Genomic DNA, 71601 nt, shown 5'->3' on the forward strand with positions numbered 1-71601 from the left:
ATCTATGGAGTAAAATACTGTGGTCGATAGTGTCAAAGGCTGCACTGAGGTCTAACAGGACCAGAATAGAAAGTAGTCCCTTTTCTGAGGCCAATGACAAGTCATTAGAGACTCTAACTAGTGCAGTTTCCGTGCTGTGGTGGGGTCTAAACCCCGACTGAAAGTGGCTGTTGTCCTGTAGGTGGCAGTAAAGCTGCTTAACTACAACTCTTTCTAGGATTTTAGAAATAAAGGGGAGGTTTGATATCGGTCTATAGTTGGCCAAGTTGCTAGGATCTAAACTGGGCTTTTTCAGAAGAGGTTTAACAACTGCATATTTAAAAGATTGTGGCACGTAACCCGTTTCCAGAGAGGCATTTATTATCGTTAATATGGAATCATTAATTAGGGGAAAAGTTTCTTTAAAAAGTCTAGTGGGAATTGGGTCTAACAGACACGTTGAGGATTTGGAGGACGTAATAATTGATGTTATTTCCGCTTGATCCACAGCAGTGAAGCAGTCTAATGTTACAGAGGTTTCTGTGGATGCCTCCATTTCTACCGCTTCAGCCTGTTCTGGGCTGATAGTAGGAATAACTTGATTTAACTTATGTCTAATATTTGAGATTTTACTATCCAAAAATGTAAGAAAATCATCAGAGCTGAGAGAAACAGGAACATGTGGTTCTACTGAGCTCTGACTGCGAGTTAATTTAACTATAGTGCTAAAAAGAAATCTTGGATTGTTTCCATTCTCTGATATTAAGGTTGAATAGTACTGGCTTCTAGCTCTACGCAGAGCTTTTTTATAATTTAATAGGCTATGTTTCCAGATATCCAGAGACTGCTCTGAACCGGAGCGTCGCCATTCTCTTTCCAACTTACGGATTTCTTGTTTAAGAGAACATGTTTCTGCGATAAACCAAGGTGCTACTCGGTTTTGTCTGACAAACTTAGGTTTCAGGGGGGCAACAACATGGACTGTACTTCTGAGGGCTTGTAAGGCATCATTAACAAAGTGGTCATTTATACTAGGACTGATCCTATGGGAGCTGGTCTCAGAGTATTTTGTCAGTGTTACTAAGTACTGGCTGAACTGTGAAGCTCTATCGATCATCACAGACATGAATGGACTAAAAGAGGAAGCATTTAACGCTGAAAATTACCTGGTTTTTTTTGTCTTTGCAGGTCTAGGACTTCCTGAACTTGTACCTGTGCGGCTTGTAGCTCACGTTTGAACACAGAATGACGGTGAAGTTCTGCTGGTCTCTTTATGCCAAATGCTTCACCACATTAACCTCCTCAACCTTTTTTACGCCCATTTTCCTCTTCGTGGGGTTAAATGTTTTGTATTTTATGACAATATTGCTGTTAATGTTATTTGTGATTAATGGCAGTTTGACTGTTTGAGCCCCTCTGGCGGACTGGGTGGGTCGGCCGTGAAGCACAGTCCTCTGGGACAGTAAAGCTTGACAATGAGAAAGGCGCCTTTTACAGGTTAGTGTGCAGACGGCCAACGCCTCCCCGGCGTGAGGGTGGGGCTTAGACACAGACGAGCAGACGTACCTCAAAGTCTTTTATTCAAACTTTAGATCGTCTTTCATATTCGATCCACAAACTCTTATTTAATGTAAATAAACCAAACCAAGTGACTCAGGAGCCACTTTTAGCGGAGCTGCAGGCCGCGGTGGCGTCCACAGAACGCAGGGCCGCGGGGTCTTCACTCCTGGCAGAAGGGCCTCCTCTGCCGTAGGGGGTCTTCTTGAGCAGCCTGAACCTCAGCAGGACCACACGCCCACAGGACTGGCTCACACGTACAATAAATTATCAATAAATAGAGCGCAATGCCCGCAGTGCAGGATGAAGAGCACCTCCTCCTCATCAGTCCCACAGTCAGTAACAGGAAACCAGTCCAGCTGCAGGGATTCTGGTTCCGTAAGTCCAGATCAGAGTCCACCTCGGACTCACAGAGACGGGGTGGGCAGTGAGCTGTGCTCCTCTTCATCCTCCTCCTCATCACCTCGCTGCATCCATGGGTGAGACAGCATCTCCTCCAGGGAGGGGCGCTCCTCCGGCTGGTAGGACAGACACCAGCGGACCAGAGCCCGGCAATCTGCGGAGAAACCAGAAGCAGGCGGGTGAGGGGCGGGGCATGCTTACATTCCAGCCAATGAGGTTTCAGGGGGGCGGGCTCCAGCTCACCCTTCGAGACCCTCCTGGTAAAGATGGGCGTGGCCTTAACGATCTCATGGTCCTGCTCAAACGGGATGTCACCACAGACCATGTCAAAGAGCAGGACGCCAAGAGACCAGACAGTGAGGGGGACGGCCTCGTAGGACCGGGACTCGATCCACTCAGGGGGGCTGTAGACCCGCGTGCCTGGGGGGAGGAGGAGGAGCGATGAGCTACATTCTGACACGCTGTGTCAGATTCTCTGTGGTTCATCTCAAACCTTGATTGCGCACCTTCAAACTCGCAGTACGGCGTCTCTTTGAGCAGCGCGCCCGACCCAAAGTCCACGATCTTGACCTCCAGCGTCCTCGTGTCGACCACAATGTTCTCATCTTTGATGTCTCGGTGCACCACCGCATGTGCGTGCGTGAACTGCAGCGCCTCCACAATCCGCCGCAGGAACCTGTGTTGGGCGGAGCCAGCAGTGAGCGTTAGCACGGTCAACCAGCAAGAACGCTATGGCGGGTGGAGTTTGGCGGAGAGGGGCATCACCTGCGGGCCAGGTGCTCGGGCAGCGCTCCTCGCTCTGTGATGAAGTCAAACAGATCCTGGCACTGCGGCGGTCGCTCCATCACCAGCATGAAGCCCCGCCCCTCCACCTCAAACCAGTCCAGCATGCGCACGATGCCGCTGTGACCTTCACCGTCTGACAGCCGCTGCAGCAGAGCGATCTCCATGGGAACGGAGCGGAATTCCCCTGGCTGAGGAAGAGCAGGAGCTGACTTAGTAACCTCGTGGTTCCCCAGGTGATGCACGCTGTACAGGTGTGTGTGTGTGGGGGGGGAGCTGGAGGAAGTTCTGGTGGGGATTTGTCTCTCGGGGGGAAACCCATGAACTCAGCAGTGACGTCACTAGTTTCCCCTGAACCCAAAAGGGGAACCCCACCCTCTGATGCACTTTACACAAGTGTCAGCAGAGGGCGCCACTCCTCTGATGCTTCCTCTTAGCGCCCCCCATCAGACCGAACCGAACGAGGTTCTGTCAGGTCAGAACTCACCAGTCTGGCCCACTGCTGGACTCTGTCGATGGGGATCTGCTTGATGGCCACCTGGAAAACAAAGACAGTCAGTCTGCAGGTGAGACGATGCGCGGGGTTTCCAGCGCACAGATGAAGGGGCGCCGCCTCACCTGCAGTCCATCTGACACCCTGTGGCCGGAAAACACGGAACCGAACCCGCCGCTGCCGAGCAGAGCGCCGCAGCGGTACTGACTGAGGAAGGGCTCCTTTCCTGGGGGGCAGAGAGCAAAGGGGCGGGTCTTTCTCAGCGACACAAAACTTTAGGTAAAAAAAGAGGAAGATCCATCCAAACAACAAAACAACAACATGCCGCCAAACGTTTTCTCCCGTTGACGGGAGGGGGGCGTGAGGGGCTGTCAGACTGCCGCCCCCTCCCCGTCTGGACCACATCTTCATCGTTCTTACCGTTCTTCCCTCTGGCCTCTTCTTCTTCTGGACGGAACGTCTTGGTTCTTTTGTCCAGCATCTTCATGGAGTTCCCGGTCAGTTCCGGCGGAGAACATCCATGATCCTGTGCGTCAAACTAGTATATGATTCTCTGCAGCGGAACGTTCACCGTTAACTCCGGTGCGGTTCCAGGACTCCTTCCGGGTTTCCGTAGTTCTGTCCGCCCGTCTGAAGGGAAATATTTGGCTGAACCTGTTAAAAGCTGAGCTCCGGTCACGATAGTCCGCACGCTGGTCGCTGTTTTCCGCCGTCTGTCTCTGCAGTTTGTTTCTTTCTAAATACTCTCAAACGTGACCACGCCCACTCATGCTTCCTTGTCCAATCAGCAGGGAGACTGCTGCTCAATGTTTTGAACGGCTCGACCAATCAGATCCAAGATGAGCTTCATGAATATTCAAATACTGCTAGAGAAATTCGTGGAATCGACTGTGCGGGCGGGGCGGGGCGGGGGGGCTTGTGTTGACGGGAAACAGGGAGCCGCTTTCCGCTCAAACGAGCGGCGGGCATCTGTCACTTCCGCCGCATGCAAGTGAGGCGTTCAGAGCAACAGAGGCGCGTGAAACCCAAACGCGCGCGTGCTCTCATCTTCTCCATTCAGTTTCTGACGGATTTTCTTCTCCAAATGCTCAACAGCGAATAAAAGAAGTTTCTTGTAGTTTATTAAATCTTAATTTAGAATATTTTCCCCTCATTTGAAATGTTTTTATGTGTTTTGTCGGGACTTTAACGCCCCATCATGGCTGGTGTGTCTGGTTGGATCTGCAGACATTAACCCTAAGAACCCTACCACCTGCATCCACGGTGCTTTCCCGTAGGAATGTCTTATAAACTCCCACTTTGACAAAGAAACGTGTTGATGTAGCCTTTCAGAGGGAATTCCTGTACCCACATTGTGTAATTCCCCCACCCTCAGATCCTGTTTGCAGCCGGGGGCTGTCCTCCACATTTAGCACTGAAGGAACATTTCAGGTGTAAGATTGTAAAAACAACGTAAAAGACCCACTCCAATAAAAACGGTGTTTCTAACATGTTCATGTACCATTTCTCACAATAGAGAGAATAAAGAAAATTAAGATTAAAACTGCATTTCTGAGAATCTCTTTATTCGTTATCAATCAGGAGGGTAGGGTATTTGATTTGAAGATCGTATTCGTAACGTAGAAAATACTCTGGGCGGGTCAAAGTCTCCCTGCTCCGCTCTCTTCCGATGTATCCACCTGCAGACAAATGGATCATCAAGGGCTTTGTTTTCCTGGTCTGAGCTGGAATCTGGATCTGGACAGATACCATATTGCTGCACCTCTAGCGTTAGGCTGGGGAGTGTGAGGGGCTGTAAGCCAGCAGGAGAATGTGTAAACAGAGATCTCTTGGAAGCCAGGGGGTATTCCAAAAAGCAGGTTATGCTAGCTCCCATGGTAAGTTTGAGGCTAAGGAAGTTGATAACCTCAGCTTTCGGTTCCAGAAATGGAGGTATGTATCAGGGGATGTCAAGTTGCCATAGCAACTCATGCTCTGACCATAACCTGGTCTGGAGCAGGTTTAGTTGAAGGTTAGTTTGTTTTCAGAGAGGTGAAGCAGCATGGCGTGTCCATTTGAAGATGATTTAGTGGATGAAGAAGCTCAGATAATACTTTTTCCACCATGAGAGGGTGATAAGACCACGTATGGATGTTGGAAAGAGAAACTTTTTTACTCTGATCTAACTTAATTATTTGCTTCAGTTAAGATAAATCATTGATTTTTTTGTTTAGTCAGTTTAGAAATAACACGTACTTATCAGACATTTATTTTACTTTCATTCAAATTAATTCAATTAAGTAGGTGTAACTTTGGTGCTGCTGTTAGATCGGCACCGCAAGGGATTGTGGGATACCATTCCCTTTGCCTGTCTGGACGGATTTTGGTTTAAGTGTGGGTTTTTGACCAAATGCGTTTAGTTGTTTAGCTGTTTTACCGTGTTTTGCCGCGTTATTTTGTCCTACTTTGCTTAACTCTCTGCACCATGAGTGAGAGTGAAGGAGAGGATGAACCTGACTGAGAGGGAGAAAGCACCCCTACTTGCATTGAATGTAGTGTCAATGTTGGAAAAGTCCTAAATAACTATAAGCACTACACGCATGTCATTTTTTATTGTTTTTTTATCCATTATAAAAAATGAGCATATCTGCCGGCTCAAACTTAGACATATGAGAGTTGGAAAAAATATTAATTGGAGTAATATGACATTTAGTTAAATAAATATGTAAATTTTAGTTGTATAAACAATTATTGAGTTTTATAGACGTAAGAAATTAGGTTGAATAAATTTAACTCAATCACTTGTTACCAATAGAAGTAATTCATTTAAGGTGGCAAAATTGGACAAAGGTTTTATATATATATTCATATATATATATATATGCGTCACAAGGAAAATGGAAATAAGATCAGAAACTTGTGCGTTTACTTTGTCCGTTCTTTTTCTCCAAGCAGAAACTCTTTCCTTTGATGTTGCAGCCGTCTCACTGAAGTATAGCGCTCTCTTTTTTCCTCCACGCGTTTCCATGGTGACTCCAGAAATCAGGGATCCATTGAGAATGTCTTTATGTACTTGCTGTGCACGTGCATTAACCCAGGGTTACCAAGTCCAGCGTAATTACGCCAACTCATATCCGGTCTTCTGGAACCGACATACCCAGAGTAAGCAAGTTCAGGCGGATTTCAGCCAGAGTTCAGGATTAAAGTCAGGCTAGTTTAAACATGCTTCCTGGAATACCCCCCTGGGGGGGAAAGGGGGCGGACTTGCTCTGTGCCAACGATCCCACCCACAATTCAGACATGAATTTCTGATGCACCCCTGCTGCTCTGCAGAAACTATGTCCTAGAAAACAACACCAAGTTTTTTAGAATTTTGTCAAAAACTGCATAATGATATTAAAAAGACCGCTGGGAACACTTTGAAAATAGATCCAAATATAAGGGTCTTCAAACAAAAACAAAAAATTTTTGGTTGGAAAAAGTGTGAGATGAATTTAAAACCAGCAGTTCAGATTTTTTGGGAAAAATCTAAACAGACATAATCTGTGGAGAAGAAATTTTAGTTCCAGAGCCCCCGGCCCCCACACATCTGAGCTCTTCCTTCATGTCTGCAAAACTGGCTTTAAGCTTCGAGTTCAGGAAAAAACACTGAATGATGAAACTTTCAAAAGAAGTGAAAAAAAAAAAAAACAGACCTGAAGGAAACTGAACGACAACAATATTCAGACAGATTTTCAGAAACATTTTCCTCCGTTTATTCCAAGAAAAAAGTTTTTCATCCCAAACGAGAAAATAAAATAAACAAACTTATATTATTAATAATAACAACAATGATCGATCAGTAAGAGGATAAGTATGACAATTCTCTATTTTCTTTCCTTTTTTTGTTGCTTTTCTCTATGATGATATTGGCTGTGGTCAAACATGCAGCTAAATAAGTCTGATGGTGGGGGGGCACAGGTGTGAGGCTGAAGGCTTCTCATTGGTCACCCACAGTGGTCATCAGTGGAGATGGCTGGCTAAAGCTAAAGCTCAGCTTCTCACAGAGGAGCGCTCAAACATCAAGGCCTTCAGGCTCGGATCTGACTAGCATTCTTCATTGAATCTAATGGCTTTGTTAGCCACAGAGCTAACAGTCTGATTGTGTTAATAAAAGCAGTAAAATTCAAACTGCTGGAAGCTGCCGATAAAGCTTAAATAATAATCAGCTGATCCCAGATCAGCTTTAAGACCAAATATGTGTCTGGAAGAGGAAGATGCTGATATTCAAAGAAAACGATGCTGCTTTATTTTTTTGAGTTCCATCCGAGATGCGAGGAGAAGTGATGCTGAGGTGGGGAGATGGGCGTGCTGCTTTGTACGAGGGTGTTTGCATGTATCAGCTGCTGTCCGGTGACGGCTCCCTGTCTCGGTGCATGGCTGTGGCGCTCTGGTGTTTCATGCTGTCCAGGTACTCCTGTTGGGACACGGCCAGCACCGATGCCAGGATCTCGTCGTCCTCCCAGTCTGTGAGACCTGAAACGCACACAGACCCGTCAAAGCTCCGCCATGTGATAGAATACACAAGTTAGCAAAAACCTTCCTTAAAGTCAGCTAGCGGGTCAATAGGAGTTCTGTTAGGCACTTCGTTCACAGATATGAAATCAACCAGGAAATACCAGATATTGCAGTACTTCAGCTGACCCTACAGACTCCCGACAGCGTGAACCTCATTTGTTCTTGAGTTTTAAAGAACGACTGTAAAGAAAACGTCCACACCGAGAGCCTCTTTGTCCTAACAGAACCCCAGGAGGTTCTGGGTTGGGTGAAATGTTGGCTGAGCACTGAAAGGTGACTGATGTTTGATGGCATCTCCTTAGTGTAACCAAGCACATGTCCCCTCTCTTGACTCCCAGAGGATGTTTTCAGACTGCAACACACTTCAGTCACCTGGTGGACGGCATGCCTCCCTGTGCCGTCTGTTCAATACCCGCATGGTGGCTCACATTGGCTCAGCATGGGACTGCAGACTGCTGCCTCTGACTCAAAACAGGAAAAGTGCTGTGCTGTTTCTGGGTCAAGGATGAGACAACACTTCACTGGAAGCCTATTCTAGTCACTCTAGTTCTTCCTTTCTCAATTGCAGTTTATTTTCTTGCTTGAACCTTTTTGTTTTGTGAGGGGAGGTCCCATCTGGCCCGGTCTGACCTGCTCGGCATCTGCATGAGTGGTTAAACCAGCGTCGTCCTGCTTTTACAGCCCACCTCTTCCCTGGAATCTTGTTTTTGTTTGAGCTTACAGGCTTCATTGCTGCGTCACGTTGCTTTTTGTCAAGCCACCTTTAGTTCCCATAAAGCTCTTCTTAAAACTTGAGCAGACTGTTAGGAATGTCTCTGATGCAGTTCTTCCTTTTTTGCTGTGGTAGATGATAAACTTTTTGTTTGTGTCTCAGATTCAAAGATGGTGCAAGAACAACGTGTCAATCAGAAAAAGCTTTTTGCTGCTCTTCATCTGAGAGAAACATTAAGACCCCCTCCGAAGAAAATGGTGTTTTTCATTCAGAAGCAGATGAAACATCTGCTTGTAGCAGTGACATAGAAGTTAGACAGAGAAGAAATTATAATAAACTCCTGCTGCTCTGCAGAAACTATGTCCAGGAAAATGACACAGGTTTTTGATCATTTTGCCTAAAACTGCATAATTATAATTAAAAGACTTTGAAAATAGCTAAACAGATGAAAAAATGTTGTTGAAAAAGCTTGTAGCAGGGACATAGAAGTTACAATGGGCGGAGTCAAAGTCTCCCCGCTCTGCTCTGTTCTGGTCCTCCAGGGGAAGGGGGCAGGCTTGCTCCATGCCAACGGCCCCGCCCTCAACTCAGAGGTGAATTTCTATTGAACTTCTGGTGCTCTGAGAAACCATGTCCTAGAAACCAACACAGGTGTCCATTATCGGACGACGTGTAAGCCTGGCTTCTGTGCCGTCCGTTAACGTCTGATAATGGACACCTGCAAGGCCATTACCCAGCTTATACCATGGTCACTCGTGAAAGAAACAAAAAAATTCACTTTTTAGTACTTTATTCTTGTTATTTCTTCGGCTTAAATTGCTTATTCACTAAAAATTGGACTGTTTGTTACGTGATGCGGCATGTCGTCATGGTAATGGCTGAGCCGGTATACATGCTGATGGTCACGATGGTTGAATAAAGCATCAGTTCAGAGAGAGAGTTCTCCTCTAACCACTTGTTTTTGTCCAGATGATGAAGCTAAAGGTTGTTTTAAAGGAGCCAGCGCAGTGATACAGAACATTTAAGTTATGTGAACGGAACTACTTTTTTAGGTGTGCATCATCACTGTGGATTATCACTTTTTAATCGAGGATTCACCTGGACCACGATATTAATAATTAAAAGACCACAGGGAATGATTTTACAATAGATCCAAATATGAATACCACTTTAAGGTATAAAGTGGAGGAAGGGGATCTGAAAAATCCATCTTTCATGAAGCCTAAAGCTGTCCTTAGGCTGCTGACTTTCTCGGTTCTTTTCGTTTGAGAATACCTGACCGCTGTCAGGATGTTTGTGAAACATCTGCCCTCCATAGTGTAAATGCTGTAGAGGGGCATGAACACAGACTGAATGACAAGAACAGAGTTGCTGAAGGAGCCCGAGGTGAGCTGTGAGGCCAGCCTCAGTCAGTCCGACGCACCACCGCGACCCTCCAAACTACCCTCCTTCATTTTGTTTCTGTGTGTGGCAGACTGACCCGAGCCCACCACAACTGGACTGGACTTCAACAGCTGTCAGCACAGACAGGAAGTGGAAAAAACAAACTTGTGATGGAGACCTGAGCTGGAGTGTGTCAGTGAAAAGGATCTTTGTTGGTGCTGCAGCCAACAGTGAAGCTGATAAACCCAAACAGATCAGCTCTGAGGAGTCAGAGGGCTGTTAGCCTCTGCTCTACACTTGCACACAAACTCAGAGAACTGTGGGTAAACCTGAAACCAAGAGTGTATTTTCACAGAATGCAAACCTCAAATAACCTCTTTCACAGACACACTTCTGCTTCCTGTTGACTCAGACTGAAGTTTGACTGTAAACAACAGAAAGCAGCGAGGAGTTGCACAACAGCTGCAGAGTGTGTGTTTGTGAGGAGCAGGTGTGTCCTCACACCTAGTTGTGAAGCAGGGGTATTAAGGACGGAGCAGAGGGCAGATTGAGGTTCAGACTCGACCTTTTCCTTTGGGGCTCCATCATGCAGGTTCCCACTGAGAATCAGGTGTTTCTGTGTGTGTGTGTGTGTGTGTGTGCATGCATTTGTGTGCTTGCTGGTGTGGGACATACCAAACGCTGTGGGTGACATCTCCTGCATGATGGCTCTATATTCCAAGTGATGACGACTTTGATTACTGGGACCTACACACAAGAACACAAACACTGTTAGGAAACACACACACACACACACACATACAGTCAGGGCCCAACATGAACACTCGCCGGTCGACAATTGCATAGCTCGTTTCTGCTTGGTGAGTGGAGTTTAGAGGGCTAAATGTTTACACCAGTCCTGTTTATTAGCCCTAATTTCTTTAATGTCGGGCTGTACGATATGAGAAAAACCTGCAACGTGCGATATTAATGATCAATTTTGCAATGACGATTTAACTTGAGATACATGACCAAATAGCAGAACAACAAAAAAATCATTTCCATTTCACTGCAACAGTTTAATTTAAATAAGAGTCAACATAACTTTAACTAGACGGAGCTGCATTTCCAGAAGAAAATGCAGGGTTGATGCTATTCTGCTGAATGAAAATGAACTTAAAGGGTAATAATTGGTAAAATAAATAAAGAAGTGATCACAGTTGACCATAAATAGAGTGAAAACAGCACAATAACAACAAGATATTTTTGTGAAAAATGCCAGAGCGGGTATCAAACCAGCGAGCTTCTGCAGCACAGAAAGAAGCAAAGGTTTTCAAGGATTCCCCGTGTATTTCAATGGAGGCAAAGATCCAGGAAAACCTGGAAAATCTTGAAAAGTTCAAGGATTTGAAGAACCAGAAGTCAGAGCTGCTTTATAGCATTCAACTAATTATACTCCAAATGAACCTCGTCTACATAGGAGGCGAACATCTAACATAAAAGGCTCCATCCAATTGGTCAAATGCATAAAGGGATTAATTTGATTCATTAAATACTTTAAGGTGCCATAAGATTGTTTTAGCACATTTATGGGAAACCATTTATTGCAATTTTCACCAACTTTTGTGATATGCATATTACACAGCTTGATATCGCAAAAACGATACATTTGCGGTTCATTGTGCGGGCCTACTTTAATGCTTCTCCTCTGCCGCCCGTACAAAAGCGCACACAACACATCACCTCTGTTAATTATTGTTTATGTGGTGTTTAGATCAGGCGGAAGTTTTAACAGGATCCAGCCAGCCTTTAAATAGAAAGGGTAATGTGAAGTGGAGGATAAAGCAGCTGGACCTAAAGGGCTAAGCAGAGAAAAGTGTTGATTTGGAGATAATATTGACACTCACTACACCATGACTCTGTGCTTTGCTAATGAACTGTTCTGTGTCTCGCCCATTTGCTAAAGTCTCTGACCTTCTTTTGCACCATGGAAGTGTTAAATAATGGGCAATATTTTCTCAGACCAGATGTTAAGGCGTGGCGGATTGAAAGGACCATCATGAAAACTGTTAATTTTCTGCATATAATAGACATGGATACACCATAAAGACAACTTTATTAGCAGCGTTTTTGTACAATAGAGCCTCCCCTCATGAAAGGGCTGTGACAGACTGTCCAAACATAACTTTTGATTTTTTAAGTGCTTCAATTCAGTGTGTGTGAATAATGAATATGAAACCTTTGGAGTCTGGAGAATTTACCAGGTAAATCTGGTCAATCTCTCTCTCTTTGTCCTCTTATGTTTTCAGATCAGGATTATAGATAAACGCAGAGAGTTTGGTTTTTCACTTGGAGTCAGAATTAGAAAGGGCTGAGTGGTCCCTCCCCCCTGGCGTTCCAAACAGGAAGTACCTGCTGGCTCCAAGAAGCCAAAATCCTACAGACTCGTATAGAGCCATAAACAGCTGCTCATTCTGTTGGTCAAAATCACCATTCTGGATCTGATACCTTTTTAGCATTTTTTTTGACAATCCTCCATTTATTTTAACTTTTTTTTTCTGTAGTCAAAGTTATTCCTGTTATAAACTGACCAATCAAATGCCTCAATAAAAGTAGGTGGAGCCTGCTGGCTCTAACATTTGACAAATTTTGTGTAGCCCGCTTTCAAGTGGTAGGGGTGTGGACTTCCAACAAGCTCACTCCTGATTGGAGTGAGTGGTTGTCAAAGCAATGCTGACTCGGACTGAACTCGGAGCGATCGCTGCTTACTGATGTCATCTGGCTCCAATGTGGTGGCCTTCGTATCATCATAACTGATGACTGAATTGACTTTGAGTGGGTGGAGCTTGAAGTAAACCATTTTGTGTTGGTGACGTCACACTGGTGCGGTTCAGGTCTCATTTACAGTCGGTGGGCAGTAGTCTAGAAAAACTGTTTTTGTTTTCTCAGCACATTTCTAACTGTATAGTTAAGTGTGCATTTCATCTATAGATTCCTGCCACTGGAAGAAGTCCCGCGCCCCCACAGAGGGTGAGAAGAGGATTTTCTTTTTTTTAATGTGCATTTATATGTGAAAAACAAGGACAGGTGGTTCTGGGAGATCCTGTGTGCGCCTTACCTGGGGCGCAGGGCGAAGGGGGCTTGCTGAGGATAAGAGCAGCTCCAGTGGGGGAGGGGGGCTTGTTGTTGGCTGACGTGGCAGATGTGAGGTCAGAGTGGGAGGGGTCAGAGTCGTGTTGCCGTGGCGACCGGGCGCTCCAATCATCCAGCCCGCTGGAAGCCGCTGCCGTGGCTGAACTGCAGGTGGCGCTGGCCTTACGGGGCTGAAACGGAGAAGAGATTTGACCCGCGTCCGCTGTGAGTGGGTGTTCAGAATCTGCCTGGACATTTGGTCACTGTGAAGTCAGATCTAACCAACAAACAAGAGCAAAGATCAAACAGAACCTCACTTGGTTCTGACACATTCGTTTGCTGCTGGTGCTGACGTTGGTTTCATAAAAACTGTCACTTGTGTTTTAGTCCACAGTGAGCCAGATAAACTCATTGCTGGTCTTCAGGAACCAGGATCTTATCAGACTTTGGTTGAGGTCCAATCACTGACTATACAGAAGATGAGCGAGAGCACAACACAAACGACAAATGCCAACAGTCAGGCACCAAATTTAGGCTCTCCGCTGAAGCTGGGGGGGTCCTGAACCTCACAGTGCTGTCAGGGAGGTGTGGTCCTGCCACTGTACCTGTCTGGCCTGCTTCTGCTGGTCCTGCAGCCACTGCAGGTATGACTCCCTGGCCACCTGCTCCTCGATGGCTTCGTTGGTCGCCTCCCAGTCGGTTGCCCTCTTCTTGTCCTCCAACATCTGCTGCTCGATCCACGACTCCTCAGACGTCTTGATGGCCGACTTCATCAGGGACTGGTCTGCATACTGGGAGGGAGAGGTCAGGAAACACAGGAGGTAATGAGAGTGGCTCAAGCTTTGTTCACACGAATGTGAAGCAGCTGATGCAGATGGCTGTGTTGAGCGCTTAGACATGACAATGTTTAGGCTGGTGGAGCTGGTGAAAAGGAGATGGGTGCTGGTACCCCCGGCTTGAAGGCGGGCAGCCCCAGTCCGACCCCGATGGTTGCCTTGTTGGGGTTCACCACGGAGTTGTAGTGGATGTTACGGTGGTAGCTGACTCTGATTGGCTCGTCGTTGTTTTGATGGATGCCGTGGAACGTGTTGATTGGCTCTGATGGAAGAAGAGGACAGCCGTGAGGCCGACGGCTGAAGGCTGGTTTCAGGCGGACAGCACCACTTACCTGTGCTGTACTGGTACACCTCCACTGGTCTGTTGTACATCTCGGCCATGGCCTGCATTTCAATGTGATTGCCGTGGCAGTTGTTTTTCCTCTTCCTGTTGATGTATGTGGTGAAGTCTTCTGTCACGTAGTTAGAGAAGTAGTCGGCATTCTTCATCTGAAAGCCAGAGACTCTTCATTAACTGTGAACTAGCAGAAAAACATTTGAGATGACCAATGTTTCCACTCACCAGATAGTCCATGCAGTGTTTGCGCACCACCTCATGCATGTCCTGATCTCCGTACACCTGATCAGCTGAGACACAGAGAGGGTTTGGGTTAGAGCAGAGGTGTCTCACTCCAGGCCTCAAGGGCCGACCTCCTGCTGGTTTTCCAGAAATCCTGCCTTCTCTGCTGGATCCCTGGATCAGGTGTCTTTAGCCAAAAACTAGCTTCCATGGCAGGCCCGAGGCCTGGATTCTGACAACCCTGGATTAGAGGATCTGTCCTTTAGAGCAGTGGTCTCCAACCACCGGGCTGTGGACAGGTACTGGTCTGTTGATCAATTGGCACCCAGCGCAGAAGAATTAATTAATAATGCCTGGTTCTTTTTTTTTCTTTTAAGTTTCGACAATCTTTTATTTCAAAAATCTTTAATTTTGAAAAATATCCAGATTCTGGGCGGAGGCCCCGGGGAAGGCCCAGGACACGCTGGAAAGACTACTGGGAATGTCTGGGGGACCCCCAGCTCCTCTGGGGAGATGGAAGTCTGGACATCTTTTTTGCCCCCGCAGCTGCCCCCGCAACCCGCTCCCGAATGAATGGAAGGAGACGGATGGATGGATGGACGGACGGATGGATGGACGGACGGACGGACGATAGGATGTATGGACGGATGTATGGATGCACGGATGGATGGACGGAAGGATGGATGGAACGACGGAAAGACGGACGTTACTAGAGATTGATGTTCCACTGCTGTTATCTGTTGTTATTATTATTATTAAAAGATTTATTTTTTTGTGATGATCAGACGTTTTTTTTTTCTTTTTAAAATCGGACCAAAATTAAACATACCCGGCAGCCCCCACCCCGTTCCGCCGGGCTGCGGTAAAATCCCCAGGGGTTGACCGGTCCGCACCCACATAAAGGTTGGGGAACACTGCTTTAGAGAACACCCAGGGCTAAACTCCAACGGTTTAAACCAAGTCAACCATCTGCAAATGTTGCCCTGCATCTTTGACCAGTCACCTAAACCTTTTGGAAAAAGTTTTTCAATCTCCTCCACCGCCCACAATGCACCCAACTCATGTATGCAATGCAGAGACAGAAGACCAGATTACTGCAGAGAGCACAAAAGTCTCTGGGAATCAGGACAAAGTGACAGCTAACACCTCAACAAGTCAGAGTCATGGTTGGGGGCTTTTCTGGCAGAAATAAACGCTGAATTAGGGGTGTGACAATAACTGCATCTACGCACGTTTTTTTTTAAAGTTCTGTATATGGTGCATGATTGGAACTATAATAAACAGATTAAACACATTCATCTTTTCTAAAAATTTATTTTTTCTGCTAGTCCTGTGTTCATACTTCAAGGTGAGTGTGCGACACGGCCGGAGGATTTTGTGTGTGTGTGTGTGTGTGTGTGGGGGGGGGGGGGTCGCAAGAGTGGGGGGGGGGGGGGTGTCGCAAGAGTTCAGGCACAGCGACTCTTTTATCACAGCGGTGATCAAAAATCCCACACCGTCACAGCTCTACTCCAGAGCAGTTTAGTAAAAAATCTGTCAGTGTTATTCTAACGGAAACCTTTTATTACTGTTCTTCTTCACTCTGTAACACCAAACATGAACGCGCACCGTTAAGGCCTGTACACACCGGGACGAATTTCGCGCGCGATTTTCGCCGACGTTTAACGCCGACGTTTAACGCCTCGTGACTAAACAAAGGGCACCAATGAGAGAGTGTGCACACCGACGCGAAAAAACGCCACGCGTCAAAGCGTCAAAAAAAACCAAACGCCTCGGGTTCGTTTTTTTTTTTTGACGCGTCGCGTCGAAATCTATTCGACCAATGAGAACGGCGCTTTTGCACACGTGTCTGGAGCCTCTGAAGTTACAGTAAAACACAACTTGGGGGCGCTCAAACACAAAACTGCCTTACTGAGCACACATACCAGCGAAGAAGATAGACACCGAGTTGCATCTACACTGCCGCAAAGAAATAATGACGGACATTCTAAAATATCCCCGAACCAAACACCAGTTGGAACAACTGGTGCTTGAAATATTCATGTTTTCTTTGTATGATTCTGACAAGCGCATAAATACTTGCTCTCTTCTTCTGAGTGAAAAGCGACTTTAACAAGCGTAAAGTTGCGCAGCGCCACCTGGTGTACAGAAGTATTTCTGTTTTACATTAAGCGTCATCTAATGTCAGGAAATGAAATTGCATGTTCACTCGGCTCATCGTCAGCGAAAATCGCCTGGGTGTGAACACAAAAAACGTGGCCAATAACGCTGGCGAATAACGCCTGGCAAATATTTGTCCTGTTGTGTGCGGGCCTTTAGATTTCCATGAATATCACTACATGTTTCGTTTGGGAACTATTTTGTGCAGTGCAACGTTACGTGTGTATAAACAAAGGTGGAGCCTCCTGCCCCGCGTTCTTCATGGGTGTCAGGCTTCATGGCTACCAGAAAGGTGACATAGTGTCTGCAGTCTGTTTATTACTGGGCAATATAGAATATTCTGAGAAAATGTCTGTACCAGAGAGCACAGGTGAAGCCTCACATGCAGCTGGAGAGCGGTCCACTGCGGAAGAATCAACACGGACCCCAACACACGAGTGTGCTCCTTCCTCCCACACACCCAGCGCGCTGACATACAGACACACACACACAATCATTCTACAACACTTGTGTAGTTAGTTCATTAGTTAGATAGGTAGTAGTTAGTTGTTATTTGTTAATAAAGAATACTGCGTTGTAATTGTATTCATTTGTGACGCAGCCGCCGGGGGATTTTGTGTTTGGCAGGGGGGGAGGACAACGGCAGAAAATGTTCGCTGGTGGTTCTGAGGTCCAGTTTGTTAACTGCTATAAGGACCCCTGATCTGGACATACCGGACACTGTCTGGATCCACTGTAACCTTCTCTCTGTAACCACTCCACGTTTTGGTATCTGTTTCCCAAAACCCTCCTGGCACAAGTGTAGACCACTTGCTCTTTCAAGCATTTGAAATGTTTACACTTTTTGTACGTCACATACAAACTGAAATGGTGATTATTGCATGTGTGCTGTGTCTGGAACCTATGCTTTAAATGAAAGAACCTGAAGGTCTGAAAACTAAAGAGCAGCAGGAAAACTCCTGGATGTGGATTTCTGTAACTGCATTTATTCATTTTATTATTTAGAAATATCTTCATTTTGAATTCAGACGTTTTTCTGAACTCCATTTGAAACGTATAACATCCTCAGACGATGAAAGTCACACAATCATTTAAATGTCAAGGGGTCACATCTGGGAAGCTGAGTCCCTTTTTTCTGTCAGCGCCACAACTGCCCTTTAAATAGGCAGCTATAGGTCAACACAACAAATGTACACACACACGTCCATGATCGCATGCAAACACACACCACATAGTGCACGAACAGACAGACATGCCAACACACAACACACATGCACGCAAACATACAAAAAGGCAAACACACACATGCACGCTCACACACGCACAAACAGTGACACATACACACACACTGGTGTTATGTAAATGAGCTTCACTTTGGGTCAATTTCTCGTTTGTCACATGATCTGTCACCGCAGAAATTCTCAGAACCCTGACGGGTTCCTTTTTCTCACCAACAGTTACTTCGAGTTTGATTGAAACCGCTAACACACACACACACACACACACACACACACACTAGCTCACTCATAACAAAACTAACACAGCTTCAGAAGCAGAAGATGTGAGAGCGAAACTCTCGGCGGGATCGTCCCCACAAAGCCTCAGAGACTCTGGGCCCTATAAGGACCTGATCTACTTCTAGAGTCAAGGTCTCGCTTTCTGCAGCTTTTGCTGCAGCTGAGTCAGAGGATCATCAAAACCCAGTTGTGTTTCACACATCATCTTCAACTCAGTGCCCTGAAGAGCTGCAGTGGTCCAAACAGACCTTCACGCTCTGCAGTCAGGAGCAAGTATGAAGCTAACGGTGCTCTTGTTCCAACACCCGCTTTGTCAAAAACATTTTCAAGCCTGTTCCATAAACAAGTGTCATTCACGTTACTAGCAATCCAAGTTTTCCCAGCAAGCTTGTTAAGACCTGAGTCTTAGCCTGGTCTTCAGACCTTTCTCCATCCTTCATCAGTTTTTCAGTTTCACCTCAGTCCTCTGTCTGAGATGTTCACCAAAACTGCACACATGGTGGATATGGACGGGGGAAACTCAGCGCAAAGTCTTCCTGATTTTTCTCTGTTTCCTTTTTTCTGTACTTCCTTACATGGCTCCAAACTAACGTCTGTTTACAGGCTCTACAGACTCCCTTTCGGAATATTTCTAGCTATGAAACTGACCTGAAGGCAGCCTTGCTTCCACAGTTTTCTCTCAGTCCTCGAATGCATCTGACCAATGATAAAGGGCTTTCTTATTATGCATGTATAAACCAGCCTTCCGTGAAGAAAGAGACAGAGGACTGAAAGTGACTTATAGCTTGTCTGCATGTAAAACTTTATCTCCATCTTTAAAACGTAATTTAGGGGAACACTAAATAAAAAGTCTGAAACAGAATTCCCAATTCCTTTCCTACTCACTATTTAGTGCGTTCACCATTTTCTAGTGCTGTCCAAAATCTGTAGTTTATGAGTGGACTCATAAATGACCATCGCAAAAATGCTGAGTCTTGCTGGCAATGCTGACTGTGAATAAATTATGCAACACTTTTCACAGAGTGGATGTCAAAACGAAAATAAAAATCCCCTCTTTGCATTATCACTTTATTTATGTCACAGAATAAGCGATGTTAAAGAAGATAAAGAAAAAGCCGTTTGGAGGATTGGTTTTTCTTTTTAATTTTGAGTCAACAAATGCAGCTTCATTGTGAAAATGAAAAAGTATTTCTGGTACTGACTTTTATTTTTAAGTATGAGACACAAATGCTTCCATTAACACGGGAGTCAAAGTTTGCTTCATGAACAAACCTCCAGTAGTCCTTTCAGGAACTCCAACATTTGGAATTGGCAGGTTAGAGTTTATCCACGCACACAATGGAGAGAATGATTTCATGTCTGTGCCTTTCATCAGTGATAGGGACGCATCAAAGAGGATTTAGCTCTTTTTCCGACATGCGTGTTATTTTTGACAGCTGCAACAGCTGCTCTGTTCCACCGAGGACATTTTTCGATCATGACAACACATTTGTGCTGTCAATACAACTAATTGTTAAGGAAATGTTCACTTGTATTCAAGTTAAAAAAAAACATTAAAAGGTGATTCATTCAAATTTTTCTTCTTGAGATAGATACAGTCCGTCTAGGTTTTCTAATCTCAGTTCCTCATTTGTTAGAAAGACAGATCACCTGATTTCAACATTAATTCTACAAATCAAACATACGAAAAAGAAACATTTAAAACAAAATAAATTCTATCAACTTTTATTGTGTGCTTTTGTCATAAATAAGTGGTATAATTAGAAAATGACAATGCTAATTAACTAGCAACGTTGGCCCCAAAACTCATTCTCTGGCAGGGACATTCAGCTTTAACGGTTCAACTGAAGCTCTGTTTGGACTCACAGGCCAGGACGGCAGCAAAGTGATCCTATCCTCCCACCAGAGTCAGGGGAGCGGAGGACTTTGACAGGCATCCAGCAGGTTTTTACAAACTGGTTTTGTCAGAAATGGAACAGATTAAAGTTTCAGTAACACAGAATCCTGCAGCTCTGATTTCAGCTTCATCATTCCAACTTGATCTATTATCACCAGCTAAATAATTACAATTTAAACTTGAGGCTTAGTATAGTGACTTGAAATGAATGGAGACTAGTAGGAGTGTGTATCAGCAGCAGTCTGGTGATATGATGCATATCGCGACATACTCCCCATGATTTGATATATCGCGATACAACTCAAGCTTCCCTGGTTTTCATGTGGAGCCCACTAAAAAGCACAGCAATCCTGGCAGCAAGGTGGCACAGAGTTTTGGTTGGGTACCTTTACCAAGTAAAAACTAAGTAGTTCATGTGTAAGAACAACAAAAAATGGGAGGCTGACTGAACATTTAGCAATTAACACAAGCTGATTCTTGCCGGATCTTGTTGTTTTGGTCGTGGTGTAGAGCTGCTCAAAGTGGCTCAGTGGGCGGTGCTGCCAGCTAGCAGTCAGGGGCTTAAGTGGAAAACAAGAGTCCAACGCTGAAGGATGCTCAGAAATAATTACATAAACATTGTCCTGACAGCATTTTGAATCGATACAAATATGGCGACATATCGCTGAATCATGTTTTCCTACACCTCTAGACATTCATGTCTTTAATGAACAGAATGAAATCAACACTGCATTCCTAACTTTTGTTTTGTGATGAGAAGATGCAGATTTCATAGGACGGTTCAAAGCAGAACTGTATTTAGCTCAAAAATGAAGTATTGGGCATCTGCACACCTTGATGCACCTGATGAGTCAGCTTAACTTCAGGAACAGGCTGGAGGCCTAAGTGGAGGTAAGGGCCCTTTCTGCTCGACAGAAAGTCAGTTACAGCAGACAGGAAGTGCAGAAACCAGAAGGAAACTCTGAGCTAAATAATGACAAACCCCAGATAGACTTCTGCAGAATTACTAATAAACCACACGCATGCAGAGAAACCATAGAGGCCCTGTGATTGGTCAGCCTGGGTCTTGTTCTAGGAAAGAGGCAGCTCCGCCCACACCGGAACAGCATCCTTCCTGCATCACTGTGCTGATGCTGATAAGCCCTTATCTGAACTGCCAAAGAAATGCCGGAGCAGAACCCGTGATGCCACTGGCTGTGAGGCTCCGCCCACTGTTTGGCTGTCAGATGCCCCGCCTCTGACAGAAGCTGTGGTTGTGCTCATGTCCGTCCCCACAACAGCTTCTTCCTCTTTACCAGGAAGTTTTCTAATCAGAGGTCAGGCACGTCAACAGTCATCACCGACTGCCCGAGAATTTCACCCACAACCCTCTGATGGGTGTTTCTGCTTTAGGAGCTGATCTGTACCCTGAGCACACAGAATAGGATCAGACTTTATTGATCCCATGAAGGGGCAAGTTTCAGGAACTACCACAGTCTACTCATTTCTTTTCTCTTAATTTATTATTAAAACTTTCTTCTTGCAAAATCATTTAATCCTTTATTGAATCGACTTCTGACATTACTAGGAATGTAAAATGAGTAAAGGAGAAAGTCTCTTTAAGTTTGCTGTAAACTTTCACATTTAAAACAGAAACGTAGGTTTTGGCAAAAAAAATAAAAAAGACATTCTGCAAAGCAAAACCACTTTATGGAGTGGATGGCCGGATGAGGCCTTTTCTAAGGGAAGAGGATTCTGAATCGATTCACATTGACTCCACCTTTGCACAGATCAGCCGTGCTGTTCCAAGTACAAAGAGTTTCCAAAACTCAGCATGATCAAAAAAGACTCAAAGTTAAAAGCGTGGTTGTGTGGACTCAGACAATAACGGGTCGGACATCATGTCTGACAGCCTCCGTCCTCCTGTCTGATGAACGGATAAGTCGCTCCTCGTGTTCCTGAAACTTCAGGGTCTTTAAGTTAATCGTACATTTCTGTTTTTTTTTTGAAAAGCTGCAAAAACAAAGACTGTGTTTTTGTCCCTCCAGCTGATCCAGACAGGTCACGAGTTGCATAAGTCTGTTGTGGTAAAACCTGCTGCCCTGTCACGAGGCGTGAAAGCAAAAACATCGAGGGCTGACTGAGATGGGACTTCAACCTCAAACAGCTCATCCTTTCCTGCAGAGGAACATCCCAGCTGGACTTCACTTGTGTTTGTCCACTGTTGACTTTACATTTGAATCCCTCCCGATAACAGCAGAACACAGTCGGAGTGGCGGGCACAGCGGCCATGCTGACCTGCGGTCACAAAACGCCGTGACCCTTCAGGACACTGCCATGGTGACTCTGACCGCTCCCCCTAAAATGAACTATTTGGCAACGAGAAGGAAGAAGGTTTGCATATTTCACTTTCAGTTGGAACACAAGCTTGTTTTTCTGCTGACTGAGGTTTTTGTTTCACCGAAAGAGCAACACAGCCATCAACCAAGCAAGCTAATAATCCACAATACCTGGGCTGTGCAGAGTCAGCAGCAGTTCTGTTGAAAATCTTTGAACCCACTGACCATACAAGTCAGGTCATACAAGTCGGTTCATACAGGTCAGTTCATACAGGTCAGTTCACACAGGTCAGTTCACACAGGTCAGTTCACACAGGTCAGTTCAGACAGGTCAGTTCACACAGGTCAGTTCACACAGGTCAGTTCACACAGGTCAGTTCATACAAGTCAGTTCATACAGGTCAGTTCACACAGGTCAGTTCATACAGGTCAGTTCATACAGGTCAGTTCATACAGGTCAGTTCACACAGGTCAGTTCATACAGGTCAGTTCATACAGGTCAGTTCATACAGGTCAGTTCACAGAGGTCAGTTCACACAGGTCAGTTCAAACAGGTCAGTTCACACAGGTCAGTTCACACAGGTCAGTTCACACAGGTCAGTTCACACAGGTCAGTTCACACAGGTCAGTTCATACAGGTCAGTTCACACAGGTCAGTTCACAGAGGTCAGTTCATACAGGTCAGTTCATACAGGTCAGTTCATACAAGTCAGTTCATACAGGTCAGTTCACACAGGTCAGTTCACACAGGTCAGTTCACACAGGTCAGTTCACACAGGTCAGTTCATACAGGTCAGTTCACAGAGGTCAGTTCACACAGGTCAGTTCACACAGGTCAGTTCATACAGGTCAGTTCATACAAGTCAGTTCATACAGGTCAGTTCACACAGGTCAGTTCATACAGGTCAGTTCACACAGGTCAGTTCACAGAGGTCAGTTCACACAGGTCAGTTCACACAGGTCAGTTCATACAGGTCAGTTCATACAAGTCAGTTCATACAGGTCAGTTCACACAGGTCAGTTCACACAGGTCAGTTCACACAGGTCAGTTCACACAGGTCAGTTCATACAAGTCAGTTCACAGAGGTCAGTTCACACAGGTCAGTTCACACAGGTCAGTTCATACAAGTCAGTTCACAGAGGTCAGTTCACACAGGTCAGTTCATACAGGTCAGTTCACAGAGGTCAGTTCACACAGGTCAGTTCACAGAGGTCAGTTCATACAGGTCAGTTCATACAAGTCAGTTCATACAGGTCAGTTCATACAGGTCAGTTCATACAGGTCAGTTCACACAGGTCAGTTCACACAGGTCAGTTCACACAGGTCAGTTCATACAGGTCAGTTCACATAGGTCAGTTCACACAGGTCAGTTCACACAGGTCAGTTCATACAGGTCAGTTCATACAAGTCAGTTCATACAGGTCAGTTCACACAGGTCAGTTCATACAGGTCAGTTCACACAGGTCAGTTCACACAGGTCAGTTCACACAGGTCAGTTCATACAAGTCAGTTCACAGAGGTCAGTTCACACAGGTCAGTTCACACAGGTCAGTTCACACAGGTCAGTTCACACAGGTCAGTTCACACAGGTCAGTTCATACAGGTCAGTTCATACAAGTCAGTTCACAGAGGTCAGTTCACACAGGTCAGTTCATACAGGTCAGTTCACAGAGGTCAGTTCACACAGGTCAGTTCACAGAGGTCAGTTCATACAGGTCAGTTCATACAGGTCAGTTCATACAGGTCAGTTCACACAGGTCAGTTCACACAGGTCAGTTCATACAGGTCAGTTCATACAGGTCAGTTCATACAGTTCAGTTCACACAGGTCAGTTCATACAGGTCAGTTCATACAGGTCAGTTCATACAAGTCAGTTCATACAGGTCAGTTCACACAGGTCAGTTCATACAGGTCAGTTCACACAGGTCAGTTCATACAGGTCAGTTCATACAAGTCAGTTCACAGAGGTCAGTTCACACAGGTCAGTTCACACAGGTCAGTTCACACAGGTCAGTTCATACAGGTCAGTTCACACAGGTCAGTTCACACAGGTCAGTTCATACAGGTCAGTTCATACAAGTCAGTTCACAGAGGTCAGTTCACACAGGTCAGTTCATACAGGTCAGTTCACAGAGGTCAGTTCACACAGGTCAGTTCACAGAGGTCAGTTCATACAGGTCAGTTCATACAAGTCAGTTCATACAGGTCAGTTCACACAGGTCAGTTCACACAGGTCAGTTCATACAGGTCAGTTCATACAAGTCAGTTCATACAGGTCAGTTCACACAGGTCAGTTCATACAGGTCAGTTCACACAGGTCAGTTCATACAGGTCAGTTCACACAGGTCAGTTCACACAGGTCAGTTCACACAGGTCAGTTCACACAGGTCAGTTCATACAAGTCAGTTCATACAAGTCAGTTCATACAGGTCAGTTCACACAGGTCAGTTCATACAGGTCAGTTCACAGAGGTCAGTTCACAGAGGTCAGTTCACACAGGTCAGTTCACACAGGTCAGTTCACACAGGTCAGTTCACACAGGTCAGTTCACACAGGTCAGTTCACACAGGTCAGTTCACACAGGTCAGTTCTCTCTTCAACGCTCCAATGTTTGGGACCCTTTTTGACACAAAGGTGGGGGCTGTATGCTTTTTAAACTTTTTTTAAATGTTTATTCGTAAACTGTAAATGGTTTAACAAAGGTAGAGTAGCTTCCAATTGGTTAAAATATTATTAAATATGATGTGTTGGCAGTTTTGAGGAGGATGGAAGATGTTCAATTCAAGAAAAATACAAAGAAATGATTTAAATGTACTTGTTAGCCTTTTTTATATTTGTCACAAAGATGTCAAGAGGCATGAATGTGAGCAAGCATAAGATTTATAAAGGCTTCTGGGGAAAAAAGGGGCTTCACGGCATTTCACTGCAGTTTGGCCTAATATCACAAAATCAGATGTTCAGGAAAAGCCCAAAACACCCTACAGTCTCCTGTCTCCATGGTAACCACTAAAGATCATGTCAGGACAGTTGGATGAACCAAAGGAATGTGTCAAAACAAGAAGGACCAGAGTTCCCAAAACTGCATCTGAACAAACATCAAGACTAGAGGAAGAAAATTCTTTGAGCACATGAGACCAGAGAGAAGGTGGTTGGACCTCATGCAGGGCTGTAGTTTGCAGAAAAACAACCCCCGCTAAGTCCTTTAGTCAGATGGCTGCGCTGGAGCTGCAGCAGCACACAGCGGGCCTGAAGAAAGCTGCGCTACATGTCAGTCTGCAAATTCCCAATGAAATGATGTGGACCAAAATTCTGCACTCGTGTCTTTGAGTGGCCATGACACGGAGCGAGTCAGACGGCGTGATGGGATGGTTGGAATGCAACAAACCCGTTTGTTCTCAAGTTAGATTAGAAACTGCAGACTGTCTTTTCAGGTTCTTCAGCCAGAATCAAAGCAGCAGAGGCATTTGACGGGTCTGACGGGTTTGACACACAGCAGCGCCTCAGCTGATGGTACAAACATCTTCTGGAGCTCCATCGCTGTCACTATTGAACATAAAAATGAAAACTGTAGGTGTGTATCTTACACGGCCACACCAAGAGTAAGGTCAAAACACCGCTCATCACGAGAGCCAGTCTGCTTTTAGCCCCGCCCTTTACCTTCCAGTTCAATCTTCAGCGCCAGAGATGTTACCAGTGACGCTAAAATGACCAAGAGGACCTGCTTGCAGACAGCATGGCACCCTGACATCATTAGCCAGAACCGGAGGTCCAGAACCAGAAGTTCATGTCTCTTCTTCCCAAACAAAAGTCCGCAAACTTTCAACAAGAACACTAAAGACGGAGTGTGTAGAGAGTTACACACAAACATCATGACTGCTGAATCCTCTTTGAATCGGTAACCATCGGGAAAAGAATTGAACTGGTCGATCTCACCTTGTAGTATCATGTAAACCAACAGCAGCCTTAGAATCAAGTTTGGGGTTCTGCAGACTTTGTGTCACTTTTGTGTTGGAGCTGCGTGTGAGCTTTAGTGATTTAAAAAAAGCAGACATCTAGATCTGTCTCTGTTAAAAAAGCTCAACAAGCTGCGCTTTGTTACAGAGCACAAAGGTCCAGGTGAGAGCCTGCGACCCATTTCCTGTCCCGCTCTTTTCACACGCACGCACAAACACACACACGCGCACACACACAGCTTCAGTGTGTCCTGAAACACACAGCAGACCAGTACTGCTGCATAAACAGGGAGCAGGTAACAAACACACACCGTCAAGCACACACACACAGACACAAACACACAACATTGTCTGTCAGGAGTGGGTCTGCTGAAGAACTCTGGACAGAATCTGTCAAACATTTGCTCCTCTGACTCCAGACAGCTTAGAAACACCACGTTTCTGCTTCCCGGCTGCTCTCACTGAGCCAACGACCACAACTACAACACTAGCAAGCAGCCAAACGCACTGTGCAGCGCTTTAATGTCAAAAGTTAGGAAGACGCTTAAGTGCAAACTGAAAACGTGAAGATCAAAACGTGAACATCACTACGCCGGAGGTGGAGTGTTGTGGATTCAAACCTGAAGATGGCGCTGTGGTCGATGGAGAGTAGAAGAATATATCAACCATCACCATGGGAGAGCTGAGACCAGCTTCAAAAAGTCTCGTGCTCTCACATCTTCTACAGTTGATCAAATTCAAATTAATTTTATTTCTAAAGCACCTTTCATGTAAAAAAAAAAAAACAGCTCAAGGTGCTGCACATAAAAACAAACAAGAATGCAAAAACGCAGATCCCCACTCATGCAATGCAATAGTTAAATAAGCCCCTCATAATAAAATACTCAAAAACTAACACGAGTAAAAGAGAAATGACTAAGAAAAAGACAAAAACGAGTCTAAAAAAATTAGCCTCAAGCGAGGCAGACATCATATTTTACAACAGCAAACGGTGAAATTCCGTTTCTGTTTCAGTGAACAGCATGCTGTGGAATCTGGAAGTGTTTCAGTGCTCTTTAAAGACAACACTTCAGATCCTCCAGAATCATCACTTCAACAGCAGGTTCAAGTCCAAGCTCCTCATGAAGCCGACATCTGAAGAGCAACACTGACCCCTGCTGGGGACCAGAAGAACTGCAGGAAGAGAACGTCTCAAAGGGCTGCCAGGCTTTGAAAACAACACCTGCTTTTTCTGTTGGAAGATTTGAAATATTACATTCTCATGGTATTTTATCAGGTCATGTTGTGAGGTACCACTGAATAACTGACTTTGTTAAACACTAAGGAGGTAATGAATCATTTAAATGACAATTTCATTCATATCAAAATATGTGGTTAGTGATCTGATTCATAGCTGAATTTGGTTTATTCTAACTATCCGATTTGATCTGATTCTCTGACCTAAAGTGGATCCAGATCATCTTTATCCCAAACTTTCAGCAGTGAGACTCAGACAGAAATTCGAGATTCTTGGATTTCTTCCAGATAGAGTGGAAATGAAATGTGTCCAGACAAACAAGTAAACTAGAATGAATGTCAAATCCATTCACATGTTAGTTTCCTAAAGTTCACCACTGTTGTTTTTCCACATCCAAAGAATCCAAAGGGAACATTCTTAGAACATTCTAGACACTGGATGGTCACATGACTTTATTCAGTCTTTCCACACATTGGACTGGAATGATGGACTGATCCGTGTTAATGACATCCGGTGTGTTGTCTGCTGTGATGCAATCAAGGCTCTTGCGGGGGGGGGGGCCTTCCCGGTGCGTAGAGCCGACCAAAAAAACAAGCGTCTTCCAAGCTTTCCGGTCTTGTGCCAGAAGCTCAGTATCCTTCATAGCAACCCCATAAGGTTTAACATCCCCTGCAATAACATCTGTCCACCGAGTACAGGGTTTGCCTCGAGGTCGTTTCCAGCCCACAGCCCTTGGGTTAAACTCCAAGATGGCCCGCGTCGGATGGTAAGAGGGAAAACGGAGAACATGGCCGAACCATCTGATGCGGCGTTGCGCGGCAAGGCAAGAGGCTTGGGGCTGGCAGGTTTGAGCTCTTAAGGCTTTGTTAGAGACACGTTGGGGCCACTTGATGTTCTCAATGGTCCTGAGAGCCCGGCTGTCGAAGCCATCTATTCTTGCGGCTAAGCTCTTATTTAAGGGCTATGTCTCAGAACCATAAAGCAGAATGGGAAGTACAGCTAGGTTGTAGATCCGGAGCTTTGTCTTGCGCGAGATGTTTTGATGACGCCACAGTGTTTTTTTGAGAGACTGCAGCGCTGATGCTGCCAGTGCCCTTCTGTGGGTGATCTCTGCTGTGCACTTGGTCCTTTAATGTTATAGTAAAGGTAAACCTACCGTACCTCAATCCAAATGGTATTTTCCAATATTACTTATAATCGATTCATTTATTTTGAAACCATTTTTAATGGTTTAGGTAGATTTGATTTGATTCCATTAACAACTCGGCTCAGACAGATCGAGCTGGTTGGATTGTGGAATATAAATGGATTCATTGATTAAGTCAATGAATCGTTATACCCCCACTAAAAACAGAAAACCCAGTCTGATACTGTTGAACTGGGAGGAGCATTTTGAAGGACCGGACTGTTAGACTGGAACCCGACCCGGGTCTGGGTTTGACACTCACCCACAGCTCTGAAGAGACACGCTCCATCTTCCTTCATCTTCTTGATGACAAATCCTTTCTTCTCCGTCAGAGCTTTTTCAAACCAGTGCTCCTGCTGAACACACAGACACACACAGAGACACACACATAAGGTAAGGTCAGGTGTTTGCATTAGTTGTTTTAACTGCAGCTGCCTTGCAGAGACCAGACAGCAGACAAAGACCCAGGAAACCAGCATCGTTGAGCTTTAATTAGCAAAGTGAATTCCAGGAATGCTGTTTTCCCGTGTAAACTTGAGCGCTGCAGGGTTCACCATCTATCCTAAAGGTTTCCTGATTTTCATTTCCCCAAAGTTTTTCCTGCGGATGTTAGTGAGCTAGCTCTTTTCCACTGAGTACTCTGAAGCAGCCTCGCGTGGATGACATTTCGTCTCCTGGTAGCTGCAGAGCCGCGGCCTGCAGCACTGAGGTGGACACAGGTGTCAACATCAGGCAGTCAGACAGCAGCTCTTCAGGTGACAAACAGAGGAAGTTAAGTCCCGTCTCTGATTCAAGAAGGCTGCTGGGAGAAGATCCCTTCAGAGACATAAAGATTCCAGTCACCCTCTTTGAGAGAGAAAAACAGCGTTTGTGTTCGACTTCGAGCTTCATCAAACATTTCCCATCATCCATCTGTTTACAGGCTCTACTGCTAGCTTACAGCCCCTCACAACCCCCAGCTAACATTAGCGGTGCAACAAAAACGGCAGCAATATCAGAGATATCCAGACGTACAGTTCAGATCGGGGGTGTCAAACATGCGGCCCCCAGATGTTTTAATCTGCTCCACTCATGAAAAGTAAATTTTATACGGATGTTTTAAAAAAAAAAAGCACATTTCTAGTCAATTCATGTGGTGACTTATGTTTTTTTAAAGAAATAGCCAAAATGTGCAATTCCATCACTAGGGGGAGCAAAGGAAAAGCAGAACAGGTAAAACAGCTCATCTCTGCACGTGCTAAAAGCCAAACCTAACAGCTCTGACTCTGGGAAAGATGCAGTTTGGTTCTCCTTAGATTCTCACTGCTGTTATGATGCTATGAGATGAGAGATGAGGTCTACGTGCTCAAAGAATAAAACATTCAGCACCACTATGAGACTCACCATAAAGAAAAGTTTCACCATTTGGAGTTAAGGAAAGAGAAGATTTACCAACTATTAGCTGGACTGATAAACAACAACCGTCTGCATTTACTGCAGCGTGACGTCAGTGATGGCGCAGTGACAGACACCTGATTGCAGACAAGTTGGAGCAAACATCCAAACCATTTTCAGATGGTGAACTTATGAAAAAATGACAAAGGCTGCAGAAGTCTTTTGCACCAAAAAGCAGTCGACCTTAACCAACATGAGTCTGTCAAGGATTACGATCAGATCCAACATCTCTGCAGAGACTTGGGCGCCAAATGAAGAAATCCAGTCCTTTAATGCATTTTCTGTCACTATTGATGAAAGCACCAACATCACAGATATGTACTGCTGTGCATATTTATTAAAGGTGTTGCAGAGACCATCACAGCAGAGTTTCTGGAGTTGATGGACACAACAACAGCTGATGACATAGTCAGCTCTCTAGGTACTGCACTGGATGATGTGGGAGTGAACTGGTCACTGATGTCAGTCTGGTCACTGTCCCATCAAAAATCAGGAAGAAGGCAGGTGATGCCACAAAATTCCGGCAGCAACCAGGAAAAGATTCTTGGACATTTCGTTGTGTTTTGTACGGTGGCCCAGAAGGGTCACAACACAACACAATAACTTACTACACAACACATTAAGGTGTTGTGTGGTAAGTTAATGTGTTGCGAGTTAATGTGTTGTGTGGTAAGTTAATGTGTTGTGTGGTAAGTTAATGTGTTGTGACCCTTCTGGGCCACCGTACTTTTGCACCCTTGAATGACAGTAAGTGCACAGGATCTGAATCCTGATATTTATGGTCTGGTGAAGTTTCAGGAGAGAAAGGAGGTTAACTCCAAATTCTTATGTTCACAAATGTTTGCAAGTTTAATTGAGTTCAATTGATTTGCACATTTACATTTTAGGAAGGGTGTTTAATTTTTTCGTAGCCCCTCTCGAGTTTATTGTCAGGATTGCTTCAGTGTCAGATGTAAAATATTCAGTCTGTATAAAATTGAATAAAGAATTTCTTTTAAGTGAAATGCATTTTATTTTACATGCATTGGCCTCTGTGAATGAATGTGTCATAATAGTTTCTTAGGCTGCCATGTCGGTTGAGGCATTTTTCAACTGAGTAAAAAAAAAAAAACTAAGCTGTTATTTTGCTTTATGTTACGGTCCGGCCCACTTGAGATCAGACGGATTAAATGTGGCCCCTGAACCAAAATGAGTTTGACACCCCCAGTTTAGATCCAGACGAGGAAAACAAAGACGTTCATGGATGCATCAGAATGGAGCGGAGCAGGGAGCTGATGACCCACAGACTGTCGTCTGGATTTAACACATACGGGCTCAATCTGAATCTTCTTCATAAATCTCCATCATGAGAAAAATGCCACAAGAACAAGTTAAAAACACAGGAAACACCATTTTTACTGGAGTGAGTCTCTAAACAGGACTTTACGAGACTCCAGAGTTAAATAAGCGACACCCTAAATGCTTCTCCACCGCCACTGCACCCTGTGTGCAGATCACCGCTGAAGGTTGTCTGCTCAGGTAAACACAGACGCTGCAGGAGCCCGACTTCATGAGCTAAGGAAGGTTTGGGAGAATACAACCACCAGGCCAGCACATGGGGAGGGGGTCATGCACTGCACAGCTTCATACACAAAGATGCCTTCATAATGTCAGCATGTCATTTGTTTACAGCCATTAGCATCTTCACAAATCTGGAGACTGATGTCAGGAGACAGTCTGGGTCTCTGTGACCCACAGAGGCACCATCGACCCGAGTATCTGCGGTTCAAGCAGGACTCATCGCTGCAGCTCCAGTCCAGAAAAATACTCATTCGTCAAATTTCCATTTAAACCACATATACAGTATTCATGCAGCATCTCAGAGTCAAAGACAAATGAAAAACACTCGCGTTATCAGAAAGGAAGATCAGAGGAGGCTGCAGAAGACACTGCAGCTTAAAACAAGTAAAAACAGTAAACACAGAAAAATAAAACTGCCGTTAAAATCTGGTACAGCAAATCCGTCTACCAGCCAGCTGCCCGAACGCCGGCATGACAGGCAGAAGAGCTTCACGGCGGGCCGGAGCCTGTAGGAGCTATGACCGGTATGGGAGGCAGCAAGCTTGGGCATCCTAAATCTTATGATGTTTTTCTTATATTCATTGAGACAATAATAATTTGATCATTCTTGTTTTTATTTTTCCCGTCTTGAACGAATGTGGGTCACAGAGACACGGCGGTAGGAAGGATGGAGGGCATATGTGAATGAACCCAGACATGGAGACGTGATTACCGATACTTTTGTAGAGCTTTTTAAAATAAATAAATCTGATCCCTAAACGTCCTCCATGTCTTCCATCCAATGTAATGAGACACACACAGACAGAACTGTAAAAAGTATCTGCTGTAAATCCAAGTATCACTAACATCCATGTTTATGAATGACTTATGACGTGAATAATTATTTCGTTCACACAAATTAATTATTGCGTGGGAACGGAATATTATTTTGTGGGAACGAGATATGTATTATTTTACCAATGTCAGGTCACGGGCTCCGTACAAAAGGGCTAAATGATGACATGTAGACAGGCGATGGTGACGAGGACATTAACTAAACGCATCGTGTCTGTGACTCGGACCCTTTTGGCTTTCTGCTTTGATTTGCAGCTCATCTTATAGTTTTCATGAATAGATGCAGTTAGAGCCCAGCCTGTTCGGAGTGCTTTGCTTTTGTAGATGAAAAATTTAAACCAAAACACTGATGGGGGAAAATTGGAACGAAAAAACACCAATGATTTTTTTAAATATACAAAAAAATTGGAACGAATACCACTTCTTTGTTTTCATTTTTATTACATTTTTTTAATGCAATACGCTTCCATAAAAATGAGTTTAAAGCCACAGGCCCACATCCGGTTTTTGCTCTGACCCTGCTGTGAGCATACCTGAACCAGAGCATCTGAGGCTCTGGGGGGTTCATAAGAGAAAAGCAATTCTTGTCAACAGGAAGGCCCAAGACCATCCAAACATTTCTAAACCAATGAAAGGACCTTCAAACAGATCCAGGAGCCGATTGGGAGTCAGCGCAGACACTTCACAGCCAGCGCTGGTCCTGTCCAAATGACAAGTCGTAGTTTGGTTTAATTGAGACTAGAAAACAATCAACCCTGTATGTAATAAATGTATACCATAATGTCTCTGCACTGACCCTGGAGACAACAGAGATTTGTTGTTTATGTGAGCTTCAAGCTAAGATCTGCATCAGCATCACCCTGAACCTCCTGATTTTGTCTCTTAGAGACCCACTCCAATGAAAATGGTGGTTTTGCTGTTTTAACATGTTCTTCTAACATTTTTCTCATGATAAAGGACACATATGAAATACTGTATTTCTAAGCATTTATTCAATTGTGAATCAGGAGGGGTGGTGCAGTGGTTAGCGCCCTCGCCTCAACCACTACACCAGGTCCTGGCTCAAATCTTAGCTGGGACCTTTGTGTGCTTTTGTGGCTTTTCTGGCTTCCTCCCACAGTCCAAAAACATGCTTCATGGGTTAACTGGTTACTCCCTAAATGTGCACGTGGGTGTGTGTGGGAGTGTGCCCTGCGACAGATGAGCAACCAGCTGAAAGGGATATAGCAGCCTAAGGCGATGGATGGACCGGGATCAGACAAAAAGGTCCATTTATATCTGCATATATATATAACTGCACTGCTCGCCATTTTTGTTGCACTGGTAGTGTTAGCCTGGGGGTTGAGGGGCTGTAAGTTAGCTGGAGAGCCCGTAAACAGATGGATGATGGGAAGTGGGAGCGTGGCTGTTCCGCACCAACGGTTCCCACCTGCAACTCGGGGGTGATTTTCTAATCAACTGCTGTCGTATGTCCTAGAAAACAACACGGGTTATTTGATTTTGGCAACCAAAAAAAGGTCAAATCACAGTTAAAAGACCACTGGGAACACTTTGAAAGTAGATCTATAGATCAGTGATGAAAGTCAGGCAAGGAAAAAATCCCTGAACTTTTCTTTGAGCGATATGGCGGGCACAGAGCGAAATTTTGGAAAAATACGTGGTCTTAGATGCATTCTGGTGCATTCTGGCAACTAGTTATTCACTTCTTTATCAAGAAACTAAGACTAATTGGAGCATCATGATTTGTCATTCAAACCCCTAGTTTGACTCTCCATTAAGGACTTGCTGGTCCTAAAAAAGAATTTGGAAAATTGCTCAAAGTAACACAATCCTACAATCTACGCTTTTCCTTAAAGCTGCAAAACATACAATTGCTAAAATATAGTAACATCAAAGCCCCAAATGGCAAAAATAACACCAGTAACTATTATATTCTATGAAAATACCTCAGTTATTTATACATTATTTCTGCTTTAGAAATGACTGATGTACAACATCCACTTGCACTGTTTTCTCAAACTATAACTACATCAAAATATGGGATCTGCTTTAAACTATAATTCTATAACATAATACATCAATTCTTTAACACCAATACTAAGTAATCTGGGAAATATCAAAACAAACATACAAACTAAACATTGTAAACATTATTTTTTAAGGGAGTGCGGGTCCAAACCATCAAATACTTATAATTAATGTTAACTATACTGAACTAAATCATGGTAATTAGGAAATACAAATAAATTAGATAAAGAAATGTATTCAAAATAAAAACTGAAACTCAAAACTAAAATTGAAATTATTTCAAAATGTGGTTTTGAGATTATTTTACACAAAAAAGTATTTGACCTACACTACCTTAAAAATCTTTTTTTTCCAGCCAAGACCACTTCAATTTGTTTTTTATCGTCTTCTCACAACTGAGGTCGTGACCACGCTCAATAATGACGATGCCTGCCATTATTTTAACAGAAATTTGATCGCAAACTCTTCAGATGTGTTTGTGAAAATTTAGCGTGGGTCCGCCAGTTTTGGTCTCTAGGGAAGCGAGTCACGCTGACCACGTGGTGCAGACAGAGCCAATCAGACCCGTCGACGCATCCGAAAGCAACTAAAACGTCCCGTCATTGGTCAATTAGGCCGGGAAGACGAAAGATGGCCACGACCATAGAGGAAGCGATCTGCGGAGAAATATAGAAAATAAAGCTAAAATTAGCTGATTTCAGACCATTTTCTAATCCGGAAAGCGATTTGTCCGTAGAGATCAGGTCTTTATTTCCCGGAAAGTACGTTCGGTTTGCTCAAAAACCCGGATTTCCGGGAATTCCCGGAAGACTTTCATCACTGATAGATGAAGGGTTTGTTTTTTTAACGTGATAGTTTTAACTTTAATTTAATTTAAATTTCATTTTGAGTATAAAAAATAGAACTGTAATAACATAGCCACATTTGTTTCATCTTTTTATATTTTTCTTGCATACTTTCTGCACTTTTTTGTTTTGTCCTGATAGTTTCTGAGATTGTGGTTGATGTTTATACTTTAGTTGGTAATCTGTTCAGCTGCTGTTAAAGGGAAGACTCAATTGGAGCAGCAGGCTGACACTTAAGAGTTATTGTTTTAATAAATGACTTTTTTTTAGAGAAACTAGGATGTCTTGAGATGTTTTTTCCATAGTCAAAAGGAGGAGAGGCTGCCATAAGAGTGGTTAGCACAGGGAACACTGAAAATAGATCTAAAGATGATGGGAGAGGGATTTTAACGTTATACGGCCACTGAGCTGCTTGGTTCTGATCCTCTGAGCCTCAGGACCAACACTTAAAACTTCCGTTCGGTGCTGGTTGAGATTCAGGAAGTTCCCTGCCATCCATCAGTGGGTTCCACTAGATCAGGAGACCCAGCAGCATAATGCTGCCTGTGGTCTGATGGCAGCATATAGAGATGGAGGTGAGACCCAGGTCAGAGCCCTGAGGCGCCCCACATATCAACCTGTGCCTTTGGGGTGAATAAAGACATTAAGGTTTTTATCCTTTATCCCAACAAACGTATCCATTTATGAGTTGAGGAGCAAGTTTGAATCAAGAGCACAGCTGTGTGGCAGCTGCTCTCAGAAACATCTGCCAATCAAACACCTGGTTAATGATCCCCTTCCAACCGCAGGTTGATGGAGGTGGAACGCGTTGCTATGGTAACTTGATGCCCCTGTAAAGTGTTGATACTTTAGCCTGAACAATGTGATATTTGCACGGTGGTGATGTGAACAACCCTGTTCCCTTCTAACACAATAAACGCTTTTCCAGACCTGAGCGCTTCCAGAATTCCCGCTGGAGCCGCGTTAGCATCCCGTTAGCATCGCTGCTAGCTCCTACCTGCTCCACGGTGGCCGGGTCCAGGGACTGCAGCCGCGCCGCGTTCTCATACTCGTCCTCGCTGTTGTTTCCAGCTCCGTCCTCTGTGTCCTGGCTAGACCCAACGCTTCCTGGTCCGGTCACCCCGGGCTGGCCTCCCCCAGCCAGAGCCGCTACCACTCCGCCGGAGCAGGTGCCTGCCTGCCGCCGCCGCTTGCTGAGCCCAGGCCCGGAGCAGCAGCTCCCCATTCCTCCACCGCAACCGACGACGCCAGCTGACACGACGAGCTCACCACGGGAGCCGGCCACCATTCCGCCGCTGCCGTCCCGGCCATCGCCCGGCCCTACAGGAGAAACAGAACCGACGGGCGGCGGAGAGGCCTGCTGCGGCCGGGAGCTCGCTTCGATGCTCCGCCTGTCGTCCCTAGAGGACTGCGGAGCGCCCTGGTATGACCACGGCGGAGGTGAAGCCCTGGGTCGGGCGCCGGTTCGCCCCGCGTGCGAGTGCGGATGTTGATGAGGGTCGGAGCCGCTTCGCCGGTCGCTGTCATCGGCGTGGTCCGGGACGCCAACCCCGGAGCTGGGCTTCTTCTTCGGTAGAATTGTCATGGTGGAGTGAGCGTGAAGGCAGCAGGGAGGGGGTCAGAGCTGCGAGTCCTCCCGTTTTCAGTTCAAAGTGTCGGCCTGCTCGCCCTCTGAACCGGCCGTTAGGCTGCAGTCTGTCAGCTAAGAGCCTTAGCGAACCGAAACGAGCCAAAGAAGCGGCCGCTGGGCTTTATTCGACGGCGAGTTCAACAAAAACAAATCGTGTCTCTTCCCGTTCTCCAAAACATCAACACAGCCTGACGGCGCCGCGACGTCACTTCCTGGTTGCGAGGGCACTTTCGACGTCACGTGGTCATAAAACCCCGTTTACACGGAGAGAACAAATTCATCTAGATATTATCTTTCACATCAAAACATAAATTCTCATTAGTATCAGATATGTACCCTCACTTAAACATTGTTGTCTCATAACCTTTTAATTTTACCTAAAATTGTAGGGTAATTTGTTCTTTTAATGGGTTGAAAGTTATAGTTTTCACTTTAATTTAGTAAAAAAAATAGAACTGTTATGTCATAGCTACATTTTTTTCATATTTTCTTGCATAGTTTCTGCACTTTTTTGTTTTTTCCAGATAGTTTCTGAGATTGTGGTTGATTTTTATACTTTTAGATAGAACTCCGTTCCCATCAGCTGCTGTTAAAGGGAATATTTAATTGGAGCAGCAGACCGACACTTATGAGTTATTGTTGTAATTATCACTTTTCTTAAGAGAAACTTGGATGTCTTGAGATGTTTTTTTCATAGTCAAAAGGGGGAGAGGCTGCCATGTGAGCGGTCAAGGGTCAGTGGGGGGGGGGGGGGGGGGGGTATGTCCCCTCCCAGTGTTCAGCAGAGATGATGTAAGATGAGTCAGTCCAAGTGTGTCTTGTTTCATGGCTGCTTCATTGAGGTGGACTACTGCAGCTGTCATCACACGTCTTTGTGGTGACTGTCTCTGAACATGGAGATCAGACAGATCATTCAGCTGAAGAAGAGATCTAGACTAGAAATAGGATTCTGGAGGCAGCCAGCTTGACTGTTAGAGGCAATGAATTGTGGAGAAGGACATTAAGCAAACATGAGAACACCACGTTTGCTGCACGGTGGCACAGCCCCCAGTGGTAAGTGCCCTCTGGGGGAACCAAAACACCAAAGGGGGACCTTTCTGTGTGGAGTTTGCATGTTCTCCCCGTGCATGCGTGGGTTTTCTCCGGGGACTCCGACTTCCTCCCACCGTCCTAAAACGTGCTTCATAGGTTCATTGGTCACTCTAAATTGTCCCTAGGTCTGAATGTGAGAGTGTGTGGGTGTGTGATTGTGGACACTCTACCCTGCAACAGACTGGCGACCTGTCCAGGGTGCCCCTTGCCTTCACCCACAATTAGCCGGGATACGCTCCAGCAGCCCCGTGACCCCGAAAGGGAATAAACAGAAAAAAAGGAAACATTGAGTCTTTGAATTGACTAAAATTAAGCCAGTTTATGCAACACAATTTATTCATATTTTCTCTGTTAACATAATTTAAACAAGTAAATACTATGTGATGAAATAAATTGTTAAATATGCTTGTTTGTATCATGTTACTGAAAGTGATTCAATCCAAAAAGAACATTTGATGTAATTAGTCTCCCTCAAAATGAAATCCATTCAAAACGCAAAGGAACTGGCCAAAATCCAGCAGAATAAGAGATATCTGTGGAACGGGAAGTTCGGCAGGCCTGAGTTGTGTCAGAATTCCCGCCATAACCCTCTAACTACTAAAAGACAACATAGTGCGGGACTATGTAATGCCCTGAATTTTAAAAGCAATTCGGACTCCACGCTCACAGCTTTTTTTTTTAAACGCCGGATATGAAGTCGTCGATTTCACAAAGTAAAATCTAATTCATATGAGCGTTTTGGGACGATTATTAATAAATCCACTGTCTTCTGAAGATAAAAACGTTGATGGTTTATTTAAAAAAACATTTAAATGCCTTTTTCTGGCAAAAATTGTTTAGGCAAAAAGCATTGTGGTCTATATTCGCCGATCTAGTGAGCATCGATGCACACTGGTTTTTCGCAGAGACTTCTGGGAAATTTCCAGGGCACTGGATTTTAGAATTATAGATTCATACAGCTCTAGAAAATGGTGAACGCGCTATTTAGTGCACTATACAGGGGTTAGGGCGGGAATCGGACATAGCCCTAGTCCTAGTGTCTCTTCAGTGGCCCTAAACAAGACCTAAAAAGTGAAAGGTAAGTTTACCTTTCATGTTAACTGAAATGAAAGGTAAACGTATTGGCGGTCAGGAGCTACACAGAGCCTGTGATGGGCGTGAATTTGGGGCCGCAGGGCACGCTCTCAGGAGTGTTTGCGCTCATCCTAACAGCCAGCCTGCTTCTGCAGACCGGGGTCAGTGTTCTCACATATCCCTTCATGCTGTTCGCAGATGTGATAGCCTTCATCAACCGTGGGTCAGGGCTTGAAACGACCTGGGGGGTCTTGGCTGCAGGCGGGGCCCTACTCTCTGACGGTTCTGCCGTGTGGTCAGTCTGGCTGCAGGCCTTCTTCCTCGCTCTCCTGATTTCAGATCCCGGCTCCACTGCTGGAATCATCTGAATCAGACGATAGCTTTTTGGTTGCTGAGAGTTCTGTGCCCCCACCTCAGGGTCAGCTCAAGGGATCCAGCTTCTTCTTCCGTTGGGTGCCTGTGACCTCCACAGAGGACTGACATCCTCACTTCGCCTGTTATCCAGATGCAGCAACATTCACATTCAGGAGCTACAGTTCAGGAGTCTGAGACTGACCTCTCAAGCCGTCTTCACTCGGAGCTGGAAGCCATATTTGGTTCATTTCTGTCGGGCGACCTATTGGGAGGACAGGTGGAGGATTCCTGTGATCCACCCAAACCGTCAGCAGAAGTAGGGGTTTGGGTGGTGGGACCTCAGATGTCTGCTGAGTGTTGGGGTGGCTGTGAATGGAGCTGCTGCTCTGCAGCAGTGGAGAGGGGAGGGGCACAGGTGTGTGGCTCACAGGAAACCGCCATGAAAAAATGTTCTGAGGTTTTTGTTCAAATATTGAGTTAGTTATTGATCTTTTGATGCGTCATTAATCAGCAGTGAATCATTAGTAACCCTGTGGTTAGGGGTTAAAAAAGAATACTACCAACGTATTCCCTGCGTGTCGTAAAAGGCGACTAAAAGGGACGGAGCGAGAGGACTGGGAATCCTCTCCCCTGTAACTATATTCCTAAATACGGACAGGGCAGAGTTGGGAAGGGGAGGTTACCTCCCTAAACCCTTAAGATTGGGTCCTTGAATGTGCGGGGGTGTAGTACGGATGGAAGCAAAAGAGATCTGATTGGAATGATGTTTGGAAGGAGGGGAATGAGCGTGTCAGCACTGAGCGAGATAAAGATGAAAGGGAAGGGTGAGTGTGTGTTTGGAAGTGTGAGTGGGAGAATCTCTGGTGTAGAGAGCGGGAGAGCAAGAGAAGGTGTGGCTTTGCTGGTGAGCTGTGAGGTGAGACGATGTGTGGTTGAATGGAAGGAGGTTTCACCAAGACTGATGTGTTGAAAGTGAAATTTCTGAAGGAGTTGTGGGCGTTCGTGAGTGCATATGGCCCTGGCAGTGAGAGGACAGAGCGACCTTCTGGAACGACTTGGATGAGTGCTTGCAAGGATTTGGAGCAAATGTGAATGTAGTGCTGATGGGAGATCTGAGTGCTAGAGTGGGTGATGAGAAAATTGAGGGTGTTGTTGGCGTGCATGGTGTTCCTGGAAAGAATGATAATGTGAGAGACTGATAGGAATGTGCACTGAAAGAGAGATGGTGATTGGGAATTCATGGTTCAGAAAGAAAGAGATCCATAAGTATACGTGGGTGAGGCAGAGTTGTGGAAGAGTGATTGATAAAGCACTGATGGATTATGTGGTGGTTTCAAAGGTTCCATGTAGTAGATTGCTGGATGTAAGTGTGAGGAGGGGAGAGAGTGGAGGTATGTTTGATCACTATTTGGTGGAAGCAAGGTTGCGTGTGGGTATGCCATGGGTGAGATCGAGAAAGAGTGGGGATGCAAGAGAAGTTCTGAGAATGAGGGTTTTGAAGAATAGAGAGAAAATGTGTGAGTATCAGAAAGAATTAGGTGGCAAGTAGTAGTAGTAGTAGGTTGGCTGTAGCTGAGAAGAGATGTGTGTACGAAGTATGGCTGCAGAGAAAGGACAGGGAGTCATAGGAGTGTTATAAGGAGAAGAAAAGGGATGCTAAGAGAGCTGTGCGTGAGGCAAGAGTGGCTGCGGACGAAAGGTGGGGCAGACAGATGACTGATAATTTTCGAGAGAACAATAAAATGTTTTGGAAGGAGGTGAAAAAGGTGCGAAAGGGAGTGTCGGGGAGGGAGGAGAAAGTGAAAACAGAGGATGGAAGGATGTTGAATGAGGGAAATGCAGTAAGAAAAAGGTGGGCGGAGTATTTTGAGAGGCTGCTGAACGTGGAGGAAGATGCTGTGATTGGGATGGATGGAAGGGAAAGTAGACTGAATGTATTGGGAGAGTTGAATGAAGCGTTGATCAGGGGAGAGGAAGTTGAGCAAGCTGTGGGAAAGTTGAAAGTAGGAAAGGCTGCAGGTGTGGATGGGTGTACTATGGAATGCCTGAAGTGTGGTGGAGCGATCGTGATTAAGTGGTTAGTGAGATTGTTGAATATGTGTTTTGTAAGTGGGCAGGTGCCGCTTGATTGGATGAGTGCGTGTGTGGTTCCCCTGTACAAGGGAAAGGGTGATAAGTATGAATGTGGTAGTTTTAGGGGTATTAGTCTGTTGAGTGTTGTATGCAAAGTGTATGCGAGAGTGCTGATTAAGAGGGTAGTGGAGGGGACTGAGCGTATGATTGGTGAAGAGCAGTGTGGTTTTAGGAGAGGTGGAGGGTGTGTGGATCAGGTGTTTGTTGTGAGACAGGTGTGTGAAAAGTTTTTGGCTAAGGGGAGGGAGGTGTTTTGGGCATTCATGGATTTAGAGAAGGGGTATGACAGGATTGATAGAGAGGCGTTGTGGGTTGTGTAGAGTATGTATGGTATTGATGGTAGATTGTTGGAAGGTGTGAAGAGTTTCTATAGAAACAGTAGAGCGTGTGTGAGAGTGGGAAACAGCATGAGTGAGTGGTTTCCTGTGAGGGTTGCTCTGCGTCAGGGATGCGTGATGTCTCCATGGTTGTTTAACGTGTATATGGATGGTGTGGTAAAAGAGGTGAATGAAAGGGTGTTAGGTACGGGTGTGAGAATGGTGAATACTGACAGCAGCGAATGGAGTGTAAGTCAGTTGCTGTTTGCAGATGTTACTGCACTAGTGGCTGACTCAGAAGAGAGCTTGGCTCGTCTGGTTGAGGAGTTTGGAAGGGTGTGCGACAGAAGGAAGTTGAGAGTGAATTTGGAAAAGAGTAAGGTGATGAGGTGTACAAGGTTAAAGGGTGAATGTAGATTGAATGTGGCATTAAATGGGGAGTTGTTGGAAGATGAAGAGTGTTTTCAGCATTTGGGGTCATGTGTCTGTGTGGATGGTGGAATAGGGGGAGAGGTAGAGTTTAGAATGAACGAAGTACGAAAGATATGGGGGGGAATGAAGAGAGTGTTTGAATGTAGGTCACTGGGAAAGGATGCGAAAAGGAGATTGTATGTGTGGTGTGACGCGTATGGATCGTCTGAGAAATGAAGTCATCCGAGAGAGAACTGGTGTGATGCGAGAGTTGGCTTATAGAGCAGAGCAAAAGGCACTGGGATGGTTTGGCCATGTTGAAAGAATGGAAAGGGAGCGTTTGGTGAAAAAGGTATACGAATTTGATGTGAGTGGAGTGAGAATGAGAGGAAGACCGCGAATGGGATGGACAGAGGGTGCAAAAAGAGCGCTAAATGCAAGAGGGATGACTGTGGTGCAGGGGAGAGAGGCTGCTCAGGACAGGAATGGGTGGAGGGATTTTGTGTATGAATGAATGGATGGTGTGGTAGAGGTCTGGTCTTGGGATGAAGCGGCAAGGGGAAACCAGCCTTGGCTGAGGCCCTGCTGTGGAGGTGCCCACACTGGAATGTGCAGCTGACCCTGGTGCAGTGTGGTGTGGCTTAGACCAGGCCTTGGACCAGTCACATACACACGCGCGCGAACACACGCACACACTGAAGGAGGAGGGTTTGGGGAAGAGAAGGAGGGCAGTAAGAATGGGTGCCCTGTCTAGGCTACCCCACTTTGGTGGGACACAGCCTGGGTATATAGATATAGATAGATAGAATCATTAGACTGTAACCAATCAGTTTAGCTTTTATTAGTCTTATCTGCTGTTTTCCACTTTTTAAAAATGATTTTATTCATACAGAGTATTTATTTTATTTATTTACTTGCCAGTTTTGAAAGCGTTTGTTTTTATGTAAGAATGATAAAAGCCCCGCGTTTCCATAATCTGTTCTCTTCTGGGCTGCTCAGTGGTGCAGTGGTAAGCACTCTTACATCACAGCAAGAAGGCCCCTGGTTCAAGTCCTGGCTGGGGGAGCTGGACCAGAACATCAATGGGGGACCTTTCTGTGTGGAGTGCATGTTCTCCCTGTGCATGCGTGGGTTTTCTCTGGGGCTACCTCCCACCGTCTAAAACCATGCTTAGGTTAATTGGTCACTAAATTGTCCATAGATGTGAGTGTGATTGTGACCCTGTGACAAACGGGTGACCTGTCCAGGATGATTAGAGAACTTTATTTATTCCACGATGGGGAAATTAAATAAAACAGAACATCTGCTTAAAAACTGCTTTTTTAACAAAGTAAATAAGCTCATTGACAAAAATAAACAAGTAAAAATACACACCAAGAAACAACCGTTAAAGAACAAAAAACAACTGAAAACAACAACTGCAGGAATGAGAAAATAAATAAATGAGTGAATGGAAAAAACACCCCTGGGACTGTAGAGTGTCACTGTAACACGGTGTTGTACAGTCTGATGGCTGTGGGGAGGAATGACCGGTGGTAGCTCCTTCGAGAAACACCATCGCGGGCCGAGTGAAGGAACTAGCAGAAAATCTTAAAACACAGCTGGCCAGAGACACATGCAGCTACAGAGAACATGGACACAGCGCAGTTATCAGTTTTTATTAGAGGCGTAAAGTCGGACCTCTCTATCACGAGGAGCTGTTGGATGTGGCTGCAATGCACGGGACAACGACGGGACCGGACATTGGTGATGCGGTTGAAAGTCTGTGAGTAAAAATGCATTGCCTTGGGAAAACTTGGTGGGATTAACTGCAAGCGGTGCACCGACAATGTGTGAAGGAAAAGTGGGCTTGGTTGCATTGTATGGTATATTGCACATGGTATAGTGAAATGTACCATGTGCAATGGTGGACATAAGCTTTGATCCAGCTTTCTGGTTGCAATGCTCATCCTTTCATGTATAAAAGTCAGACTATTTTGCAGAGCACCGTAGGGAATCGAACCCTAACCTGCGAAAGCAGGCATACCATTATCAGTCTCTTTATTTTTTGACCAAACATGAAAGGAACCTTTTGAGTTGGTGGTGAATTTTGTTTAGGACATGGAAACTGGATCTTTGCTGTTTCTGTTTTTCTGAGGATCTTTTGAATCGCCCTTGGTCCTGCCTGAAGTCTCCCAGGAGCAACACAGTCATGATGACAACATTGCTCCAGGGGGTACATTCAGGCACTCAAACCCCTCCACCACTATAAGGTGGCGATTCAGGGAGGGGAAATTTTGTTTGTTAGCCAATTACTAATAATTTGGGTGGGAAAACTAAAGTTCTCAGAGGAAACCCACAGGCCTGCTCAACCTCTTTTAATTTGTTACCAATAATTTGGGTGACTGATTTTTTTTGTCTGTAGATAAATTTAGTTTGTCAACACAAGTGAATTTGGATAAGTGGGGGGAACCGAAGTCCTCAGAGAAAACCCACACAGACACGGGTCTGTCAGATAATAAGGTCGACCCAACAACCAACGTGCCGCCCTGTTTTTTTAAAGCGCCAATTATATATTCACAGCCAAAATCTCTGTGTTCTTAGCTTCTGAAATCCTTAATCTAACCCAATGTTTAGTGTGGTGACATGTATCTGTACCTGCCAAGTGATTCAGTAGTTTATGTCAGGTCAGATAATGCTTTGAGGACTTTGAAAGATCCACACCATCTATTCAAGTGAATTTGGATAAGTGGGGGGAACCGAAGTCCTCAGAGAAAACCCACACAGACACGGGTCTGTCAGATAATAAGGTCGACCCAACAACCAACGTGCCGCCCTGTTTTTTTAAAGCGCCAATTATATATTCACAGCCAAAATCTCTGTGTTCTTAGCTTCTGAAATCCTTAATCTAACCCAATGTTTAGTGTGGTGACATGTATCTGTACCTGCCAAGTGATTCAGTAGTTTATGTCAGGTCAGATAATGCTTTGAGGACTTTGAAAGATCCACACCATCTATTCAAGTGAATTTGGATAAGTGGGGGGAAACAGAAGCCCTTTGAGAAAACCCACACAGACACGGGTCTGTCAGGTCATAATGTTGACCCAACAAACCAACGTGCCGCCCTGTTTCTTTTAACCCCCCCTATAGTGAACAGTCTTTCTTTTTTCCCCCCTTTTTTAGTTCTTTTTCTCACAATTGTAAAGAACTTTGTCTTTGTGTGTTTTATCATCTATAATAATCTAAAAAATGATCCAGAGGACCAGGATTAAGGAGGCCTGATTTACAGTATTTTCAAAATACACCAATTGTTGGGTTGTAACCATGGCAACCCAATTATTTACAGCTGAATGACCTCCATACAATTCAACCCCAATCCCCTGTAACAATGACAACCCAACCGTTTACAGCTGAATGACCTACAGTCATTTCCACTCTAACCCCCCGTAACCATGACAACCCAACCATTTACAGCTGAATGACATCCAGTCATTTCAACCCTAACCCCCTGTAACCATGACAACCCAACCATTTACAGCTGAATGACCTACAGTCATTTCAACTCTAACTAACCCCCTGTAACCATAACAACCCAACCATTTACAGCTGAATGACCTACAGTCTTTCAACTCTAACCCCCCATAACACAACCCAATTATTCACAGCTGAACCCATCCAGTTGTTTGGTGAGCTCAGTTACTTGCTCTTGAAGCCTTTTTGTTTCCTTTTCCTGCAGCTTCAACTTGGTTTTCAGGTCCAGATTGGAAATCACCAACTCATCAAGTTGTGAATTGAGATTTTTTAAGTCTTCAACTTCCCCAAAGTCATCGAGCTCATTCAAACACAGAATTTTCTGTCCTTTCTTGAGTTTGGATTGAGTAGGTTGAACTTCTTTGGTAAATTCAACCTCATGACTCTGGAAATCACCAATGACCTGTTTATGTTTGGAGATTTCCTTCTCCAAAACCTGCCCACGTTCATGCTCCACCTGGAACTCTTTTTCCATCTGTGCCAATACTGGGATGTACAGGTCCAAATCTATCTGAGCTGAACTTCTCCTCTGTTCTTCCAGATCCAGAAACATTTCCTTCTTTTGCAGTTTTTCTTTCAATGTCTCGATCTGTTTTTGGAGGTCACTCTCTGTTTCCATTTTCTTCTGAGGCTGATATCCCTCTTTTTTGGTCCAATATTCCACATGTTTAGTGTTATTTTTAGTGTAGTGATTGCTCCTCTCTGGGGCTGTCCTGAGCAAGTTCCTGTTCTCAGATGTTGACATGAAACTATACACTACTTTATGGGCATTATTGAAGACCTTTTTCTTCTTTTTGACCTCTCCGTTATTGACCTGGGTTGGAACATTGGCGTCTGTCTTTTTTGGAGACCGTTTTTCCACTCTTTCAGTCTTTTGACCGGATACCTTAGGGTTCACCTTTTTGAAATCTGTGTTCACAGACATTGTTGGTGTTTGATACGGTGTCTTAAAGTGGGTGTTGATGAAGACCAGACTCTGTTTTGCTTCTCCGTTCTTTGTCTGGGTTGGAACGTTGGTGGCTGTCTTTGTTGTGTGGTTGGACATCTTTGTGCTCATTTTTCGCTTGCTCGTTCAGAACAGTTAGAAGCTTGAAAGCACACGTAGACAAGAGTTTTCTTGGAAGCCTTCTGACTTCAAATGATGTCATTGTGTGATGTCAAATGACATCTGATGACATCAAATGTTACCAGATGTCATGATGTCAAATGAAATCATGACATCTGATGACATCATGATGACATCATTCATGTTAACAGAATCCACTGATTTATGTTCTGGAAGCAATGACCTCATTCACTAGTTCAGCTCACTAGTTATGACATCATTTAATAATGCATTATTTATTTATCCTATTTTAAAATTTTAATTTAAAGTCTTGTTCTTTGATCCATTGTTCTAATATTTTTTCTATATCCTATATTAGATATTTTTTAAATAAAATGTATGTATTAAATGAAGTAGATCTATTTAGAGAAAGTGAATGTTGGCTAAAGATTAACTGTAAAGAAGATATTGCCTTTGAGTTTTTAGGTGGAGGCCTTAAAGACAGACTTAAATGAAAATGGTGTTTGGGTGTTTTTAACATGTTTTAGAAGCTTTTCACTCCTGATGGAGGACATATGTGGTGGATAAAATTGTTGGTACCCCTCAGGTAAAGAAAGAAAGTCCGCAATGCTCACTGACAAGACTTGAAACGTTCAGAAGTAACAATAAATTAAAATTTATTGAAATTAAATAATCAAAATCAGCCATTACTTTTGATTTGTTGATTAACAGAATTATTTTTAAAACAAACTAATGAAATAGGGCTGGACAAAAATAATGGTACCTCAGTAAAAGACTGAGAACTAATTGCCCAGGGGGTTATGATGAACTCAGGTATGTCCTTTGACCCTTGTGCTATCTTAGATAACCCCACCCTTACATTGACGTGTTCTCCCTACCATGACAAAGGTGGAAAAAGGTGGAAAGATTTCATGTAATCCATGGACACCAGTGAAGATCACAAATCATTGAAGAAAAAAGGTTCAGCGCACCGTCTAGTGGGTCTAGATGACCCAACTCCCAATGTTAAAGTGCCTAGGATAGCACAAGGGTTAATTGACATCACAGCTGTTTTCAAACCCATAATCAGTCATTCTGCCTATTTAAAGGGAGTCAAATAGTTAAGTTAATGTTTGGTGAAAAGGTGTGTACCACACTGAACACGGACAACAGAAAGAGAAGGAGAGAATTGTCCCAGGACATTAGAATTAAAATGATAGACAAACATGGTAAAGGTAAAGGCTATAAAACCATCTCTAAGCAGCTTGAAGTTCCTGTGACCACAGTGGGACATATTATTCAGAAGTTTAAGACCCACGGGACAGTAGCCAACCTCCCTGGACGTGGCTGGAAGAAGAAAATGGATGACAAATGGAGGAGACGGAGAGTTGGAACTGTATCCAAAGAGCCCAGAACAACCTCCAAAGACATTAAAGGTGAACTCCGAGATCAAGGTACTTCATTGTCAGATCGCACCATTCGTCGTTGTTTGACCCAGAGTGGACTTCATGGGAGACGACCAAGGAGGACACCACTGTTGAAAGGAAATCCTAAAAAAGCCATACTGGAAATTGCAAAAATGCATGTTGACAAGCCACAAAGCTTCTGGGAAATGTCCTTTGGACAGATGAGACAAAACTGGAGCTTTTTGGTAAGGCACATCAGCTCTATGTTGGTAGACTCAAAAATGAAGCATCCAACCAAAAGAACACTTTCCCTACTGTGAAACATGGAGGAGGCTCAGTTCTGTTTTGGGGCTGCTCTGCTGCATCTGGCACAGGGTGTCTTGAAGTTGTGCAAGGTCAAATGAAATCTCCAGATTGTCAAGGCATTCTGGATAGAAATGTGCTGCCTAGTGTCAGAAAGCTTGGTCTCAGTCACAGGTCATGGGTCTTCCAACAGGACAACGATCCAAAACACACAGCCAAAAACCCCAAGAATGGCTCTTCTATGAGCCCAGATCTGAATCCCATTGAACATCAGTGGAAGGAGCTGAAACATGCCATTTGGAGAAGACACCCATCAAACCTGAGACAACTGGAGCAGTTTACTCATGAGGAAGGGGCCAAAATACCTGTGGACAGGTACAGAAGGCTCATTGACAAATACAGAAACCGTTTCATTGCAGTGATGGCCTCAAAAGGTTGTCCAACAAAATATTAAGTTATGGGTACCATCATTTTTGTCGAGCCCTATTTCATTAGTTTGTTTTTTTAAATAATTCTCTTAATCAACAACTCAAAAGTAATGGCTGATTTTGATGATTTAATTTTCAATACATTTTAATTTATTGTTACTTTTGAACGTTTCAAGTCATTTCAGTGAGCATTGTGGACTTTCTTTCTTTAACTGAGGGGTACCAACAATTTTGTCCACCACTGTATAAAAGAATTTTAGACTAAAACTGCAATTCTGAGTATATCTTTATTCAAATAGTGATCAGGAGCACATGAAGACCTGCAGTTAGAAAAAGCTCGGGTTTGTGACACATTAACTGCAGCAGGTGGGCCAAAGTCTCCATTCTTTGCTCCATTCCAATGCATCCATTTGCAGAAAAATAGATCGATGGAGCTAAAACACCTGATTGCACATAATTACTTAAGCTTGTTGTGGTGGACCGAGCAGTAGAAGGCACGGACAGCAAACAATTTTATCAGAAATATTCAAATTTAATTTTCAAAACTTGTAAATGGGCAAAAAGGGGCCCTTAAAAGAGGTCAAAGTAACAAAATTAGCACAAGCTTTAAATGTAACAGAGGACAACTGAACAGACAAACAAACTTCCTTAAACTGACCTCCCTAATTGAAAACACAAAGGAACATATATAGAGGCTGATCAAACCAACTAGACACACAATGGGGAACTTAAAAAGACTAAGACAAAATACAACAAACAAACTAAACTAAAGTCCATCCAATGGTAAATTAACGTACACAAATGAATGAAAATAAAGAACATCAAAATAGAAACTAAAGTAAAGAAACACAAAAAGAGTTCCTTGTCCACTGGGCGATGGTTCAGTCCAATTAGCTGCCTGCTGAATATAAGGCCTCTGCTGACTGGCATGCATTGTTGTGTCAGGCCTCACTTGACGGTTCCAGCACCAGATGGCAGCAGCAGCAACAACGGTTCCCTCAGCACTGGTAACTCAAAACAGAACATCAAATTAATGAAGCAAATTATAATAAAGTAAACTGAAACTTGTTAATAAATTTTATGTTCAAATGTGTGTCTTATGTTTGAAAAAGAAAACAAAGTAAATGCAAAAAAAAAAATAAAGTGAACAGATATGGTGATGTGGCGCAGAAGGTTACTGCCCTGATGGGGTGGCAGCGTAGGCAGCCATCACACTCGTCTTCAGGATAGAAACAGATTCCTGAGGGCAATTCAGCCTGTCTCACATTCTGCTGCGTGACATCAGTAACAATTCCAGCCAATGAGGCTCAGGCTTGAACTGAAAGCTTCTCCCAGCATCAGCCCCCGTCTCTTTCAAATGAAGTATGATTAAATAAAACCTACATTTTCCAGTTTCTTCTTTTGTTTCATTTTTTAACATTTCATCTGGAGTTCTTGAAATTACCTTTGCTTTGCTGCAGTTCAGGAGTCTGGGACTGACCTCTCAAGCCGTCTTCACTCGGAGCTGGAAGCCATCTTTGCTTTATTTCTGTCGGGCGACCTATTGGGAGGACAGGTGGAGGATTCCTGTGATCCAACCAAACCGTCAGCAGAAGTAGGGGTTTGGGTGGTGGGACCTCAGATGTCTGCTGAGTGTTGGGGTGGCTGTGAATGGAGCTGCTTCCTGCTCTGCAGCAGTGGAGAGGGGAGGGGCGCAGGTGTGGTGCTCATAGGAAACAGCCATGATTTCTCTAGAACAGTCGGAAATTCTGTCCCTTTAAACTGCTGTGTCTATGAGTCTGCTCTGAAGACAGTGGTTTGAGTCCAGTCTGACCAAATTCTAATTAATTTGAATTGTTGTTCTGTTCACCGTCTGCAAGAAATGTTCTGAGGTTTTTGTTCAAATATTGAGTTAGTTATTGATCTTTTGATGCGTCATTAATCAGCAGTGAATCATTAGACCAATGCAACCAATCAGTTTGGCTTTTATTATTCTTATCTGCTGTTTTCCACTTTTTAAATTATTTTATTCATACAGAGTATTTATTTTATTTATTTATTTGCCAGTTTTGAGTTCAACACAGTTCTGAAAGCGTTTGTTTTTATGTAAGTATGATGAAAGCCCCGCGTTTCAATAATCTGTTCTCTTCTGGGCTGCTCAGTGGAACAGTGGTAAGCACTCTTACATCACAGCAAGAAGGCCCCTTGTTCTTTTTTTTAACAAAGTAAATTCAATTTAAACAAAAATAAAGAAGTAAAAAGCACACACCAAAAAACAACCGTTAAAGAACAAAAAACAACTGAAAGCAACAACAACTGCAGTAATGAGTAAATAAATAAATAAGTGAATGAAAAAAACACCCGTGGGACCGTTGAGTGTCACTGTAACACGGTGTTGTCCAGTCTGATGGCTGTGGGGAGGAATGACCTGTGGTAGCGCTCCTTCTTGCACTGTGGGTGCAACAGTCTTGTGCTGAAGGAGCTGGTCAGCGCCTCTACAGTTCGGTGTAGGGGGTAGGAGGGGGTATCCATGATGGATGTTAGCTTAGCCAACATCCTCCTGTCCGTCACCTCCTCAATGGACTCAAGTGTGCAGCCCAGGACAGAGCCGGCCTTCTTAACCAGTTTGTAAAGCCTCCTCATGTCCCTGTCTGTACTGCCCCCCGCCCAGCACACAACTCCAAAAAGGACCACTGAGGCAACCACAGTGTCGTAAAAGGTCCTCAGCAGCTGTCTGCACACGCCAAAGGACCTCAGTCTCCTCAGCAGGTGAAGGCGACTCTGGCCCTTCCTGTACAGAGCATCCGTGTTGTTGGACCAGTCCAGTCTGTTGTTCAGGTGAACACCCAGATATTTAAATGTGTCCACGACCTCAATGTCTGAACCCTGGATGTTCACCGGTGAGTGTGGTGTAGGGGACCTCCTGAAGTCCAGGACCAGCTTTGTCTTGCTGGTGTTAAACAGCAGGTGGTTGTTTTCACGCCAGCCCACAAAGTCAGACATGACCCCCCCCGTACTCCTGCTCATGTCCCCTGCCTTCGGCTGCCTGCAAGTGGCTGGGATAGGCCCCGGCAGCTCCAGAAAGGGATAAAACGGAAGAGAAGATGGATGTTCTCTTCAGACCAAATTAGAATTTTTCATAAAGCATCTAAAGATGGAGAGTAGTTTAGTGGAAGAATTTGTGTTTTATCGACATTATTTTTATATCCTGAAGAGTGACCAAATAGTTTCAAAAAGTCCATGTTAGCTATATGTATTAAAACAGAAGTTATAGCTTAATAGGGTAAGCTAGAACTTCTGTTTTAATATGTATGTATATGTATATGTTAATATATATGTTGATGTGCTATTACTAGCTTTCAATGTCCACTTTGAAGGCTAGTAATAGCACCTCAGCCAGAGCATGACTTCCTTAGCTAGAACTTCTGTTTTAATACATATAGCTTACATGGACTTCTTAAAATTATTTTATTCATTGCGTGTGGTAGGAGCTTCCAGCTGAGGTTTTTAGCCTGATCGCTACATGGAGCGGTGTCTGTGTTTATGGCAGTTACAATGGATGGAAGACGCAGGTGGTGATGAGACATCAGGTTAATTTATTAAGAAGAGTTCTACTAAAACATGGGTAATCACGTCTCCATTCAGGGTTCATGGGATCGTTCAGAGGTTCTCCTGGTACCGGCAGCTTCTTTCCCACTCTGGGAGCTGTCTGTATGTCAGCAGCTTCCTTCTGCGGGTTTCCGTGTCTCTGTGACCCACTTTGAAGGCTCACTGTCCCGCATTAACCCGAGAAGGGAAAATAATAATCAGGGGACCTTTTATTATTATTATTATTGTTGAAAATAAGAAAATATTAGTTAAGTAAAGTTAGAAAAATATTCATGGATTCGGATATCCGGCCTCAATAAGTCTTCTGATAAACTTTCAAATGTCACAGCAAGTATCTGAATCCTTTTGTATTAACGCAGAGAGTGGTCTACAAATAAATTTCAAAAGAAAAAAGAAAAATTCTTTTCTGCCTTTTAATGAGAATTGTTTTCTTCCAGCAGTAAATGCAGACAATGCAGCGAGCCGGCTGCCAAGGGACCGTCAACAAGTACAAACTCAGAGAAAATACCATTCTGTAAAAATCAATACTCTCTCAAAAACGAGTAAATGTCCACATTTATATAAGCTGGTAATGAAGACCCGTCAGACGATTCATGCTACAGTAAATATTTTGTGAAAAAGACCATCTTTTTTTCACTGTTGTGTTCGGGGTGGCTGCCTGCTCCACTCTACTATTCAATCGGTTGAGGTGGACACGTGAACTCAACATGGAGGAAAACGGCCTGTCTCCTTCCAGATGCGTGGGTCTGAGCAGAGAGCCCTTCTTCCTTGAATCTGGTCATGTGTGTAGCGACACCCAGTGCTACGAGGGTCTGATGGAGCCAAAGAGGTGTCCCATCTGCAGGGCACCTATAGAGAGGGCCGTGCGTCTTTACACCAGTTAAACTGTAGACTTGAGTCTGTTTCTTTATCTGTCCGCTGTTCAATCTTAATAAACCATAACCAAACTTGTAGCAAAAACAACGCCGCAGTGAAAGTTAGCTTCATTGTGGCTGAAGAAATCGCTCATGCTTCCAGGTCTTTTTCAGAGGGAGCCTTTTTAAAGCAGTGTATGCTAAAGGTTTGTGAGCAGGTGTGCCCTGATCAGTAACAGACTTTCAAAAACGTCTGTTTATCGAGAAACACCATCGTGGGCCGAGTGAAGGAACTAGCAGAAAATCTTAAAACACAGCTGGCCAAAGAGACATGCAGCCACAGATAAAATAGACAAAGCGCAGTTATCAGTTTTTATTAGAGGCGTAAAGTTGGACCTATTTGATGTGGCTGCAACGCACGGGACAACGACGGGGCCGGACATTGGTGATGCGGTTGAGAAGTCTATGAGTAAAAATTCATTGCCTTGGGAAACTGGGATTAACTGCAAGCGGTGCACCGACAATGTGTGAAGGAAAAGTGGGCTTGGTTGGACTAATAAAGAAGAAAATGCAAAAAAAATGTCACCAGTTTCTGATAATGTACCATAGCATGTTACATAATCGCTACATTGCACATGGTGCATTGCAATGTACCATGTGACATAAGCATTGATCCAGCTTTCTGGTTGCAATGCCCATCTTTTCATGTATAAAAGTCCAAACATTTGCAGAGCACCGTAGGGAATCGAACCCTAACCTGCGAAAGCAGGCATACCATTATCAGTCTCTTTATTTTTTGACCAAACATGAAAGGAACCTTTTGAGTTGGTGGGGACTTTTGTTTAGGACATGGAAACTGGATTTTTGCTGTTTCTGTTTTTCTGAGGATCTTTGGAATCGCCCTTGGTCCTGCCTGAAGTCTCCCAGGAGCAACACCGTCATGATGGGGCATTTGTCCTGCAGGAGCAGGGCAAATGTACCTGACAACATTGCTCCAGGGGATACATTCAGGCACTCAAACCCCTCCACCACGATAAGGTGGCGATTCAGGGAGGGGAAAATTTTATTTGTTAGCCAATTACTAATAATTTGGGTGGGAAAACTAAAGTTCTCAGAGGAAACCCACAGGCCTGCTCAACCTCTTTTAATTTGTTACCAATAATTTGGGTGACGGATTTTTTTTGTCTGTAGATAAATTTAGTTTGCCAACACAAGTGAATTTGGATAAGTGGGGGGAACCGAATTCCTCGGAGAAAACCCACACAGACATGTATCTGTACCTGCCAAGTGATTCAGTAGTTTATGTCAGGTCAGATAATGCTTTGAGGACTTTGAAAGATCTACACAATCTATTCAAGTGAATTTGGATAAGTGGGGGGAAACAGATGCCCTCTGAGAAAACCCACACAGACACGGGTCTGTCAGGTTATAATGTTGACCCAACAAACCAACGTGCCGCCCTGTTTCTTTTAACCCCCCCTATAGTGAACAGTCTTTCTTTTTTCCCCCTTTTTTAGTTCTTTTTCTCACAATTGTAAAAAACTTTGTCTTTGTGTGTTTTATCATCTATAATAATCTAAAAAAATGATCCAGAGGACCAGGATTAGTCAGGCCTGATTTACAGTATTTTCAAAGTACACACCTTTCTTTGCAGCCCTATTGTCCAAAACCCTAACCAATAATTGGGTTGTAACCATGGCAACCCAATTATTTACAGCTGAATGACCTCCAGACAATTCAACCCCAATCCCCTGTAACGATGACAACCCAACCGTTTACAGCTCAATGACCTACAGTCATTTCAACCCTAACCCCCTGTAACCATGACAACCCACACCATTTACAGCTGAATGACCTACAGTCATTTCAACTCTAACCCCCCGTAACCATGAAAACCCAATTATTCACGGCTGAACCCATCCAGTTGTTTGGTGAGCTCAGTTACTTGCTCTTGAAGCATTTTTGTTTCCTTTTCCTGCAGCTTCAACTTGGTTTTCAGGTCCAGATTGGAAATCACCAACTCATCAAGTTGTGAATTGAGATTTTTTAATTCTTCAACTTCCCCAAAGTCATTGAGCTCATTCAAACACAGAATTTTCTGTCCTTTCTTGAGTTTGGATTGAGTAGGTTGAACTTCTTTGGTAAATTCAACCTCATGACTCTGGAAATCACCAATGACCTGTTTATGTTTGGAGATTTCCTTCTCCAAAACCTGCCCACGTTCATGCTCCACCTGGAACTCTTTTTCCATCTGTGCCAATACTGGGATGTACAGGTCCAAATCTATCTGAGCTGAATGTCTCCTCTGTTCTTCCAGATCCAGAAACATTTCCTTCTTCTGCAGTTTTTCTTTTAAAGTCTCGATCTGTTTGTGGAGGTCACTCTCTGTTTCCATTTTCTTCTGAGGCGGATATACCTCTTTTTTGGTCCAATATTCCACATGTTTAGTGTTGTTTTTAGTGTAGTGATTGCTCCCCTCTGGGGCTGTCCTGAGCAAGTTCCTGTTCTCAGATGTTGACATGAAACTATACACTACTTTATGGGCATTATTGAAGACCTTTTTCTTCTTTTTGACCTCTCCGTTATTGACCTGGCTTGGAACATTGGCGTCTGTCTTTTTGGGAGACCATTTTCCCACTCTTTCAGTCTTTTGAACGGACACCTTAGGGTTCACCTTTTTGAAATCTGTGTTCACAGACATTGTTGGTGTTTGATACGGTGTCTTAAAGTGGTTGTTGGTGAAGACCAGACCCTGTATTGCCTCTCCGTTCTTTGTCTGGGTTGGAACGTTGGTGGCTGTATTTGTTGTGTGGTTGGACATCTTTGTGCTCTCGTCCAGCTTTCTTCACGTGCTCGTTCAGAACTGTTAGAAGCTTGAAAGCACACGTATACAAGAGTTTTCTTGGAAGCCTTCTGACTTCAAATGATGTCATTGAGTGATGTCAAATGACATCTGATGACATCAGATGTCATGATGTCAAATTAAATCATGACATCTGATGACATCATGACATCATTATGACATCATTCATGTTAACAGAGTCCACTGGTTTATGTTCTGGGAGCAATGACATCATTCACTAGTTCAGCTCAATAATTATGACATCATTTAACAATGCATTATTTATTCATTTATCCTATTTTGAATTTTGAATTTAAAGTCTTGTTCTTTGATCCATTGTTCTTATATTTTTTCTATATCCTATATTAGATATTTTTTAAATAAAATGTATGTATTAAATGAAGCAGAACTATTTAGAGAGAGTGAATGTTGGCTATTTAAAAAAAGATTAACTGTGAAGAAGACATTGCCTCTGCGTTTTTAGCTGGAGGCCTTAAAGACAGACCTCATTGAAAATGGTGTTTTGGTGTTTTTAACATGTTTTAGGCTAAAACTGCGTTTCTGAGTATTTCTTTATTCAAATCGTGATGGATCAGGAGGACATGAAGACCTGCGATAAGAAAAAGCTCGGGTTTGTGACACATTAACTGCCGCAGGCGGGTCAAAGTCTCCCTTCTCTGCTCCATTCCAATGTAGCAGCCGGAGGCAACGTGACAGTATCCCCCCTCAACGACCGCCTCCAGGCGGTCCTGGACTACGATCCGGGTGGACCCGATAGAAATCGTCTATGAAGGTACGGTCCAGAATGAGGGAGCAGGAGATCCAAGAGCGCTCCTCTGGACCGTAACCCTCCCAGTCCACAAGAAACTGGAAGCCGCGGCCCCGGCTGTGAACATCCAACACCTTACTGACGGTGTAGGCAGGAGGGCCATCGATGACCCGGGCGGGTGGTTGGGAAGTGAACGGCGGGCACAACGGACTCTCCCGGACGGGGTTCAGCTGCGAGACGTGAAAGGTGGGATGTACCTTAAGCGCTGCCGGGAGTCGCAGCCGCACACAGAAGGGGCTTATGACCTTTTCGATGGGATAAGGTCCTATGTAGCGTGGGGATTGCTTGAGGGAGGTGGCCTGGAGCGGTATGTCCCGTGTTGAGAGCCAGACTTTCTGTCCCGGTTGGTAGCTGGGACTCTCCACCCGGTGGCGGTTAGCGATACGACAGTTCCTCTCCCTAGTGCGCAGGAGGGCGGCCCTGGCTTGAGCCCAGATGCGTTGGACACGCCGAAGGTGATGCTGGACCGAGGAAACCGCCAAGTCCAGCTCCTGAGAGGGGAACAAGGGTGGAGAGTTTCCGAGGGACGCTTCAAACGGGGACATACCGGTAGCAGAAGACGGATGGCTGTTGTAGGCGTACTCGATCCACCCGAGGAATGAATACCAGTTGGAGGGGTTCTGAGCGGCCAGACAGCGGAGAGCGGCCTCGAGCTCCTGGTTAGTACGCTCGGCCTGTCCATTGGATTAGGGATGGTGTCCGGATGTGAGACTAACCGTGGCGCCCAGAGCAGAACAGAAAGGCCGCCAGACTTGGGATATAAACTGGGGGCCACGATCGGAGACGATATCACTGGGGATGCCGTGATGCCTAAACACCTCTCGAACCAAGATGTCGGCCATCTCGGTGGCAGTGGGAAGCTTGGGAAGGGGAATGAAATGGGCAGACTTGGAGAAACGATCGATAACTGTAAGGATGACGGTGTTATCTTGAGAGGAGGCAACCCAGTGATAAAGTCCATGGCGAGATGGGACCAGGGGCGTTGTGGAACGGGTAAAGGATGGAGGAGACCAGCAGGCGGTGAGTTGGATGATTTAGATCGGGCGCAGACGTCGCAAGCAACCACTAATGTTCTAACGTCCCGATCCATGGAAGCCAAGAAAAAAACGGCGTTGCAGAAGTTTCAGAGTCCTGTGGGCACCTCAATGACAGGCTATACGGGACGTGTGACCCCAGACAAGGACATCTGAGCGGAGGGAGGATGGAACGTAAAGAGTGTTAGGGGGGGCCGGAGGATGATCAGGTTCCTCCCCTTGGGCTTGGATGACCCTGCTCTCAATGACGTGAGACAGGAGCGGTAAGTACAAAGCTCAATTTACTAGAGCGAGATTACCTAGTTTAGGACCAGGCGTGAGCGCCGGAGTGAATACAACGGACTGGCGTAGTATGCTGGGATGGATCTCCTTATGAATGGTCTGCCAGGTGATGAGGTGATGAAGGCCAACTGGTTCCAATGAGTGAGCAGGGAGGAGGAGGTAGCAGCCGGAGGCACCGTGACACAAGTTTTGAGTACTTTGAGGCAAAACAGGTAAAAATAAATTATCTAATGGCAGTAAAAGTGGTAGGAAGGCGTTAATTCACATTAGTTCTGTACTTTTGTAAAGCTCTTACCCTGGCCTCACTGAGCCTGGATATCAACCTGGATGGTTTGACTGGAAGAACAGCCTAAAGTTTAAGATGAGAAACTGTCGCACAAAGCTTAGAGAAGCTTGATGTAAGGATGTTGCAATTAATAGAAGCAAAAGAAGCAGAATGTATCCAGAGGGAAGGGGGTGTTATTTGTCTGTTTAAGAGTTTTGGTTAGAGTTTTAATTTGGAAATAGTATCATTATATTTGTCTTTTAATACGTGTAGCCTGTAATATGCTGGTATAGGCTCTGCTAGGGTCCTTTTACACAGGATTAAGTGAGTAGAGGCAAAAGAGAAAATGATCATGTCTAACTTGAATGTTTATATTTTTTGTCAACTTCTTGTTTGGCAGGTATTTAGCAAAATAGTTAACAAAAATCATGGAGGGGGGTTCTTTGAGGCCCTGGACCAGCACACCACAAACTTTATGCAACTCTTCAGTTCCAAATGAGGAATGGTGGGAAAAAAACTTGGTGAACTGATGCAGCAAAGTGGTTTGATGGTATGTTGTTACATTACTTTTTGTACATCTGTTTTAATACTGTGGTTGTGGTTCAGAGGCATTACAAGAAAACCCCCAAATCAAGACTTTTCCTAGGAATCCTTGTTTCCATCATCTTTCTTTTAATATTAACATTAGGCCTTTTTAGAGATCTGTGGTTTGAAATAATACAATGAGATTACCTTTTTTAATTCTCTCTCTCTGGATGGAGAGAGAAAAGCACCAGAATGTCATGATTCGGAGGCGAGACAGACCCAGATGCTGAAACCCGGAAGGAGGACACAGGTAAGGAGTAAGGTAAGTGTGTGTCTCTTTCGGCTTTTCCCATCAGGGGTCGCCAAAGCGAACGAATCGCATGGTAAACTTGGCAATATTTTACGCCGGATGCCCTTCCTGACGCAACCCTCTCAAAGCAACCGGGCTTGGGACCGGCACAGAATTAGAGAAGGGAACAGGGAGCAGCCCGGATTCGAACCCTGGTTTCACGGACAGAAGGCGCCACAAACCAGCACGAGCTAAACCGGCTCCAAAGGAGTAAGGTAAGTAATTAGGTTTATTTTGATCCAACATGGTTGGCAGTCTAGGCGTGGCTGGTGGTTCTGGAGAAGTTAGTTTTCGTGGTGAGGTTTGTGGTTCTGATGAAGTTGGGATTCGTGGCGTGGCTGGAGATCTTGGCGAACTCGAGATTCGTGATGTGGCTTGAGGTTCTGACGAAGGTTAGTTCTCTCAGGAGTTTCAGGAATGTAGCGGCTGCTTGTGGAAGCGTCTGAGTCAGGTGACTCCAAGGTTATTATAGTTAACGAAAACGAACGAAAAAACTAAAACTAGAACTGAAAAAAAATTTCGTTAACTAAATAAAAATAAAAACGAGAGTTTAAAAAAAAACGAAAACTAACTAAAACTGTTTGTTGTGTGTATAAAACGAACTGAAACTAAATAATATTAACCCCAAAAAATACTTCGTTTTCGTCTTTGTTAATACATAAGTCTTTTGGGTTGAAATAAAATCTATTTACTTCACGCTGCTAGTTTTACTGTGTATTTGGCCCCTACGGTAGAGGGCTGCATTGGGATTGGGTCCCGCGGGACCCGGCGCGACCCAATCCAAATCTCACGGGATTGGGCGGGTTGAATTGTGCTGCGGGCGGGAGCGGGCGGCAAAAAAAACCCCGCGGGACCAGTGCTGCCATGAATATCTCGTGAATATATAATGGCGGACTACGTTAGGCTGTGCAGCTGTTGGATTCTTATGTACTGAAGCTCCGTGAACGCACCAGGTAGAGACGCCCAACGGCCCCTGTCATCTAACCTGTTGTTAGGGGGGTGTGCAACGCCCCGCCCCGCCTCTTAGTGTATTCTTTAAAGCCTGATACCGCGGTCGCGTGTAGGCGGAGCTACTAGCTAAAGTTATGGTCTGATCGCTGCATGGAGCGATGTGTGCATCAATGCGTGGTAGACACGAAGAATGTGGAGAGATCAGGTTTATTATTTTGAAGAGTATTACATGGTAATCATGTTTCCATGTTTGATTTCATAAAATCATCCGAGAAAGTCTCTGCTTCAACTCCTGCAGTCAAAACTGCGTCTGAATCTGACGCCCGTGTTTGCATGTCTCTGACAGAGTTTGAAACCAAAGCCCCCCCCCCCTCCCCTCTACCTGCTTTTCCTCTCTACCTGTTCACCCGTTCATCCTCTGTAGCTGAGAGTTGTTTATCCCCGTGCTCCCAATGTGTCCTTCACAGAGAGCGCAAAATACGGTCACCGTAGGTTGACACGATAGTCCGGGCGCCACAGCGCAGCACACGGATGAAAGAGCTGTCAATCTATCCGGCAACACTGCACGGATAAGGATGGAGCAGGTTACCTGGCAGGGACATGATGTCAATTGATGAAGTAGAAAAGAAACTCAAACAAGGTTCATCCTGAGTCACGCATGGTTCTCAGATCTGCGAATCAGCAAAACTGGAAAAGGCTGAAGCTAAAAAAAAGTATTTTTCCGTCAGGAAAAAACTAATTCATAAATTTTCAGCTCTGTTGAACCATTACAATGTTTCTTTTTTCCTCCATAAATTCAAATGACTTTGACCTGCATCTTTACCAGCTGGTTCAGAGCGCTTCAGGCCGTCTGTCTGTGCGCTGACACACGCACACTTTTAACCGAACAGGATTAGTGAAAATATATTTAATAATTAAGTTGCAAATTACACAAAAGAGGAATGCATGAAAAGATGAGGCTGGACGAGGGACATGAATCTCTTTAATAATAAATAATATCAATACAAATACGTGTTTTTTTCCTGAGGGACTGGAGACGATACAAAATCAATGCATCTCTATTACTGTGTGGGAATATATTCTCTGAGTTTTGCGGGTGCGGGCGGGAGAGGACATACATATTGCGGGTGCGGGCGGGAGTGTAACGCATACGTTGCGGGAGCGGGCGGGATTGGTCAGAAATTCAGCGGGAGCGGGATGAAGAAAATAGTCCCGCGCAGGGCTCTACCCTACAGCATCACGTTGTCTGTGACGTCACATGATGTCTGTCAGACACTGCCGGCTAACGTGGTCATAGACATTTACATGAGCGTGATGGCTGCATTAAAAGTTGGGAGAAAGCGGGAGAGTCCTATTTGGGACTTTTTTGAATATAACAGCGTAGAAAACAAAAGTAAGTGCCTTGTAGTTGAAGCAGGAGACAAAATTTGTGGAACGCTCCTCAAAGGGAAAAAACCTACGAAAAGTACATTTAAAAAGCGCACACAAAAACGCAAATCAACAGTACCTAGACAAGCTAGCCTCTCGCCCGCCCTCCCCCGAAAAAGAGGCGAGAGCAGGTCACGTAATGCTGTTATCGGCTGTTGTATTTTAATTTAAGGATGGTTGTCCTTGTGTCCTCTGAATAATAAGTGTTTCAAAATGGATCTTTGATTGAGTTTTTATTATACAATACTTATTCTGGTGATTTTGAATCATGCACCTGACAAATATCCTAATTTACAAAAAAAAAAAAAACTAAAACTAACACTAAAACTAATAAAAACTAAACTAAAACGAAGCAATTTCAAAAAATAAAAACTAATAAAAACTAGTAAAGCTGCCTCTAAAAACTAATTAAAACTAAATAAATTTAAAAACAAAACTTCAAAACGAAATAAAAACTAAAACTAATAAAAAATCCGAAACTATTATAACCTTGGGTGACTCTCGTGGCATGAAGTCCTGAGGCAGAAAAAACAAAAAAAAGATTAATGAGGGACCAAGACATGGGAGCCAGACATGAGTCTAAGGTTTGACTAGGCACCATCAGGGGCAATGAACTGGCGATGAATGCTGGAGCTGGGTCTCCTTAAGTAGAGCAGAGTCTTGATGAGGTGAGTAGTCACAGCTGGTGGAGTCAGGTAGCAGAGCAGAGAGGGGAGGGGGAGGAGAACTGACAGAGGCACCATAACAGTACCCCCCCCTCAACGACCACCGCCTGGCGGTCCTGGACATTGATCCGGGTGGGCTCGATAGAAGTCGCTGAGGAGGGTAAGGTCCAGAATGAGGTAACGGGAGACCCAGGAGTGTTCCTCTGGACCATAACTCTCCCAGTCCACCAGGAACTGGAACCCACGGTGACGAACATCCAGGACACGGCTGAATGCCGTTCAATGATACGGGCGGGCGGAGGGGAAGCGGAAGGCGGGCACAAAGGGCACATTAATAACTGATTTTTCTGTATAAAAATGTAATAGATAAGTGGGAATAAATTGACTTTGAAGACTGGAGAGAGCGAGAGGGAGTGTTGATATGGAGGAGATTAGAAATATAAGAAGGAGCAGGTTATGGAGGGCTTTGAACGTGTAGAGAAGTTTGAATTGAATCCTGAAAACTACAGTGTAGCTGCTGGAGAACGGGAGTGATGTGATGGAAAGAAGGTGTTCTGGAAATGAATTCTGGACCAACTGAAGTTTATTCAGAGTTTCATTGGGAAGACCAGAGAGAAGTGCATTGCAATAGTCAAGGTGAGAAGAGACCAGACTATAAATTTTTGAGGTGATCAATTTTTGGGGATGTTATACGTTTATTAATCTCATAGTGTAGAAGTAAAAAGAAAGAGACAAAAAAACAAACATACATTAAGAAGCCAATAAATGTACTTTCCAACAGAACAGGGGGAGAAGTAGTGATAACAGCCTTGGGATGGATCGTGCACCACCCAGCTTCTATGAAAGGGGGGCCAAATGCTTTGCCCATACTCCACCCAGACAATAATCCTCATCCTAACCCCAATTCTAATTTGAACCCTGCTGCAGTTGTTCTGCTCCAGGGGCAGGAGCCTCCTCTGCAGGACAAAAAATTTAATGTTTTAGGATGGAAATTAAAATCTGGAAAACTTCAAATAGATGAGAAATAGATCACTGATAATCTCATACTAATACCATATAGACTTTTGGCATATGTGAATTCCTGCTAAACCCACTAAACTCTAAACAGGTCAACCTCGTTTATTTTATTTTATTATTTATATATTTTTCAACGTTTATGGTTCAAATAAAATGTGTTTGCATAAATGGTTCAAAACCCTTCTGAAGCTATATGCCCTTTTAAATGGCTGCTCTATCCACCTGTCCATTAGGTGGAGCCAGCAGCTTGAGAATGGTCATGTCCGAAAGACTGGCTCTTTTTGTTAATTGTGCAGATTGTGTGCATGATTTGTGTTTTTTTCCTGGGGGTGGGGGGTTCAACTTGTTATTTAAAACTAAAACATCATCAAAAAGACAAATACATCCATGAAAGCCTGTTTAACTAATCATTTCCGCAGTTTTTATTTTTTAATAATTTAATAACATTTTCCTTTGGCATCTTTGTAAGATGTTATATTTTCTTCTTTTCAAAGTTTTCATTTCTGTAAGCGGGAAAATGTGGGAAGACCAATCAACATAAGGTAGAACCTCAAAATCAAAGTTGATGTTTTTCCTTATTTGTCCCACATAGCCCTAGACTTCGTCACTGGTTTACCCCCATCTTTAGGTAACACTGTTATCCTCACGATTGTTGACCGCTTCTCCAAAGCCGCGCAGTTCATCCCCTTGCCCAAGCTCCCTTCAGCCACGGAGATGGCTGACGTCCTGGTTCACCAGATTTTTTGACACCACGGTATTTCCCAAGGACATCGTATCCGACCGGGGACCACAATTCGTGTCCCAGGTCTGGAGGGCATTCTGCTCTGCCCTGGGCGCCACGGTCAGCCTGACGTCGGGTTATCACCCGTAATTTAATTGGCAGGCAGAGCGTGCGAATCAAGAACTGGAGGCCGCTCTCTGTTGCCGTGCCGCACAAAACCCGTCCAATTGGGCTAAGTTCCTTGTTTGGATTGAGTATGCGCACAACAATCATCCCTCCTCCGCCACGGGTATGTCCCCTTTCGAGGCCTCTCTCGGCTATTCACCTCCTCTGTTCCCTTCCCACGAGCTAGATCTGGCAGTACCCTCCGTTCAGCACCATCTTCAGCGCATTCAGCGCATCCAGCGCGTCTGGCGCCAGACCAAGGTGGCTCTTCTGCGCACCCGGGAGAGCAACTGCCGCTTGGCCAACCGTCGCAGGAGATCGGGGCCTGACTACCAACCGGGTCAAATGTCTGGTTGTCATCTCGGAACATTCCCCTTCAGGCTACCTCCCGCAAACTGGCACCCCGTTATATCAGACCATACGTCATCGAGAGGATTATTAACCCCTCCTGTGTCAGACTACGGCTCCCAACAGCACTCAAGGTACATCCGTCTTTCCACACCTCTCAGATTAAACCGTTCCAGGAAAGTCCTCTTTCCTGGAACGGAAAGAGGACTTTCCGTTCCAGGAAAGTCCTCTTTCCTGGAAGAGCCCGGGTCATCGACGGCGCCCCTGCCTTCACAGTCAGTCGAGTTTTGGACATTCGCCGCCGGGGCCGCGGTTTCCAGTATTTGGTGGATTGGGAGGGTTACGGCCCAGAGGAGCGTTCGTGGATCTCCCGCTCCCTTATTCTGGACCGTTCCCTCCTGGATGACTTTTTTCGTGCTCGCCCGGATCGCCGTCCCGAACCACCTGGAGGCGGTCGTTGAGGGGGGGTACTGTCACGGTGCCTCTGTCAGCTCACCTCCCCCCCTCACAGCTCTGCTCTGCTGATTGGAACCAGCTGTCCTTCATCACCTCATCTTCTGCCAGACCTTCTTAAGGGAGCGGTTCACCAGGATTCAACGCCAGTTTGTTAAACTCACTCCGGTGCTTAAGTCTGGCCTTTTAGTCTTTGCTCACCAAGTTAAGTTACCTTGCTCACCTCGCTTTCTGTTCACCTCCAGGTTCATCATCCACTGGTCAAGCTGGTTCCTCGTCCAGAGCTTTTCTCGTCTCGCCTCTAGCTGGTCCCGCCGTCCTCGGCGCCCACGCCTCGCCTTGCCTCGCTTTGCCTCACCGTCCCCGAGGTCGCGCTTCACCACAAGCAGGTCCGGCCGTCCTCGGCCCCCACGCCCCCGCACCTCAGGAGCCAAGAGCCACCGCGCTACTAGAAACTCTTTTTTGAATCTGCTGGAGTAATAAACTCTTACAAACTATCTGGGGTCTGAAGTTCCTTCTGGGTTCCAGCATCTGGGTCTGCCATGTCTACGTCAGCCCTGACAATAACCTGGTTTCTGGAATACCCCCCTGCTTCAGCCATTGTCATGCCATGTAAAATGATATGGTCAAAGACTGTTGCTTATGGCAGGCCATTTTAACATTTAAAAGCTAGACTGGATGTGTGTTGCAGATATCTTTATTTGAGTTTTGTCTTGTCAAAAAGAACATTTCAGATATCCACAACTACATTCTTCCTATCCGTAATCGTAATTTCAGATATCCTTAAACATATTATTCCTAGGACAAATGACATCACATTCACCATTTATTTGTATGGGGTTTACAATTACAGATATCTACAATTTAGTTGCAGATATCCACTTCATGAATTACGGATATCTGTAACTGAATTGTAGATATCTGTAATTCCAGTTTCAAATATCTACAATTTCATTCTTATTAGTCAAAACTCAAGTTCAAGATATCTGGAATTCAAGTCAATTCCAGATATCTACATGTTCCTTTTCAGATATCTTAAATTAAGTTTTGACTAGGCGAAATGACGTTGTAGATATCTGTAAATGGAATTATGACTAGTCAAAATGACGTTGTAGATATCTCAAACTGGAGTTAGGGATATACATAATTTAATTGTAGATATCTATAATCAAGTTACAGATATCTTGAAATGAAATTTGAATAGAGATATCTGAAACTTGAGATATCTGTAATGTTCATTCAGCCTAGTCAAAATGTAATTACAGATATCTTGAATTAGAGTTTTGACTTGGCGAAATGACGTTGCAGATATCTGTATGAAAATTAGGTTCGCATAACACTTTAGGGGAGGAGCAGAGCGTGTTGTTCTAATCATTCAAATCGCACCTGCTGACTTGTATTTAGCACCGATTAGCACCATGTCGGAGCAGTACGACGGAGTTTTAAGGCCAGTTTACAAAAAAAGTGTTTTGTTTTCTTTAATTACAACTTTTATCTCGTAAATTTAGGAGATAAAAGTGTTGTGGAGTGTCAGTGTGTGTGCTGAGATGGGGGTGAGCACGGAGCGGAGGTGTGTACGTTGATACTGTGTGTTCAGATGGAAACTAACTTTAGTTTTGCTTAAACACGGAATGTGGAACAACCAAAGCTTTATATTACAAACACATGAGAAATTCAATTTGAAATAAAAGACAGATCAGTGGGATTCCTTTCTTATTGAAATAAATAAAGTATGTCTCTCCCCGTATTTTTTCAAGTTCCTTTTTAAAGTAAATATTTTTCAAAGTCAACAACAAAAGAACCAAAAATAATGTTATTCAATAAAAATATTCATTAAACATTTCAACTATTAACATTCCAGGCCTTGCTTTAGGAAAAGTGCATCAGAAACAGAGATATTCCAGCTCAGTTTGCTGCTCTCTGATTTTCTCTGCACATTGGTCTAAGCCAGATTCCTGGCATCTATTCTTAGATGCAGGTTCATCACAGTATGGGGTCAGACTCTGAGGCGAGGAAAACCTCAGGACAGAGTGAAGGTGTTCATGTTGGGAACTGGTGGGGTTTTGAAGAATCCAAGCGCGGACACGAAAAATAGAGTGGCGATCTGTCCTGAAATGTCTGATTAGTCTGGCAGGCTGTGGCTTCTCCTGGAGGCCTCCTCCTCTCCTGAGGTCTCCTGTGAGACTTACAGCTGCATTCAATCCTCATTTGGTTCCTATTTAAGGAAGTGGTTCTCAAACTTTTTATCTTCTTCACCCCTTTGGAGGAGGAAAAATGTTCATCACCCCCACCCCCCAATACCGTGAAAAAATGTGACAAAATAAGTCAGGGGTCCTCAAACTTTTTCCAGCCAGGGCCACATGACGTTTACATTCTCTGATTGGGGACCATGGTCAGTTTGAAACAGAAAAAGTGTGACGATCACAGGGGTGCCTAAATGTAAACTGTAAGTCACACATAACCAAATTTTGATAACCCAATCTAATATCAAATACTCCTCTCTGGGTTCTTTACCAAAAAAAATGATAATCAGCAAATATATAATAAGACTCTTTTATAAAATCAGTAAAAAAAACATATAACCCTGTCTAGGTTCTTTGCATAAAAAGTCAGGAAATATATAGTAACATCATTTTAGATTGTAGAAAATCAATAAAAAACAAAAAAACCTGTGGGTTGTTCACAGAAATAAAGCTTCTGTTGTCCATGCACAATCTCAGGTTAATGTTCAACTTTGTGGAAGTGATTCTGTAGCATAATTAAAAATTAAAGTCAATCCCAGAAATGCTATTTCATTTTCTACTTAAAAACCGCTTATTATGTCACTTAATTAAAAAATATAAAGAAAATGGTATTTGACATTTCATTTTCAAAAAGTTCTCTGGTAAATGTGAAGCAAAATTCATTTAGAAATGTCTAATTTCACAATTAAAATGGATTAACAGAAATGGTTTTTACCTTTTCAAAAATAAGCTGCATCAAATGACTCAAAATTAAAGTGAAAAATCAATACTTCGAAATGCTTTTTCATTTTATACTTAAAAACCCCTTATTCTGTGTCATAATTAAAATGAAAATGCAAAAAGGGGATTGCATTTTCATTTTAACATCCACCCTGCGAATATTGTCACATTTTTCAATTCGACTTAGCATTTCCAGAGGGGAGGCGGGGCGATGACATCAGTGCTATCTCCGTGTGTCCGTCTGCTAAGAGACACAGACATGCTAGGAACAGTGTAGCTTTGTGTTAGCGGCAGAGAAGAGGGCTTTGTGGCAGTTGTGGTCTCCTATTGATTGTACACAGCTTCTCAGGACTACGTAGCAGCATTTCTGCCTTCTGGGGTCCTCCTTCGGATGCACCGAGGTTCGTCGAAACTTTCCCCCAGGACTAGCTTTGTCTTCGGACCGGCAGCCACCTTCGCATAGCGGATCGCAGAGCCCCGCGACCCGAAGCTCCCGATAGCCAAAGGCGGAAATGCTGCTACGATCTGAGAAACCATCATATGAATTTGTGTTTCCAGACAAAATAAAGGCTGATGTAATCCCCACATATTTACATCCAAGATGCTCAGTGCCCGTTTGGAGTTTTAAGTACCTCCAGGGCTAATGTTTTTAGCAAATATAAGCCTAATGTAAACCCCTCTTCCGGGTCCTTGCACCCATGAAAAAAGCACTGACCGCACGGATTTAAAAAAATGTGAGCGAGCAGGCCATTAATAATAATCATGACAATAATAAAGCACATTTAGAAGATAGTCTCCTGCAGCTTCGCGCTGATTTTGCTGTTTGATGACAGCTGGAGCCCCATCAAAAGCTATAGCAGATTTCACCATGCTAAATGTTTGCTGGTTGGACCAACACACACTCAGCGCGAAGCTGCAGGAGACTATCTTTTAAATAGCGACTTGTCGTAATTTCGGGCAGACACTCTGCAGTGTTTTACAGGTTACCGCCTGGGCGGTTCAGTCAAGTAACTCACCTGCTCAGCGTCCTATTTAAGCCCAGGTGTGCAGTTGTTTATTCTTTTTATTACCTTCAGCGCTCATTCTTCGCCCCTCCCTCCTCCCCGGCTTCCACCTGTGGGCTCCGTTAGGGTTTGTATGTTACCCTACAGTTTTATGGAATTATCTCATGGAATTGTACGGAGCCTTATGCCAAACGAAAAGATGTGATGCCAACTTAAAGAATGTTAAAAATTTAAGTATGTGAAGATGAGAGTTGAAAGCCTCTTGTTTTGGACAGATTTTACTGTTACAATAGAGGTTATGAATGTTTAGATGGAAACGCCCCCCCGCCCTCGGTTTTAATTGCACCTTAGACATGTATGACCATTGACCCTTGGTAGGGTCCAGCAGCAAATTTTTACTGCACCCTTTAACCCTCGTGCTATCCTATGACCCCACCCTTACACTGACATGTTCTTCCTACCATGACAAAGGTGGATAAAGGTGGAAAGATTTCATGTAATCCATGGACACCAGTGAAGATCACAAATCATTGAAGAAAAAAGGTTCAGTGCACTGTCTAGTGGATCTAGATGACCCAACTCCCAACGTTAAAGTGCCTAGGATAGCAGAAGGGCTAGTACACACATGCTTTACCCCTCAAAAATATGCTCTCCAACACAGACGCACACACACGCACACACACACACACGATGACATACACACATACATTATACAAGGAAGGTGGGACCTTGGACCATGTGTCCCCTACCCCATCCCTGGAGGGGGAAACCAGGCCTTTGGCCATGTCCTTTGGGTGCTGGGTTCCTGGGCCCGGCGGTCCTCTCTCCAGAGGGATCCCTGAGTTCCCTGGCAAGACCATGGGCCGGGGTTCGCATCACATCTGAGCCTGGGGGTGTCCCTGTGGGGTAGTCCGTATCCCTGTGGGGGTGTCCGTGTCCCTGTGGTGGGGGTTCTGGTCCTTGCCATCTCCAAAATTCCAGCTGTGGGTGAGCCTGGTTGGGCCATGTTTACAGCACTCCTTGTGGGCCCCCACCACTCTTGGGCGTCTTCTTCCTGGGCAGGGGTAGCTGGCCCATGCCTCGCTCTCACCTGGACCAACCGTAGGCTGGTTGGGTGGCCACCTGGAGTGTGGGGCGGGTCTCCTTTGGGCGGCCCTGGCCCATGCAAGGGGTCGGGGTGGGGGGATACCCAGAACTCTTAGGTGGCGGTGGGCTGCTCATCTGGGGCTAGGGGTGCTCTACTGCCAGAAACATCCAGCAACTTAGTGCTTTATGCTGCTTCACGGTTCTACCCCCCCCTTCTTTAATACCCCCCCCCCCCCCATCTCTCTCTCCTCTTCCCTCCTCTCCTTTCCATCCGGTCCAACAAAAATTGTTAAAAATTTAAGTAAAATAAATAAAGTTTAGCCTAAATTAAAAAGGGGTTTATTTAAATATACATCTGGTGTATCATAATATTCACAACCCCTGTTGTGACAGTAAAATATGACCAACACAAGAGGCCTTAAGCTTTCATCTGTTTGCTCAGCTGTTGGACAGGACAAGTAAAACAAAATGTTTTATGAGAATGGAGGATTGTGTTTCGTGAAGAGTGTCTTCGTGTGAAATGTGCTAATGATATTGGAAAATGATGGCTAGATTTAGTAAGTGTGTTTATACAACTGGTCATTAGGTTCAGGGGATTGGCTTCTGTGTTTTATCATTTGAGAAAAACTGTAATTACTGCTTTCTTTTTTGTGGCAGACAGCTGTCTCTCCTAGTTCAGTGGCGCTTGTTTCAACCAGTAATTGTAATGGCAACATTTTTGTTCCATTAACGTCCCATTCTGATCATCTTTAGATCTATTGTAAAGGTGTTCCCAGTGGTCTCAAGGTGTTTTAAGACTGGACACATTAAAGCAGGGGTCACAAACATTTTTGAGACTGAGGGCTATTTCATGGGCACTAAGTGGTATGAAGGGCGCCACAGGACCTGTTTGCTAAAATCTTCCTAGACCCCCCCCCCCCCCCCCCCCCACACACACACACACACACAAACATGCACACAAACACACACAATTTGTTAACATCCTTTTGTGTGCCTTATTTTTATTTGCTCATTTTACACACAAAAAACGCATGAGAGTATAGACTTGTATTACAGGGGGGGGGTCAAACTCAGTTGTAGAGGGGGCCTAAATCCAAAACACATTTTAGGTTGCGGGCCGAACACGATAAATATTTACTGAACACACTAAAGCTAAACTTTTAAACCTTTAAAACTTTAACTTAACTTTAACTTTTTAAATATAAATG

At 44.4% G+C, this 71601-nt stretch overlaps 2 protein-coding genes across 3 annotated transcripts; both read right to left on the minus strand.

Annotated features, from left to right (window-relative positions):
- Positions 1 to 1542: 1542 nt before the first annotated feature.
- pim2 (Pim-2 proto-oncogene, serine/threonine kinase) lies at positions 1543 to 3972 on the minus strand. The gene is made up of 7 exons (XM_004086336.4): positions 3635 to 3972; positions 3340 to 3440; positions 3209 to 3259; positions 2704 to 2912; positions 2445 to 2614; positions 2182 to 2358; positions 1543 to 2092 (listed from the first exon to the last, which is right to left on the minus strand). The coding sequence occupies exons 1-7, from the start codon at positions 3699 to 3701 to the stop codon at positions 1944 to 1946; spliced, it is 924 nt and encodes a 307-aa protein (XP_004086384.1). The 5' UTR covers positions 3702 to 3972; the 3' UTR covers positions 1543 to 1943.
- A 2952-nt stretch (positions 3973 to 6924) lies between these two features.
- Positions 6925 to 37165, minus strand: otud5a (OTU deubiquitinase 5a). 2 transcript variants are annotated; one of them, XM_023957059.2, is made up of 9 exons: positions 36319 to 37165; positions 28883 to 28973; positions 14355 to 14419; positions 14125 to 14281; positions 13906 to 14054; positions 13562 to 13747; positions 12943 to 13147; positions 10521 to 10592; positions 6925 to 7708 (listed from the first exon to the last, which is right to left on the minus strand). In XM_023957059.2, exons 1-9 carry the CDS (start codon positions 36904 to 36906, stop codon positions 7572 to 7574), a joined length of 1650 nt encoding a protein of 549 aa, XP_023812827.1. In that variant the 5' UTR covers positions 36907 to 37165; the 3' UTR covers positions 6925 to 7571. The 2 variants fall into 2 exon arrangements, with proteins under 2 accessions (XP_023812827.1, XP_023812826.1); XM_023957058.2 differs by having other exon boundaries at positions 28883 to 28976.
- Positions 37166 to 71601: the final 34436 nt, after the last annotated feature.

The sequence above is a fragment of the Oryzias latipes genome, chromosome 7 (genome assembly GCF_053564925.1).
Source record: "Oryzias latipes strain Hd-rR chromosome 7, Olatipes_Hd-rR_3.1".
Classification (NCBI taxonomy): domain Eukaryota; kingdom Metazoa; phylum Chordata; class Actinopteri; order Beloniformes; family Adrianichthyidae; genus Oryzias; species Oryzias latipes.

Excerpts from the sequence above, each read along its gene's own strand:
- pim2 (XM_004086336.4), bottom strand. The coding sequence starts at position 3,701 with ATGAAGATGCTGGACAAAAGAACCAAGACGTTCCGTCCAGAAGAAGAA. Across the intron at positions 3,260-3,339 it reads GGGTGTCAGATGGACTGCAG|GTGGCCATCAAGCAGATCCC; the intron begins GTGAGGCGGCGC and ends TTTGTTTTCCAG. Across the intron at positions 2,359-2,444 it reads GCCGTACTGCGAGTTTGAAG|GCACGCGGGTCTACAGCCCC; the intron begins GTGCGCAATCAA and ends TCCTCCCCCCAG.
- otud5a (XM_023957058.2), bottom strand. The coding sequence starts at position 36,906 with ATGACAATTCTACCGAAGAAGAAGCCCAGCTCCGGGGTTGGCGTCCCG. Across the intron at positions 14,420-28,882 it reads GTGTCTCTTCAGAGCTGTGG|CTGATCAGGTGTACGGAGAT; the intron begins GTGAGTGTCAAA and ends TCTGTGTCTCAG. Across the intron at positions 7,709-10,520 it reads GATGTCACCCACAGCGTTTG|GTCTCACAGACTGGGAGGAC; the intron begins GTATGTCCCACA and ends TGTGCGTTTCAG.